The sequence below is a fragment of the Arachis ipaensis genome, chromosome B2, assembly GCF_059453495.1.
Source record: "Arachis ipaensis isolate K30076 ecotype BB chromosome B2, ASM5945349v1, whole genome shotgun sequence".
NCBI lineage: Eukaryota > Viridiplantae > Streptophyta > Magnoliopsida > Fabales > Fabaceae > Arachis > Arachis ipaensis.
In genome coordinates, this window is record NC_142437.1 from 73671274 (window position 1) to 73743362 (window position 72089).

The window sequence follows — 72089 nt, forward strand, 5'->3', positions numbered from 1 at the left end:
ACTACCAAAAAATAGAAAAATTCGCCTATGCTCTCATCTTAACATCTCGACGACTTTGCCCATATTTCCAAGCCTACAGCATCAGGGTTCGAACCAATCAGCCAATAAAAGGCATTCTGCAGAAAACAGATTTAGCAGGAAGAATCTTACAATGGGCATTCGAGTTATCGGAATTCGACCTTCAATACGAAGCTCGGACAGCCATCAAATCCCAATATTTGGCCGACTTCGTTGCAGAATTTACAGACACCCCAGAAGTCCCTACAAAATGGAATCTCTATGTAGATGGCTCCTCAAACAAAAACGGAAGCGGCGCGGGCGTGATAATTGAAAGCGATCAAGGAACCCAAATTGAACTTTCCCTCAAATTCGGGTTTCCCGCTTCAAACAACCAAGCTGAGTATGAGGCACTACTAGCTAGTTTGAAGCTGGCTAAAGAGGTCGGAGCTAAAAAACTCATCATCTACAGTGACTCACAGGTGTTCACTTCACAAATAGCCAGGAGCTCCCAAGCCAAGGACCCCACTATGAAAAAATACTTGGATAAAACCAAGGGACAGCTCGAACAACTCGAGGAATATGAGATCCGCCACATACCCCACGAACAGAACGCCCGAGCTGATGCACTCTCAAAGCTAGCCAGCACCAAACCAGGAGGCAACAATAGAAGTCTCATCCAGGAAATACTGCAGAATCCGTCAATCTCGGAAGAGGAAAAAGTCCTAACCATAACAGGTCTGGATCAAGGATGGATGACTCCCATAATTAACTACCTCAAAACAGAAACACTTCCTACAAATGAAAAGGAGGCAAAGAGGTTAAAACGGGAGGTACAATACTACATTATCATAAACAATACCCTATACAAAAGAGGAATCTCAATACCATTGCTAAAATATGTACCGACTCCCAACACAAAGGAAGTCCTAGAAGAAGTACACAGTGGCATCTGTGGCAATCATCTCAGAGCACAAGCACTTACCAAAAAAGTACTCCGGGCAAGATTTTACTGGCCAACTCTACAAAAGAAAGCCACAGAGTTCGTAAGGACATGCCCACCATGTCAGAAACATGCCAACTTTCACATTGCCCCGCCAGAGGAACTCATCAGCGTGACCTCACCTTGGCCATTCGCAAAATGGGGACTCGACCTTCTCGGACTCTTCTCTCAGGGATCGGGACAAGTTAAATTCCTCATAGTAGGGGTAGACTATTTCACAAAGTGGATCAAGGCAGAACCTCTAGCTAATGCCACTGCTCAAAGAAGTCGTAAATTCCTATATAGGAACATTGTCACAAGGTTCGGGGTTCCATACTCCATCACCACAGACAATGGCACCCAATTCACAGACACAGGCTTCAGAAAGTTAGTGGCCGACTTGAACATAAAACACTAGTTCACTTCTGTAGAACATCCCCAAGCCAATGGACAAGCCGAAGCCGCCAACAAAGTCATATTGGCTGGGCTAAAACGGAGATTACAGGACGCAAAGGGAGCCTGGGCTGAAGAGCTCCCACAAGTCCTATGGGCATATCGAACAATGCCACATTCCACCACAAAGGAATCACCCTTCCGATTAGCGTACAGAATGGAGGCAATGATCCTAGTAGGGATTGAAGAAGGATCGCCTAGAGTGATCTACTATAATGAAGAAGCCAACTCCCAACTTCAAAGGGAAGAACTCGACCTACTTTCTGAAATCCAAGAAAGAGCTCGGATCAGGGAAGAAGCATTAAAACGTCGAATGGCTTCGAGATACAATCAAAAGGTAGTGCAGCGAGGTTTTGCTGAGAACGACCTCATCCTAATCCGAAATGATATCGGAACAACTCGACCTGGAGAAGGAAAGCTAGCAGCAAACTAGAAAGGACCTTACCAAGTCGTAGAAGTACTTGGAAAGGGCTACTACAGACTGTCCGAACTCGATGGGCGAGAGCTTCCTAGGTCATGGCACGCCTACAACCTAAGAAGGTACTATAGTTAGGGATGATAAAGGATCTTACGAGAAGGCGCACTCTTTTTCCTGAAAAGGTTTTTTAATGAGGCGCCAAGCCAAGACCTATAAATTTCCCGACTTAGAGGGATAAAATCCCCGCATGTATATATTTGCATTTTCTTTTGAATAAAATCTGTTTAGATCTTCTACAAATTCTCAAGCCGCATTAATCTGAAACATTCATCGTCCGATTATAAAGCTACAGATCGGCAGAAAGTGAATATCAAATTCACTGCACGATCACGATAAAGACCAACAGAGATGAAAACCAAATTCATTAAAAGGTCGACCAAGCGAGGATTAAACCCAATTTCTACGAAATTGGCAAAGATGAAAACAGAATAATGCAAGAAGTTATCGAAAGTGATCCATAGAAAGGACCTGACGATATCTTAATAAAATGGATTGCTAAAAAATAACTTAAAGATTGGCCGACGTAAAGAAGTCGGACCAGTCGCAATAACCAAAGTTATAAGTAAATCCCTGGAAAGAGGTCTGGCCAGCCCTATAAAAGAGGATTACTATAACTTAGAAGAGACCATCATGAAGAAGTCGACCTCCCACAAACAAGTTATAAAAAGTAATCCCTGAAAGAGACCTGACAAAGGTCCAAGAAAGAGGATTACTAGAAATAACTTAGAAGAGACCGACATGAAGAAGTCGGCCTCCCACAAACAAGTTATAAAAAGTAATCCCTAAAAGAGACCTGACAAAGGTCCAAGAAAGAGGATTACTAGAAATAACTTAGAAGAGACCAACATGAAGAAGTCGGCCTCCCACAAACAAGTTATAAAAAGTAATCCCTGAAAGAGACCTGACAAAGGTCCAAGAAAGAGGATTATTAGAAATAACTTAGAAGAGACCGACATGATGAAGTCGGCCCAAAACATAAAGTTATAAGAGTAATCCCTGAAAGAGACCTAAATGAGGTCCAAGAAAGAGGATTACAAAAATAACTTAGAAGGGCCCGACATGATGAAGTCGGCCCAAAACATAAAGTTATAAGAGTAATCCCTAAAAGAGACCTGACAAAAGTCCAAGAAAGAGGATTACTAGAAATAACTAAACAAAGTCGGCCTCCCAAAAATCCTAACGTTAATAAAAGTAATTCCTATCAGAGACCTCACAAAGGTCCAAACAAAACGGATTACTAGAAATAACTTCAGGCCAAAAACGAGGAAGCCGACATACCAATTGGATCCAAACATCCACAACCTCAAAGGAAGACACAAGTATGAAACACAAAGGCAATCCAAAAAGGTCGAGTAACAAGGCTCCAACACTACCAAAAAACCCAAAAAAGGGTACCAAGACAGATGAAAAATAGACATGATATGAAAAACATAAAGTTATAATAATAACAAGCTCAAGAGGCTACCAAAACCAGCCCCAGAAGCTTGGAAACCATTTTGTTTTTCAAAATTAAGTGCTAAACAAGCAACTAAGAAAGGTTTCATTTAAGATCCGAAGGCTTCTCGGTAGCATCAGCACGGGGTAAAGGAGGGCGAGTCTGAAGAGGCATTGCATCCATTGTCCCGTCATCCCTGTTTAAGATCTGACAGTCAGATTCCAATTCAGGATGACCAACCTCAGATGAAAGAGCTGAAGAAGTCGGCACAACAGAAGTCTTGACAGCAGGCACAGGAGGGGGCTCAACATCATCGCCGCCAGGACAATCTTTCCATCCTTTACAACATTGTCCAGGCTGAAGAAAGTAAGGTCAAGCTCGGGAGCAAGAACTCGAACCTGCTCCTTCAGGTTCTCATAAGCAGCATTTACGCTGCCTACAAGGTGACCCTGGAGCTCGGCATAATCAGCCCGGACAGACTCTAACTCCTCCCTGAGATCCATCACCTCTCTGTAGGTAGTGACATAGCTATCCTTGTGCCTCAATGTCGTGTCGTCAGCCAACCTCACAGAAGCCGCCAAGGCAATAGAAGTAGCAACAAGAAGCTTGCGGAGGATTAAGATTAAAAGGCTCAGTTGTCTTTTGTTTTTGTTTGGAGGAGCGCCAGAAGTAGCAACAAAAGCCTGAGGAGGATCAACCAAATGAACCCGAGGAGTAGGGATTACCTTCCTCGGTGAGCTCGGTACGGCCGGCTTCGACTGAACCTGAGACGACCCCTCCCCGGCCGCCTTGGCCGAAACGTTCTGAGCTACAGTAGCCTTCCTTGCCCTTTTAAAGGCCTTCATGGATTCATTATTTTTAATCATCTCTGCAAACAAACATCACAGCGTAAAACCAAGTTATCAATCAGAAAAGATCTTATAAGAGATAAACTCGACAAAATAAGCAAAAACAAAAAAGAAATCGACCACTACCCAGCTCATCTCGGAGGAGAGAGGGATTTCCAAGGAATTTCTTTGTATCAAGATAGGGAGGGTGCCCCCAATTTTCTTCCAGCACAAACACAAAGGCTTGTTCAGTCTCATCCAACATCTCCCATGTGTATTTAGACACCATTACATTCTTTTGCCATTCCAAAGGAAAGGTAGGCTCATCATTCTCATCCAGAAAAAAGGCCGAGCTCCTTCAACAGCTCGGACCCTGAAAAAGTAATTTTTAAAGTCACAAAAAGATTCATCAAACATGGAAAAAACCTTCTTCCCTTGGGAAGCTCGGAAAGAAACCCAGGCGGCCTTTTTCTTAACCACCCCGGGCTTTGTCAAAACAAAAAGATAAAAGAAATGGAATTGTGAAGCGGGGATATCCAGTTCATGACACAGCAATTGGAAAATATTTATAAAACCCCAGGTGTTGGGGTGAAGTTGGGATGGAGCCACATTACAAGACCACAAGAGGTTGGTTTCAAAAGGAGTAAAAGGAAGAGTAACATTCATCTGACTAAAAAAGAAGTCGTACACATAGAAAAAGGGGCGTTCTCCAACAATTTGGGTAGAAAAACAAACCCTTTCCTCAGAATTAGGAGACACAAGCTCATAGTTCTTTTTATTACTACCATTACTACAAATCCTATGAAACTGCCTAAGCTGCTGACAAAACTCGGAGTCAACCAATGAAACACACAGAAGAACCATAGAATCCACCCAATCAGCCATGCCCTCAGGGACTTGGGAAGAGGTCTCAACAACATTTTTGCGAGAAGACATGAGGTCAACTAGTCCTACAGCAAAAGAGAAAAAACAAATTACTAACCAAAACATCTCAGAAAAAAGCCAAAATTAACTCATAGCAGAGCATGACTTAAAGCAAACAAACAAGAAAAAGGAAAACCCCAGGATCCACACTAAAGATCCAGGGGCATCCTTTGGAGGCAGTTATGGAACAAGGACTCAAGAAAACCTACAAGCCTACACCTCTACACGTCCTAACAAGAAGATAATAACCCTTTTTTCAAACAAAAAAGGACAAAAAACAGCATGTATCAAGGAGAAGAAGTCATCAAAGACGACACCTTTTTCAGAAAAATAAATCCCCCCCCCCCAAACAAGCAACAAACAACCAGAAAAATCGTTACTTTCTACAAAGATTCACCAGCAAAATTACCAACAGGGCAAAAGTCATCAAAGGAGCAATCTTTTAGGAACAACGTAAAAAGGTTCAAGCTTTCCAACATGCATTCAGGCAAAATCAAAACTTTACCAAAAACCGAATGCAAAGCGACGAAGGAAGTAAAAAAGAGAGGCTGAAAAGTAGAACCAACCTAAAAAGGAGAAATCCTCAAAGAAGCGGAAAATGGAAGATGGAATCCGGAGTCGCCCTTTCACAGTGGGGAAAGCACTGATAATCGCCAAGCAAACGTCGCAGGGAGGAACGCAAAAACTACAAACTTCAGGCAAAAACAGAAAAAGAGAAAGAAAAGGGAAGTTACGAAGAAGAAAAACCGTTTTTCTGAGTGTGAAATTCAAAATAGAGAGGCTAAGAGAAACGGGGCAATTAAAAACCAATTAATGAGGGTATTAAACCCTCGCATATTCCCAAGGCTAAGAGCGCTAATGCAAAAGCGCGCGCTTTTAAAAGAAGCAAAGAAAACGTTCCGTATTCAAAAAAGGAGAACTCTACAAAAATGAAGTCGAAAAAATGCTCGAGTTCGGCTTCACCAGAGAAGGATCGAAGTCCTAAAACTAAGACTCGACCTCAAAAAGAAAGACCAAGCTCGAGCAGGGGCACTGTTCATACCCTGGGTCGAGCTATCCAACCCGGGATGTTTAGCGACAAGGCGACCGACCTCTTCAGGTCAGACTACCCGACCTCTTCTCAAAGAGTTCGGCCAAATTACTAGGAAAACCCAATAAAGGGCCCAAATAGAGGAACACGACCCAAATCCAAAGGCAGCCCAAGCCTATAGAGATAAGGGCGGTTCCCTTGAAGATAAGATGACCTCACTCAAAGATAAAGATAAGATAAGATAACTAACTTATCTTATCTAAAAAGGTCACTCCACACCATTATAAATACACTGGAGGACCCAGGTATAACTCATACTCTGATTCTACAAAAAAACCTGTTAATACCCTTGCTAACTTAAGCATCGGAGTCCCTTGCAGGTACCTCCCACCCTCCGGTGACGAAGGATCAGCAGTGCGGCCAGTCCCACAAGTCGGACACAATAGCTCCGGCTGCCACCCACCAGCCGGACACGTTATTTCCGACCAGTACAGAAGATCCCATCTGAGATCAACATACAGTTTCAGGTAACCCTCGGAACAGATACCATAATGTAACATCCTACCATACTTAATCTTATGCTTAAGTCATAAGACTGAGACAGTAAGGTATTACGACCTCTATATATATATATAATAGGAAAAGAGATACTTAACTAGGAACCTTGAAGAACGGGTAAAACAAAAACGCAAAATAAAAAAAACGCAACGCCCAAGAAACAAAACTACTTGAGTGCTAAGAAACCTAAAGATTATAGATATAAATAAGCAAAAGAACGAAAAGAGAGCCAAGAATACAGTGAAACTAGCTCCTGACTCAGTCTGCAAAGCCAAGGCTGGCCAAAGAATATTTACATATATATACCAGCATCCCAAAATACCCAAAATACAGAAATAAAGTCCTAACTCTCCTGTAACCTCTATGAGGAACAAAATAACAAGTTTCTTGGAGAGAAAGCTAAGTAACTAAGTACATATATATATACATAAACTGATAAACCAAAACATCCCAGAGACTACTCCACTTCAGGAATCCAGACGCCTAGCGAGGAGCCTGACGAACTGATTCCTGCTAGTAAAGAAATTCACAAATAAATCCTCGTTGAAAGTATAGTTTCTAAACCAACAAAGAATCCCTTTGTACAAAAATTTAGTTGTCACAAGTAACAAACCCCTAAAAAAATTGATAATCGAAGTATTTAAACCTCGGGTTGTCTCTTAAGAAATTGCAGGGATGTGTATTTATTATCGGTTATGGAAGAGTATCTTTTTGGGAGTTTTTGAATAATGAACAGGAAAGGAGAATTAAAGTAATAACTAATAAGGCTCTTAGCAAGGTATAAGAACTGGAAATCATATGCTAGTTACCCTTATCAATTGTGATGAGAATTGTTCATTACTCCCACTTAGTTAACCCTTACTAAATAAAGGAAAGCCAAGTGGACTAATTAATTTGATTACTCAAGTCCTAGTCAACTCCTAAGGAAAGACTAGCTTTAGAGGGATCCAAATCAACCAGCAAATTCCAATTATCAATCAACAAAGGAGTTTGATAACTCAAGTGTTACCAATTAATCAATTCAAGCTAAGAACGTAAAAAGCTAAATTAAAATCATAAATCTGAAATACCTCAAATTGCATTAAATATAAAATCAAATCTAACATTGGAAGTTTCATAAACCAAACTGGAAAAATAGGTAATTAACAAGAGAAATAGATGAATCAAAGTACTAGAATAAATAAAAGTAGAAGAGAAACTAAATCAAAAGAACATTGAATCTGGAATGGAGAAGAAGTAATCCTAAAACTAAGAGAAATCCTAAATCCTAAAGCCTAGAGAGAGGAGAGAACCTCTCTCTCTCTAGAAACTACATCTAAAACCTAAAATTGTGAATTATGAGAAGTTGTGTCAATGAATCCTTGATTCTCCCACTTTGTATCCTCTAATCTGTGTTTTTTGGGCCGAAAACTGGGTCAAAAACAGTCCAGAAATCGCTGGGGACGATTTTTGGGTCGCTGAACTTTCTGCAGGACGACGCGTGCACCACGCGCACGCTTGCGCGTCATTTATCTGTATGGCCACTATGCCGAATTATATACCATTTCGAAACCCCGGATGTTAGCTTTCCAACGCAACTGGAACTGCCTCATTTGGACCTCTGCAGCTCAAGTTATGGTCAGTTAAGTGTGAAGAGGTCAGGCTGGACAGCTTAGCAATTCCTTCAACTTCTTGTATTCCTTCCACTTTTGCATGCTTCCTTTCCATCCTCAAAGCCATTCCTACCCTATAAACCCTGAAATCACTTAACACACATATCAAGGCATCAAATGGTAATAAGATAGGATTAAAATTAGCTAAATTAAGACTAAAGAAGCATGTTTCCAATCATTGCACAAAAGTAGGAAGGAAAATGTAAAACATACGAATTCTATGAATAAGTGTGAGTTTAGTGGATAAAATCCACTCAATTAAGTACAAAATGTACCACGAAATAGTGGTGCATCAGAGCCTCTCGACCTGCATCTGAAAACAGCAACACAGTATGGAATGAGAACCGGAGGTTCTCAGCATGGTAAAAGTGCCACGCGTATAATAAATAAGGTCCTGAGAATGCCATAGGCAATCCTAGAACTCCGTTATTCAATTATCCAACTTAACTACTAAACAGAAGCCATAAACAGGGGTAGGTATTCTAAATCTGCTTAACTTAATACCTAACTTACTCAATTTCAAACCTAACATGACACCAAACCATATCACCTTTTCCTCCATCCTTCCATCATCCATAATACAACAGAAACAAGCAACCAAACAAGTTCACGTACAAGTAATGAGCAGATAGTGCAAGTAGCAAGTATAACAGGTAGCAGGTGGTATATATCAATTAGGCAAACCTAGGAAATGCATAGCAATCAAAACAAACAAATGCATATGATGAATACCTGTCCTATGGCTGATGGCTCCCATCTGTAGGTTATCCAGCCAACCCAAGTCCGAAAACCTTAGACTGTCCTCCGTCGCGCATCCCCAAGAGTCTATGCATAGAGTTCACATTCATTCATCATATAATCACTCAATGGGGGTTATCCATACCCAGGAATTTATATGTTCCCGGTCACCCTTACGACGTAGGGTCAACAGAGTATCGAGATTCAACCTGAAACACGTGGTGGCGAGCCACGGTTCTGTTACCCAGGAAAACTCGTATCTCAGATATCATTCATAAGCCATTCCATATTTATAATCAATGTATCATCATTTGTTAAGCCTTGGCATTAAACATCTTTAATATTCTTATCTTCTTCATATAAGCTATCATTTACCTCTTACTTCACCTTAAGTTATATTGTTTTTCTAACTTCTTTTATCCACTAGACCTAGAAATACTTTAAGCCTTAAAGGGGAGGAAATGGAGGTTTAGAAGTGGAAATTTTGGTTTAAAACAGTCAAAACCGGTTTTTACAACAGGCAACAGCCACGCATACGCGTAGGCCACGCGCACGCGTAGAGCATACAGCAAGTCACGCGTACGCGTGAGTCATGTGTACGCGTGAATATGCACACACGCGTACGCATGCTTCTCGCGCATGCGTCGCCAAAATTCCACGCCACGCGTACGCGTGGATGGGCGTTTTTTAAAAAATGGGCAGAATGCCCAGAAAGCTAGCTGCAACCAGTTTTAGCCATCCTGAACACAGATTAATACACCAAACTCTCAACGTCTATAACTTTCTCTACAAAGTTCCGTTTTTCACAAAATTGATATCAATCAAAGCTCATAAAACCATCTTTTATTTGCAGCAAATCACAACTCAATCCAAAATTTGAGGAGAAAATTATGGACCTTCAAAGTTCACCCAAAATCACTTTTTACCAAAACACTTCCAAACCTCATTTTCACCACATTCATAAATCTTTACCTATAAAACCTGCATATAGCTAACTTATCCAATCCCAACTCATCAACAACCACTTCTAACTACCTTTAACCAATCCAATGAAGTATAACCACAACTTTGCATTAGCATATATCATATATGAGCAACCCTTCACATATACCATTCTATTAATGCAATCATCAACCCTTCACACACATTATTCCATTAACACATTTATCAACCTTTCATATATTAATCCATCAACTCATATAACAACTTTTTATTAACAAACACCAACCATAATCCATCAATACATATACCAACATCAACATAACCCATCATAAGCAAATCCAACAACATACAATTAGTAACTTCAACACCTCGTAATTCCAATACATATTCACCAACAATTTATTCCAACAATATGACAAGACTAATCATTAAATGCAATTAACCAATTCAACTTATCCTATGGTTCCTCTAACATAAGTTTTCACAACATCGTAAATATTAAACGTGCAATACTTAAACCATACCTTTGCCGATCACTTTGTTTCACCCAAGGCAGCCTCACAACGCAAAACACAGCCCCTCCAAGCTCAAATAAAACAGCCACAAACCAAGTCTTGTTCACCACTAAGCCTCCAAGTACTCCCAATTCAATTCCAATGCATATATACCCACTTAATCTACTCCTAATTCATATACATGTTCCAAATTCAGTTTTTCCCACTATAATTGCAAGATTGAGCTAGGGTTTGGGTGTCTTTACCGTACCCATATGCTCAATAGCTCGAGCCCATTAAGCCCCGGAAGCTAACTTGAACCTAAAATACAAAATTGGACAAGATTTCACAATAGGATTTCAACTTTACTAAAGAAAGAGGAATAGAGATTCTGAATCAAAAATGAGGCTTACCAGTGAAATTAATCCGATAAAAATGTAGAGCTCGACACGCTGAACGCGTGGCCACCAACGGTGCAGCGATCGGAGCCCGGACGGAGGAGTTATGGTGGATCAAAGGTGGTGAGGGTTTGAGAGCTCCTCTCCCCTTCCCCCAAATCTGTTGGCTTCGTTGGGTATGAATGAAGAAGAAGCTGCTGCTTCCTTTTAATTATGGGTCCGGTTGGACCTACGGGCCTGGTTTGGACCCCAGTTCAACTGGTCCGACCCTTCCAATCCGATTTTGGGCCAAATTTTTGAAATTGGTATTAAAATTCTCGTTTTGACGAGCTCTATCTTATTTTGATATTAATTTTGCATTTTTAGCTTTCCTAATTAAAATTCAATTTATTAACTAATTATTTACCGATTTTAGCGGGGTATAAATGTAGATTCAAATTGCGCCTTGTACATGCAGTAACTCATTGACTAGCGACAAACTCTTAAATGAAACTCCGATCCCCAATGGATTAATCCTTGACCTGCTGAACTGAAGAATACCATGAGAACCAAAAAGAGATTCAAGCACCATTTGGTTATTTAGCGAGTTCCACACAATACAAATGGTTTATCTAATGACCATCTTGTGCAATATAAAGGAGCTAAATGCAAATCCAATTTGGAGAATTCTGGTAAAGTGTTCATTGTGTTGCAATAATATGCCACAAAGCAACAAAATGCAGCAAATTCATCCTACATTTTACTAATGACAATTATAAAGATGAACCATGGCTCAAAAATAAGAATTCTTGTCATCGGAAAGTTTGAATATCACGTCTTTCACATTTATTGAACAATCTATGCTAGACCCACATTAATTTTTGCCATATTATTCGGCACTTACTAACCATCTAGACCAAGTCACTTTTGAATCTGCAATTTGGTATGGGTGTGACAGTATAATGTGCTCATCCTTGGTCCAAATTAAGGAAAACTTATGATCAGTGCGCCTTTGGAAGTATTTATGCCACTGAATCGAACATATATATAAATCGTTTAGAATCACTTGTTGCCAAGCATCTCCTCAATTTGACCATTTTGGTTGTACAGATCCACAATTTTCTTTGCATATCCAGGCATATGCCTGTCAGCTCTGCATGCATTTATATTTTGAGAATATGAAGAACTGCACTTCAAATGAAAGTTAGAATTATCGACAATTCTCGTTCTTACCTTTCTTTTCCCCACATACGATTTACATGCAGATAGTTGCGGATGGTATGGTAATCAAGTGAATAGCGTGCAAATTCCAGACCCTTTGGACCAATCTTAACACAAGCCAGAGCCAAAATGTCAGCATCTCTCGTGTTCATAAACAGTTTATATAAATGGATAAATTGCTAGGAATTTTACCAAGTTTAGTATAAAAGCGAGCAAGTTTCCAATGAATTTGGGAGCCGGCTGAGAAGGACCTCTTCCTACTCAAATCAAGAATTTCAAATATAAAGGCAATCAAGATTGAAATCTCATAAGCTTCGATGCTAGGGCAAAAGAAATAAGAGATACTATGCATGCAACCATTAGATTCAGAATAATAAACATGTCACGAATGTCAAGGGCCAAAATGAAGACGAAATGCGAGTTATGCATACCTAACTTAGCATTATCGTCAGCCGTAACAGTCTCCATAACAAATGGTCTACGATCTCCCTGGTTCAGAAAGCAAAGTCATATTCCTCCTTGTCAGATAGTGAAGTTAATATTTTTAAATGGAATGCAGCTGATAATTTACAGCACTAGTTGTTGGATGAATCTCTAATAAGTTCTCTACAAGCCGCAGCATTTCTCTACCACGTTCATTCCTGTCATTTTTGAAGAGCAAACTGCAGATTAGAATTGGCCTTCTTACAAAACACCCTTGGATGAACACTGCAATCCATAATCTCAACACAATACATACTTGTGATAATAACTATTAGAACTAGATTTAAATCCGCACATTGCGCAAAACTAAAATTAATTAATTTTTATATGTAAGAAACCATTTAATAAAGAAGTTTTAAAAATTAATATTAAATCTAAATAAAATTGTAAAAGAGTTCATCACTATTAAGAAATTAATATTAACTATTCTAGTCTTTAAAAGAGTTCATCACTTAATACGTATATTTAAGAAACTTAAATATTATAGTGCAAGAATGAAACTATTAGATATAATGTAAAGATGAACATAATGTTTCAATAATTGAAAATAACATCTATCAATCATGACATCATGCTTTTGCAACATTATTATTATAACTAAATAATATTAAAAATGTAAATTATTGAAAAAAAGGTAATATATAATTGATAAAGACAATATATAATTGATAAATACAATTAGATCAAAAACAGCAAAAGAAAACTTAAAAATATTGTAAGAATTTCATACATTATAGTATTTTAGGAGTTCATCATCCACCATATAGTGAGCAAATAAAAAACCATGATCATCAACCAAATTTTTCAAATAATTGTGCAAAACATTAGCAATAATAGAGGATAAAGAGTGAGAGGTATATGAGAGGAGATAAAAAAGGTGTGAAATAAATGTTATGGTAAACATGAATATAAGTGAGAATAAAAAGAGAAAATAAATTAGGTTTTATTAACCAATTTATATCTATTCAAGAAAAATAACATTACTATTAAAGGTATAAAATAACCTAGAAAAAAAGAGTAAAAAGAGATTAAAAGGCTATAAAATGACAATTTCACTAAAAAGTTTGTGGCAATATTAGAAATTATCTAATATGTCAAGTGTTCATTGTATCATTATTTGGTTTTTCTTTTTATACTAGATAGATAGATAGATAGATTTTCATAAAATAAAATTGGATAAAGTATAATTTTTTGTCCCTGAAGTTTGGTAAAAGTTTCAAAAATACCCTTAAGTTTAATTTTGTTTCAATTTTGTCCCAGAAATTTTTAATTTGCATCAAATATATCCCTAGCAACTAATTTTTCAAAAAATTTAGAACCAATTCAACAACAATTACATACAACAACCTTCAACACAAGCAAATCAAACATAATTATCATGTATTATTGTTAGATTCGTCTTAAATTTTTTAAAAATTTAACTGTTGGGAGTATATTTGATGCAAATAAAAAAACTTTTGGGACAAATAAAAGCTATAGATGACATGGCAATTTTACATGAAACATAGAAGTTTATATATCATTCATTCACTATAACACTACTTTGGACTCCCCTTTAATATATTATAATAGATATGTGAATAAATCAATTAGGATAATATAGGATCAGTTCAAATCTCATAGGATTCATTACAATACGATAAAAAAATTTTCCATATTCATAATTTTGCACAGATTCCACTATGTAGCTAAGACACACAGAATCTATACCTTTCCTTCCACTTTAAACAATATCTAAGGAGCATTTACCGAACAAAGTCAAAGTGCAAAGGAAAGGACTTTAACTTTTTATTGGAGTTACCTGACTGTAACATATTGTGGATGTTGTGTCATGCTAATTCCAGAATACTTTGGGACACCCATATATCCAACTACTAAATCCTGAAAATTATTTTATTCAATGTGAAACTAGATCAGGAAAAATAAAGATAATTTCTTAACATGAAAATTTCACATCCAATCTATCCACTAAAGAAGATGGTTCAATTATAGACAGAATAATAGAGCAAATTGAAGGTGAAATCTCCAAAATATATTGTCAAACAGTGTCAAGCAAAATAACACGGTTATTATAATCAAGTTATTTAAACTATATATATATTAAAAAAATTATACATAGACATTCAAACATAGAGTGAACTAATGCAACAAGTGATCTTGTTATCTATCGCAAAGTATAATTAAATGTAAATAATAGATACCATATACTACTGCTCTCTCCCTCTCCCTCTCCCTCTCCCTCTCCCTCTCATCATAGATCAAATTTTAATAATAAAGGGGTTGGTAACCACAAAAATATTCGGTGCTTACAGAATTTCCTAGTATCAAGAGAAGTGATGAATTTTGAACACTTGATCTTAATTCCAGATTTGACATAGTATAGCCAACAGGAAAGTTAGAACTCGTTCAGCATCATAAGTGGAGTTAATACTCAAAATGATCTCCGAAATTTGATCACAGACTCAATTTGATCCCCCAATTTTTAATTGACCCAATTTATACCCTGAAATTTTAAGGCGTGGTTCAGATTGATCCTTCCATCCAACTCCGTCACCGGAGTGATGACATGACACACAAGCTTCACCATATGCCTCTCCTTCTTCCTCTTATCATCGCCATCACCACCTCTCCTCTAACAATACCCTCTCTTCCTCAACAAACAACAACATTCACAACCCACCAACACCCACACATTTCTCCCGCCACTTATGAAGGGCCTTTCTATTATCTGATCCTTCACTTTCTCACCATCACCATCACCATCTTCCCTCTACCAACGTTCTCCCTCCCCAACAAACAACATTAATAATCACTAACATTAACAAATTGAAGAGAAATAGAAAAAGAAAAAGAAACAAAACACTATACATTAGATCCCTCTTAATAGGAACACAAAGATGGTTGCAATGGGTGAAGGTGCTTCGAATTTGGGGCAATGGGTAGTGCGACCTTGTGATCAATGGTAACATTGGGAATGCATTGCTCAACATGTATGCTAAGTGTGGTTACATGAAAATGGGATTCAAGGTTTTCAACATGATTGTGCATAAGGATGTTATTTCTTGGGGTGTCGTTATTTGTGGCATGGCGATGAATGGTTACGGTAAGCAAGCATTGCAGCTCTTTTCACAAATGGTGGTTCATGGTGTTGGCCCTAAGGATGTCACATTCATTGGTTTGCTGTCTGCTTGCAGTCATGAAGGAATGGTGAGTGTAGGTGTTATGCTCTTCAAAGCTATGGTGGTGGAAATGTGTGGGTATTGATGAGTTATGAATGTTGTTTGTTGCAGGGAGAGAGAGTGTTGGTAGAGGGGAGGTGGTGATGACGATGGTAAGAGGAAGAAGGAGAGGCATGTGGTGAGGTTTGGGTGCCACATCATCACTCCGGTGACGGAGTTGAACGAAAGGGTCAATTTGAGCCACGCTTTAAAATTTCAAGGTATAAATTGGGTCAATTGAAAATTAGAGGATCAAATTGAGCCGGTGGTCAAGATTCGGGGGTCATTTTGAGTATTAACTCTCATAAGTGATTAAATTACTAATGTGAAAGAACATAACGGAGCAGTTAGTATAGTGCAGACAAATTCACGTGTACTTTAGGAAGCAACAAGCCACTTACACAACCTTCAAAGGTAAAATGAGGTAAAAAAATATGCATTCTAAAAAGATAAGAATAGACAAGGACTTACAGCTAAAGCATTTGTATAGTCAAAACAACTGCAGGAAAAAAAAAACGAAGAAAGCATGAAACAACATAAAACGAAATATAAGAAACTGTGAATTCTAAATTGTATATGAATTTGATATGTCACATTATACAAAGTAAAAGAACAGATAACCTGTAGCAAGATGGGGCAATAACATCAACCAAGTCATTTGCTGGTAGACAGAAATACGGAACCTGTTAAGTTAAAACAGGGAAACAGAATGAAGCCAATTGCTTGTAAAATCATGACCAAATAAATACGAGGAATGGTTGTTTACCTCTTCAATGTGACCATCCAGATGCTTCAAGTGGACCTGCAAAAAGTTTGACAGTGTGTCAGAATTTGACCAAGGAACAGGATATAGGATCTGCAAATAAAATGAAGAAATCATCTGTGGGTAGGAATCTTAATATTGCACCATGACTCAGGGTAGGAATCTTAATATTGTGCACAAGACTCACATACTCACAAATGCAATGAAAGCATATCACAAAAATTCAAAGTTGAGATTGTAACTTGAATCAATGTTTAATAGAAAAGAGAGAATTTAGAGAGTTCAGAAAGAAGAGATAATGAACTAAACAGTGTAACCTGTATTATTACTAAGCTTAGCACCAGATTTGTGCCTATATACAATGAGAAGACACTTATGGTATAAGCTAGTACAAAAGGCATGATAACTCTTACATGCTTAAGTTAGTTATGACAGCTGTAACTAACTACAGCTGTGCCATCATAGCTGGCTCTGCTACTCTAACTACCTGCTGACTCTCTAGATTACACCAGCTTACTTTATTAATGTTCACACATTTGATTGACAAAACTAAAACTAGGCGATACCTTGACCTCCTATGTAAAGAAATCGAACATGCGTATCACTTTTGATATTTCCAAGTACCATTGGCAGCATTGCCTCGCGCGTAAACTTCCAGACCCACAAAACCTAGTTTGTTAGGTTACATGGATCAAATAATGTCTGTCTTATCATGAACCATGTCTATAAACAAGCCATTTATATCCTTCTTTTCATAATATTTTATCAATAGTGTCATAACTCATAACTAGTAGCATAAGGCACTGCTGTTGTTTTGTTGTTGTCATAACCCATAACTAAAGTGAGGTACCGGTAACCAGAGTAATATGCATGTACAAAATAGTTTACATCATTCCCAATTATAATTCTAAAGAAACCCATTTGGTGCTATAATTTTAAACTATGCATTTACATTTTACAGGAGAAAATTTTTATTTATTTATTTTTTGATAACAAAAGAAAGAATTCCATTAAACAATACAATGAAGTCAATGAAAAGATATCCTCCCAAGCCAAAAGAAATATACAAAACACCACAAAATTCAATGAACAGTATCTTTCCAATCTCTCATCATGTCTGAAAGGGAAAGTCCTATGAAAAAAAAATATGCTTTACGTCATATATAGATGCTAAATGTCTAATTCTATTCCAGACATCAATTTTTCCTGAAACTATATCACTAAAAGATCATACATTGTGCGCTAACAAAATACTCCAAATAGCAGCATATATTGCACAATGCCGCAAAGATTTTGCCTCCTTCTTTCCCCAAAGCCTGTAAACCTCATTAAAGAAACCGATCTAGTGATGCTGGGCATACCAAAGACCCAATAAATACCGGACAGAATTCCACAAAGAATCAGCCATAGGGCAGCGTAAGAACAAATGTGAGACCAGTTCTGAATCTCCCCAACACGTAACACACATTTGGAGAAATGACCTTATGTGGTCTTCTCATTTGTAAATTGTCATTGGTATTAATTCTATTAAGAGAAGGTGCTATAATGGAGGATTGGCTAGAGACTGAAAATAAGATTTACAGGTATATAGACCCATTGAATCAAGAAACCACAATCTTTTATCAACATTTTACAAGATAATAAAAACACTAAGAAACTTGTAAATGTAATAAACTAAATTATAGAGAGTTTTATAGCAGAAAACCTTGTAATCTTGCATGAACTCATAATGGAGAACGGTTTCAGGTGTTTCACTTGCAGCCTTTAGAAACTTATCTAGTCCTCCTCTAGTTCCGTTATCCACTATTGAATATGAATTTCTGTATCAGTCCAAATTCCAGAAGGACTAGTGTAAATATGTTCAAAACGTAAACAAATAAAAAATTATCCATTTAGCAATTGATGATTACCAACTTTATAATTCATAATAATTCATGTTGTGTTATGCTGAAAACTTGAAATAGATTGTGTTTATACCATGGGTAGCAGTTTAGGTGTTGTATTTATTGAAAGTAGTGGAGTAGAGTGCTACTATATTGCTCTAAACTGATTCCCTACTTGTCACAATACCTCTTCTAATGATACGAATGAACAGTAGGTTTGTAGATTTATTCTTATATTCCTTGATTAGTCATGGATTGAAACAATTCAAAATAAAATAAAACCACTAGCATACCACAATTTGTGCCTAAAACATAGAGCTTATCCAAATTCAAGTGGTGCTCAACCGATCTTAATGCTGCAATTGAAGAAATTAATCTGCATTACATTACAAGTCACAATAGAGAAAATGATAAAAACTACAAAAAATGAAAGACATCTTTGTAGCAGTCATACCTTGCACCTGGCAGCCTACACCACAGAAAAGAAGACGTTTGACACCTGCAGCCTGTCATAAATGAAAATTAAAATCAACACATAGCAACAATACTTCCAAATGTTCTTATGGCAATCGAAATCAAAAACTAAAACAAAGAGTATAAATTAATATCACAGCCAATTGAAGAATTGTCTTCCCTTGTAGGTTTCATATCAAAGAAAGAGTTTAGGTAAATGATCTATTGGACTTCATGGAGCCTATTGTTTCTTTAGTATGCATATAACCTCTTCATATCCATAATTTGCTAATAGAACTTTCTCACATGTAATAGATAGAAACAAATAAATTGTCAAAAGTATCTAGTTCAAAGCAAATAATAGAGTTGAATGGTCATCTGCTTTAAGAAAAGCACCAAATGAAGAAAAATGTGAATAACAGATAAACCATCAATGTGGACATGGATGACTAGTCTAGTAAACATAAAACATCACTGAATGAATTTGACATCACAATCACCAAGCCAAGAGAACTGAGGGATAACTCAGAAATGTTTTGTTCATTATATGAACATATTTCAAACCTTAGCAAGAAATTCCCATGAATATGGTGAACTTGATATTCAAATGAATATTCTTTCATAGCGAGAAAACTTCTCAAAATGTTTGAACAGTTAAATTTGTATAGAAAATATGCTGCTATGTGCAACTATTGAAAAACAAAAAGTAACTTCGCAAGCACCTCAACAAGCGCAAGGGTATTGAGGTTAGGAGATAATGTTGGCTTGACACCTTTAGCAGCCAACACCTCATCTGGTGTCCTGAATTTGGTAAAGAAACAATTAAGTCTCAATAGTAAATAAAAGAATTAAATATCCCCAAAAGCTGGAGAAGTTGCACAACTACACAACAGATATCATTTTACAATACCCTTCTGCATTAAAACATTACATGGCACTTTGCACAATGTAAGAGGTCCCATTTCACAATTTTTTTTTTTTGGGGGGGGGGGGGGGGGGGGTGGAGGATGAGATGCTTTTTTCTTTTGCACAGAAATTGGCAATTTCGCAACAACGAGATGTGAAATGAGTTGGAAGGGGTAGAAGGGGCTTTACATACTTTAGTTACCCAGCAATTCCTTTATTAACTAACTTTGTTAAACTCCTCAAGATTCTTTACTCAATTCACTCTATTATTAGAGCACAACAGGTGCCTTACATCATTGAAGCTAACTTTAACACGAGTCTGACATTTTCACCAAGACTGGGTGGGAAACAAAATTTGCACTGATTTTGCAAGCCCAGTGCATTTTCAATGATATGTTCATTTGGCTTCAACAAAAGTTATCCCCAAACCACAACTCCCCCATGTGAAATGGCCCATTTTTGAATCGTGGGGAAGGGGGGAATCTCTCATTCGCAACACGCTATTGCAAAATAGGACCTATTTCACAAAAAAACGCCCATTTCGCAAAGTGCTATGTGACATGTTAACATAACAGGGTATCACGAAATGGTACAATTTCTTCAGCTTTTGCATATTTCTGGAAATACTTCTGGAAAAATTTCAACCAGAATGCCATGAAGCAAACCTTGCTAAAACAGGTCTTGGAGTGAATCTGTCATCAGGATCACTATGAAGTAAACATAATTAACACAAGAAACAAGGTCAGCTTTAACAGACAGCCGCATCTTGCATCCCATCTAAAAACTTGCAAGTTTTTTCCAATACCTCTGTACACAAATGACGGCTTCAACCATGCCTGATTTAAGCATTTCTATTGCAATGGTTGTCACTATCCCAGTCCATTGAGCTCCTATCATAAGAATAAATTTGACAAGTAAAATATAGCCACTAAAGTTTTGGATTGAAATCAGAAGTAACATTAGAAAACCCAAAAATCAAAAGGGAAGAAATGATGATTCAGAGGCCCTACCCAAAGATGAGTATTTAAAAAAGAAATTAGAAAAAGACTGAGAAAAAATACTTAAAGCACAAGACATACACTAATAGTTACAATCCAAGTATAATATGGTAGAAGCATATGGAATTTACCATTTTCAACTCTGGAAAAAAGTACCTTCCACAGGGTTAAGTTTTCGAGCATATAACACCTCCTCATGGACCCCTAAGTAGGTTTCATCTAAGGTATCAGTTTTTCTCCCTCTACCATGAACAACAGGTTCCAATCTCTGAAATGGAAAACAATTATGCCATCTTTGTAGTTTCTAGACAGAAGCACACTAATCAAGGTATTTCTTTTTTCCGATGTTCAATTATGCAAATGAAAAATGTGAACTTGAATAATCAAATTTTAAATGATAAAATTAAGAAGTGCACAACATTGAAGAATTCATTTTAATTTTTGACTGGATTCATTGAGATTCATGCAACAATAAAAAGTGGATGCATAGGGTTTTACCGCTAGAATTAGAAATTACTGTTTGTTGATGAATTACAATGACAGAGGATTTTAAGATACCTCTCAACAAACCAAACGCTCACAATTACACAAATGACTAGACACCAGTCTCTCTATCATATCACTTCTATTTATGTTAACCAAGTATTTAATTAGTTGTACCATAAGTCCGTAACCAAACTACTCTTACTAATGGTATTCATGACGCATACAATTGAAGTGGTTAATCATTAGAAATCCTTCAGTTTGGACAACTTGAATAAGAGAACACAATTTGGTTTCCAGAAGTTCACAACACAGACAATTTCGCTCCAATGGAAAAGATATTATATTCGCTCAAGATACGCCAATGATTATTGTGCATTTGTGCTGACAAATTCTGTCCCAAAATGATCAACACACTGAAACATAGTCTATAAAAATCAAGTTGCTAACAAATCATTCCCTACAACAGCTTTGCTTTTGTTAACATTAACAAATCTCATTAGTAAAAATAGAATTCATCATTAGGCTACTACAAACTAATAAAACATCATTTAGCAACTAGCTTGTCAACATTTTCACTTTTTAGGTGCCAAACCGGTGGTTCTCCCTTTCAATAGAATACTTATGCATCAAAATTCGAACCAAGTAGCCATCCAAATGGAGGAAAATTATTATTTCTACTCGGGAACCAAATAGGTGATGTGATGAGACTATGCAGCACAATTTAGCGACAAAAGAAGAACTTGGTTATGAACATGGCGGGCAAAGTAGAAACAAATCTTTGGTTTTGTCGGAGTAGTTTCAGGCTTCAAAAAAAAGAAAGTTTCTACTATATTCTGCTAACTAGATTACCTCTAATTTTCATACAGACCATGGGATCTACCAATTAAGTGCTAGAACCTAACCATTTTTGTCAACCTAAGTTGACAACCTTTTCTATCCAATCTTGTAATAATGAGAAAAGGGCCAAGTATCAAGAGGGTTAAAAATGTATTTGTGATTTAGTAGCATCGGAAAATACTAGTACATAAATAAATTGAAATTTTGAATCAAATTGATGAGGTAAAGCAAGAGTCATAGATACATGAATAGTAACAAGTTAAGGAGAGGAAGTAAGAGAGCGAGTTACTTCAATCCTAGACATTCCATCTCCCAAGAAAGCGCATGCATTCTTGACATGTGCAATATAATATGTGTCACACAAGCCGCAACTACTGTTTTCAAGAAAGGGAACAAATTAACAAAACAGAATATCTTTTTTCTTGAAATGGGAAACACTAAGTATATATCATTACCTGCAATGATCTTTTGCTGGGTAAGTGCCACCTGGTGCAATGGGCCTTGACCTTTTCCTCCAGTCCTCTCTCAGTGTCACATCTTCTTTCCAACATCCCCAAAAATAAAACAAAAGATAATAAAAATTAAAAAGTAAAGAGTTTAGAAGAGAAAGGCGAAAGGGAAAGGGAGTAGTGTTGCGATGGTACCTTTGGATGAAGAAGAACGAATGGAAAAGGGGAGAGAGAGGGGAAGTGAGGAGAGCTTGCCAATGAAGGAAGTCATTGCTAAGCTCAAAGTCTGAAGCTAAGGTTGAAACTCTAAAGTTTAAACTCAAAGCCACGATAAAGGTGGTTGTTCTCTGCACCACAACTTATGAATGATGTGGAATCAACAATCATATTTCTCTCTTTTCTAACTAGAGCGTGGCGGTGGTGCCCGCGTAGAGTATCAGTAAATGAATTATTTTCAAACTGAAATTTGCATTGAAAAAGATATATGAAATGAGATTGGTTTCAGGAAAGACCAATTAAATTTTGCCACTTCAACTGGCTGGAACAGTTATAGCAAGTTGGAAGAAGAAAAAAAGGGAAGCGATTCAGGGAGCATAAATGAAGAGAGAAACAAAGATTTAGAGAGTACCTGAGGGTGAGGGGAGAAGAGAGGCGAAGGAGTAACTGCCAAGTTGATGGCGCCGGAGAAGAAAGAGAAGGAAATTAACGCAAATAACAACAGGAAAACTTACAAATCATTACAATTCAAAAGAACATGAAGAAGAAGAAGCGGATGATAAATTTGTATCCAAACCTAGAAGGGAGAACACAGAATGAGAACGGAGAAGACGCGTTAGAAGGAGAAGCGTCTAGGAACGAAATCTCGAAGAAGCACAACGGACCGGAGGCAGGGCGGAGGAGAAGCTCACTGTCACTCTCAGGCACTCGCTCACTAGATAACTTGGAGTCTTGGACTTTTTTATCTTAAATTATATTTTAATTATCCTCTTAATTTTTAAATAAAAAAATTATTTTTTATTTTTTATGTTTTAAAAATGTAGCACATATATTTAATTATTGTGGCGCATCTGTAATTTAGTCTCAGGCCAAACATGTAATATTCTCAGAGATGTATTCGGGATGAATTGCGTTGGATTTTAGTAAATTTGATATTCGAATCTACTAATTTTAATCGGTTTGAGTTGAATTTCTTTTGTGATCGAACTCGAACCGATGATTAAATTTAAATTGGATCGATTCAAATAATCAATGATCGATTAGAATTAAATTTATAAGACAAAATTAAAAAAAAATTAAAAAATATATATATATTATACTAAAAAATTATATTAAGAAGAAAAAAGAAAAATAGCAATTAAGGTGAAATTAGAATTAATAAAAATATTATATAAAAATTTTGTTTTTCACTTTTTTAAACATCGTACTCTCAACTCTAATACTCAAACTAATTAAGGTTGGGTATAATGAGGATTTATCATATTAGAATAGATTATCCATTAGATACATTACCCAATATAATTATATTAGATTAGATTTAATTAGGTAAGTGGGTTATTCTTATTTCGCTTAGGATCCGTTTGAAAATTTTTAAAAATAATTTTTTTGATCTTTTAACTTATGAAAAGTAATAGTATTAATGTTTTGTGCAATTTTTAAAATCAAATTGTAGCTTTTTAAGAAGTTATTTAGGAGCTTATAGAGAAGTTTAAAAAAAATGACTTCTCTCATAATATTACTACTTTTCATCGCATTTCTATAAAATAAGTACTTTTAGAACTAAAAATCCAAATACAAAATAACTTATTTTAATAAGCTACTTTTAATATAATCATTTATTGTTTAAGTTATTTTTTCAAAAAGAGCTTAATTAAGCTTTTTATCCAAACTGCACATTATACCTATATTATCTATTGTGCATCATATGAAAGAGGCTCTATGGACACAATAAAAATAAATATGAAAAAAGAATATCTCCTTGTCAAAATTCTCTACTCCAAACTAATTAAATCGAAAATCGATCAAAATCACACTAATTTGCATTGAATAGGATTCTATTTTCTACAAACTGTATAGATTGAATCAGATTTTAGATTCATTTCTCAAAATCAAACCAATTTAATCCAAACCACAAAATATGATATAAAATTATTATTTTATTATTAAATTTAAATTTTATATATAATATGTTTAATTTGTTACATGTCTTATTTTAGTCATAATAATAATAATAATAATAATAATAATAATAATAATAATAATAATAATAATAATAATAATAATAATATTTTATATATAAGATCCAGAATTAGATACATAAATAGTACTAGTCTCAACTTATAAAAAAATGTTAGTTTAAAAAGTTACAAATTAGAAGATACAAAATTCATTCTTTTTTTCTAAAATAAAACTTATAAGAGAAAACTATACAAATACATGTTCAGTAGTGGAGAAATATGCTAAGTATAGGATAAACTTTAAAAATAAAGTCTCCTTCGCTTCACCAACGAGTTTCGCATTCTCAACAAGATGTGTCACATCTTGTTATCTGAAAAATCAATAATTTTCATAAAAGTGAGAATCCGAAGGTTCCTAACAGGGTAATAGTTTAAATGAAGACTATGTAAAACTACATGAACTCGTTAGGTAATCCTAGTCTCCAAACATACCAAGTTCAAGTCTAGAGTTCCACTAATCAAAATAGAATAAACAGACTAAATCTCAACTATACTAGTGATCTCTAAATTTTAGTTCTTCCCAATACAAGTCACCATCCCTCTCAATATCATAATTGTGCAAATTCAGTAATTTTATATCAAAACTCAGTCTCAATAGTATCGATTTATTCTCATTGTTTAGTCCCAACATCTTAAATTCCCAAATCGTTTCCAATTATTAATTCAGTAGTAGCAAACACAAGTAAAGCAATTCAAACACAATCAATAAACAAGTATCACAAGTAATACAATTAGCAATTAACAGATATTCAGATAGACAAATCAAATACAATAATCACACTCAAACAATGTCACGTAGATACAGATGATGCATGCCTGTCCTACTAGCCATGAGCTCACGTGTCGGTTAAACTGCCAGAACCCGACACATCCGGTAGCTAATCTAGACATTGTCTCTCGATTGTGCATCTCTAGGAAGAAAACTATCTGGGCTTATCACAAGCCGATCTCAGAGAGAGAGTGTCCTGTCACCTTCTCACTAGAGGTATCATTTTATCTAAGAGGGAGAGTGTCATGTCATTTGTCTCAAAGGAAGAGTGCCCTGTCACCTTGCAATCGGAACATGGGCAAAACAACCCACCACATCCCCGAAAAGAACATTCTCAGCTTATCACAAGTTGGTCTCAGAAGGAGAGTACCCTGTCAGTTTCCTCATTGGGGGTATCAATCCATCTCAGAGGGAGTATACCCTGGCACCTTCCCCAAGTCACATCACGACCGCGAGCAAGCGGGATGAGACCTCCGTCCTTGCTAGGTGTGTAAGAACCGGAATAACCGCTTTAATAAAATAATAATTTAACTACCCAGAATAGGTTCAAAAATTTAGAAATAATAATTTGAAAATAAAAAGGTAAAATTTAAATTCAATAGATTTTTCTAAGTAGGAAAATGTATCTTTTACGAAAATTTTTTCTAAAAATGCATACTGGTGCTTAAGCTAGCAGTACCGCAGCTCTAGTCTGTTCGGTACTGCGTATTGAGAAAAATAAGATTTTGAAAAGTGAATTTATTGTTTTTAAAAGACATAAATAATTTAGAATTGAAAATCGAACATTAATTCTAAAGATTTTATCCCAAAATTGGGCCAAACAGGCCAAAAATGCTAACGGATTGGATTGGGCCAAAGTTAGGCCTAATCCCAACATATATAAACACCTTATAATGAGCATTTAGCCACATGAAGTTCTCGCCGAGCCCGTCATTTCTAACCAAGATTTGTAGGTAGGAATTTAAAATTTGCGCTCCAGTTTCCTGCCCTAATATTTTCGTATTTTTTATATTTGTGTTTTGGTTGTTTAGGGGAGATCTAGCATTGGAATATTGTTGAATTTTGCCCCTAATCTCGTTGGATAAGGTAAATCTCTTCAAACTCTTGTGGTTTGATATTTTGGTTAGCCATAGTGTTGATTTTTTGTATGTTATATGTGTATAGCTTGATAGTTGGTGAGTTTTGGAAGTGGTGTTGGTGCTTGAGGCTTGTTGATCTTGTTGGAATCAAGCTTTGGGTGTTTGTGCTTTTGGAGAATCGGCCAAGATATGGTTTCGATTTTCTCTATGTAATATGTAATATTTTTGGACATTTATGTTAGTGGACTCTAAGATAGGATTGAATGATGTTGGTGCATGATTAATTATATGTGAATTTATATTCGATGATGAAAAAGATGATATGGAGTGTTGGAATGTGTGACTGACGCGTGCGCATGACTGACGCGTACGCTTGGCCAGGTGCAGAAGTCGACCGACGCGTACGCGTGACAAGCGTCACGTGCCTCACTAAAGGGAACATGCTATGGGCGATTTTAGACCTCTGGCTTGCCCAGATTCAAGCCCATTCTGCAGATTAGAGGCTGGGAGTGAAGGATGATGAGAGATACATGCCATTAGTTTAGTTTTTATATAGTTTTGAATTCTAGAGAGAGAAACTTCCACTTCTCTCTAGGGTTTAGTGTTCTTTGTCTATTTTTACTTGAATTCTTAGATTAGATCCTTGTTAATTTCAGTTTTTGTTGCTTTAGTTATAGTTTCTACTCTTTAATTTTGCTTAGCACTTTTGCAACTTTAGTAATTGTGAGTTTTGAATTGGGATCTTGTTGGAATTACTTTTTATTAATGCATTGAGTTTTCTTTCAAGTTCATTGTTGTATTTGGTTTGTTATTAGCAATCATTGTTAGTAGGTAGCTTTGATTTAGATTTATTTCTGAATTTTATGATATCTTCTTTTATTGCACACAAGGTGTTTGTGAAATGCATCTTATGATTATGGAGTAGATTTATACTCTTGGCTTTGGGGTTGAGTGTTGGAAACTCTTGAATTGTCAAAGCTTATGCTTGATTGAGTATTGGAAGTTGCTTATTAGCTTGAACTTCACTAAAGCTTGTCTTTCCCTAGGAGTTGACTAGGACTTGTGAACTCAAGTTAATTGTACCTACTTGACTTTCCTTCATTTTCCAGAGGATAACTAAGTGGAAGCAATAGACAATTCTCATCACAATTGATGATGACAATAAGGATAGGAACTCCAATTCTCTCCCCTAGCCAAGACCTTTATATTGATTGATTGTCACTAACTTTTACTAGTTTGGAATTCCTAGTTTTCTCATTCTAATTTCATATCTCTTATTCTTATATGCTTTTAGTTGTAGTTAACTTGATGCATTCTTGCTAGTTAGGTGAAGCTTGATTGGTAATTTTAGTTATCTTACTTTAATTGTTAGTTGATTGTTGCTTTTCTATACTTGTCAATTTACTTCTTCTGCAAGCAATCCAAAACCCAAATAACCAACAATGTGCATTCTAGTGCAAGTCCTTGGAAGACGACCCGGGATTCTACTCCCGGTTATTGATTTGATTGTTGTGACATTCTTTTAAACTTTGATTTGGGGTATTCCGTTGGTTGGGACTATACTTTACGACATTAAATTGAGAAAATCCTTTACGTGAGACACCTTATTCATATTTGGCATTCTTTCTCACTTGCACTTTATTAATTTCATATCTTTCTCTCTCAGCTTAATGTTTATCTCTTCCCCACTTTTCAGGAAGGTCGCCAAGAGAGAATAGGAGCAAGCTCCTAGAAAGGTAGCCAACTGGCAATTCCAACTTCACCAACATCACCACAAGCACCTAAGTCATCTACCCACTTTTGGAGGAGACCGATACTCCGGAGTCCACTTCGAATTTTGGCAAAGAATGCAATCGAGAGGTGGACATGGAGGCGCCCCTGTCACACCACCCTTAAGCCATTGGAAGTGATGTTTCCCCCTTGCTCCTTTTTAAATGCACCGAGGACAGTGAATCTTTAAGTGTGGGGAGGTCGATGACCGACTTCCATGGGTAACAACTCCTTCCAACACCATAATCATAATTTTCTTTGTTAGTTAGTATAATTTGTTTTTGGTAGTTAGCTGTTGCATGATAGATTGCATGGTAGTTAGAGTTTGTACATATTATACCCATCTTTGTGCTAGGACTACTTGGTTGAAGTGATGATTTCTTTTCTGAGAAACTGTTTTAGGGCATTCCATTAATCTGAATCAAAAAAATTTTTTGTTGAACTAGCATGAGAAAATTAATTTTGGAACATGGTTTAGAGCTAGAACACACAAATCTAGTGAGATTTTGAGCCTATTTGATTGGTTGCATCTTATCAACCAATATTTTATTTTGGTGTGTGTTATTCTCTCTAAGATTGTGATCTTTGTCTTGCTTGATTCTATATGTCCATTGTTCAATGTTTGGATGCATTTATGTAATTGAGGCCTTTGTTTCACTAAAGCTCACATACCCAAATGGCTTTACCCTTTCATCATTCTTTGCAAACCACTGTTGAGCCTAATTAACCCTATTTGTTCTTTATTTCAGCACATCACTAACTCTAAGAAGAAAACAATGAATGTCCTTAATTTGAATCCTTCGTTAGTTTAGACTAGTGAGAGTGTGCACAATTTAAGTATGGAGAAATTGGGTTTGGGAACGTTTGGTTTGAGAATTGGATATTTTATACTTTTTGTGAAAATGTGAAAAATTTTGGGCACATATTCATGCATTCAATACTTTAATTATATGCATCAATCTCTTGTTCATATTCTCTACCATATGTATGTATGTATGTATGTATGTATGTATGTATGTATGTATAAAAATAGAAAAGAACAAGAAAAACAAAAGAAAAGAAAAAAAAAGCAATAAAAAGGGGACAAAATGCCCAAGGTAAATAGTGATAGCAATGCATATGAATTGTGTTTAAAATTGGGATGAATGAATATGTAAAAAAGATAGTCAATGGATAGTTAGGCTCTGCATTTTGATTACATTGATTGTTTTAGGTTAGGTGGGAAGTTTAGGTTAATCAAGGATTCAGATTTCAGTCTACCTGACCAAATACAATCCTACCTTGATCCTAACCCCATTACAACCCTTGAAAAGACCTTTTGATATGTGTATCCATGCATTAAACATATATTGATTGTTAGAAGAAAAGCAAGCCTTAGAAAGCAAGATTAGTAGAGAATTGAGAGAATCGACCCTCAAACACTAGAGAGATTAGAGTGTAAACACTTTCGGTGAAAGTTCAATGCTCAATCCCTTGTTCCTTGCTTTCACGAGCTTTCTTCTTGCAAGTTTATTTATACTTCATTTTGATATTTGAATTGGTGGAATTCATGAATCATGATGCTATTTTAGCTCTACATGTTCATATATGTTATTGGAGTTTGATTCAATTTTCAACCAAGTAGGTAGAAGCATTTTGCATATAGTTTCATTCATGTAGATAGGTCGCATCTCATAAGTCTTACCATTCCCCTGCACCCCTTGTGGTTTTCTTGAGCTTAGCATGAGGCCATGCTAATGTGTAAGTGTGGGGAGGTTGATAAACCACAATTTTATGGTTTATTTTGGATTGAATTAAGTGGATCTTGTTAACTCTTGTCACATTTATTCACATAAATTGCATGTTTTTAGGATTTCTTCCTAATTATGCTTCATGGTTCAAAACATGCTTCCTAGGCCTTAAAAATATTAATTCTTAATCCTCTCTTATTACCATTTGATGCCACGATACATTTTTTAAGTGATTTCAGGATTTATAGTGCAGAAATGACTTAGAGGATGGAATGGAAGCATGCAAAAGTGAAAGAAACACAAAAATTTGAAGAATTGAGAAGCTGGCACCGACGCGTGTGTATGACTGACGTGTACGCGCGACAAGCGTCATGTGCCTCACTAAAGGGAATATGCTGGGGGGCGATTTCAGACCTCTGGCAAGCCCAGTTTCAAGCCCATTCCGTATATTAGAGGCTCGGAGTGAAGGATGATGAGAGATATATGCCATTAGTTTATTTTTTACATAGTTTTGAATTCTAGAGAGAGAAACTCCCACTTCTCTCTAGGGTTTAGTGTTCTTTGTCTATTTTTACTTGAATTCTTAGATTAAATCCTTGTTAATTTTAGTTCTTGTTGCTTTAATTGTAGTTTCTACTCTTTAATTTTGCTTAGCACTCTTGGAACTTTAGTAATTGTGAGTTTTGAATTGGAATCTTGTTGGAATTACTTTTTATTAATGCATTGAGCTTTCTTTTATGTTCATTGTTGTATTTGGTTTGTTATTAGCAATAATTGTTAGTGGGTAGTTTTGATTTTGATTTATTTCTCAATTTTATGATGTCTTCTTTTATTACACACAAGGAGTTTATGAATATGCATCTTATGATTATGGAGTAGATTTCTACACTTTGCTTTGGGGTTGATTGTATGAAACTCTTGAATTGTCAAAGCTTATGGTTGGTTGAGTATTGGAAGTTGCTTGTTAGCTTGAACTTCACTAAAGTTAGTCTTTTTCTAGGAGTTGACTAGGACTTATGAACTCAAGTTAATTGTTCCCACTTGATTTTCCTTCATTTTCTAGAGGATAACTAAATGAAAGCAATAGACAATTCTCATCACAATTGATGATGACAATAAGGATAGGAACTCTAATTCTCTCCCCTAGCCAAGACTTTTATATTGATTGATTGTCACTCACTTTTACTAGTTTGAAATTCCTAGTTTTTTCATTCTAATTTCATTTTTTTTTATTCTTATATGCTTTTAGTTATAGTTAACTTGATGCATGCTTGCTAGTTAGGTGATGCTTGATTGGTACTTTTAGTTATCTTACTTTAATTGTTAGTTGATTGTTGCTTTTCTATACTTGTCAATTTACTTCTTCTGCAAGCAATCCAAAACCCAAAAATTCCTAACCAACAATGTGCATTCTAGTGCAAGTCCTTGGAAGACGACCCGGGATTCTACTCCCGGTTATTGATTTGATTGTTGTGACATTCTTTTAAACTTTGATTTGGGGTATTCCGTCGATTGGGACTATACTTTGCGACATTGAATTGAGAAAATCCTTTGGTAATTTCCTAACCAACATTTATCCCACGTCATAGGGTTACAGCAACAAAAACAGTTCCTATTATAAGATCCGAAAGTTTCATGAAAAACCGTTTAAGTATAATAGAATAATTTAATTTCCCAGAATATTTTCAAAAATACAAAAATGTTTCTTTAAAATATAAAGGTGAGACTCAGATTCAGTAGATTTTTCTGAGTGAAAAAATATTTTCTTTTGAAGATTTTTGCGTAAAGACGCATACCGGTAGATTAGCCAGCAGTACCGGCTTAAGTCTGTCCAGTACTACGTGAGAGAGAATAAAACAGTAGAAAATCTTAGAAAAGTATTTGAAATAGTGACGATTAGATTCTTGCTGGTAAAGAATTTTATAAAAATAATCACGTTGTAAGTATAGTTTCTAAACCAACAGAAAATCCTTTCATACAAAAACTTGTTTGTCACTTAAGCAAACCCAATAAAATTAATAACTGAAGTATTTAAATCTCGGGTCGACTTCTCAAGGAATTACAGGGAAGTATAATTTATTATTGGTTATGGAAAAAGTATATTTATGGGTTTTTGAAAGATTGAATAGGGAAATTAAATAGCAGGAAAGTAAATTAATAACTAGAAAAAAAAACTCTTGGCAAGGTATGAGAACTGGAAATCCCATCCCAGTTATCCTTATCAGGTGTGATGAGAATTGTTTATTACTCCCACTTAGTTAACCCTTAATAAATAAAGGAAAGTCAAGTGAACTAATCAATTTGATTCCTCAAGTCTTAGTCAACTCCTATGGAAAGACTAGCTTTAGAGGGATCCAAATCAATCAGCAAATTCCAATTTTCAATCAACAGCTGAGTTTGATAACTAAAGTGTCACCAATTACTCAACCAAAGCCAAAAGGAGAAAAGTCTAAATTATTTATATCATAAACAGAATAAAGCAATCTTAAATCTGAAATACCTCAATTTATATTAAATAGAAAATCAAATTAAACATAGGATTCCATAAACCAAAATCGCAACATAAGTAATTAACAAGTGAAACCACTAGAATAGATAAAAGTAAAAGAGAACATAAATTAAAGGAACATTGAACCTGGAATGAAGAATTAACCATATGCTAAAAGAAATCCTAATTCTAAAACCTAAGAGAGAAGAGAGAGCCTCTCTCTCTAGAAACTACATCTAAAACCTAAAATTGTGAATTATGAAAATATTGTTGAATGAATGAATGAATTCTCCCACTTTATAGCCTCTAATCTATATTTTCTGGGCCAAAAAACTGGGTCAGAAACAGCCCAGAAATCGCTGGGGGCGACTTCTGCAATTTTTTGCACGTGGCGTCCGTCACGCGTGTGCGTGGGTCACGCGTGTGCGTGGGTCACGCGTGCGCGTCATTTGGAGATTTTCCTTGCCATGCGTACGCGTCAATCATGCGTACGCGTCGTTTGTGTTTTGTGCTAGGCACGCGTCCGCGTCGACCATGCGTGCGCGTCGCTGCCATTTTCTTCAAAACTCCATTTTGTGCGTTCCTTCCATTTTTGTATGTTTCCTTTCTGTCCCCTAAGCCATTCCTGCCCTATGAAGCCTGAAAATACTTAACACACAGATCACGACATCGAATGGTAATAATGGATAATTAAAATTAATATTTTTAAGGCATAGGAAACATGTTTTCACTTGTATCACAGAATAAGGAAGGATTTGTAAAACCATGCAATTTATATGAATAAGTGGGTGAAGAATTGATAAAAACACTCAATTGAGCATAAGATAAACCATAAAATAGTGGTTTATCAAATAGCAAACCGGGCACTTATCCTAAAGGTTTGGCCCAAAGTTGGGCCAAACAAACCAAAAATGCTATGCGGTTGGACTGGGCCCAAGTTGGGCTTAAGTCCAACACATATTCACCCTTTAATGAGCCTTTTTCTGCTCATAACACCCACACACACATAAAAAGGGGTGCTGGTTATGAGAGAAGAGAGGAAGAAGAGCACTATTCACTCTTTCCTTCTTTGCGCCATAACTTGAGCTATGATACTCCGATTGAGGAGTCGTTTGTGGCCACGCGAAGTTCTCGTTGAGCCCATCATTTCGAGCTAAGGAAAGTGGTAATAAACTTACTCTTTCCTTTCCAGTTTCTTTGCCCTATGTCATTTTCAAAAATGGCTTTTGGGTTGTTAAGTTTCTTTGTGTTCTTGTTGTTTAGGTGTAATCTAGCTTGGGTAAGTAGTGGGTTTTACCCTAAAACTCATTGGACAAGGTAAGATATCGCTAAATCCTTGTGTTTAGTTGAATGTCATAAACCCTAGCTTTGATTCTTGTTGTTTTTCATGATATAAAGTGTTCTTGGTGTCGTTTGGTGTTGAGTGAAGGCTTGAAAGCTTGTGGTGAAGTAGTTTTGTGCGTGGAAGATAATCACCCAAGGTATGATTTTTGTTTTTTTATGTAATATGTAATGTTTTGTGAACCTTAGGCTAGTGGACCATAGGATAGGATTGAAATGGTTGTTGATGATTGTGGATTTGATGATGTAAGATGAATTTGATGATTGTGATAATTTTGATGACTGATATTGATTAATGATGTTATTGATAATTGTTGATGTTCGTTGAGTTTGATGAGTATTGAGGAGGATATATATGTGTATTGGTAAATAATGCTTGTGAGGGATTGAAATTATGGAAATTGTTGGAGTTGTATGTTTGAAATTGAGATTTATTGGATATGTGGATTTATTGAGTAGAGAGGGAGAAATCTTGAGTGAAATGGTTAGAAAGTGATTGATGGACATTGGGTATGGATTTAGTATGTTTTGGTATTCCATTACTTGAGTTTGGAATGTTTGGGTGGGTTTTGGTTTGGTTTGGTTTGGTTTTTGGAAGTTTTGGAAACTAGAGAATTTGCAAAACCTTGTTTTTACTAAACTATGGCGGATCATAACTTGAGCCTTGAATATTGACATTGAATGATTTTTGTTTCAAATTAAAGATGATTTCAAGAGCTTTAAAATGATATAAAGTTTGAGGAAAATGGAGTTTTGTAGAGGAAGCTATGAACATTTAAAGTTTGGTGTTTAAAACTGAAATTCTCCAACTTTACAAAATTTTACAAGTCTGGGAATGCATGCATACGCGGACACCTTCATACGCGGACACCTTCATACGCGGACGTGCGTCTCTGCCAAGCCTTCTCGCGTACGTGGCTGATGCATGCCTATGCGGAATGGGCGACAATCCAAGGATGCGTACCCGGCCCCATGCACCATACGTGAGTGATGACCTCTGTCTAGCACTCCCGCATACGCGGCACATAGGTGCGTACGGGGAATGGTCCAAATTTGGAGTGTGGCGTATGCACACCTGAGCGTGCGTAGGCACAGATCCTATCTTGCTAAAAAAATTATTTCTCTTTGTTTTCAAGGGTTCTCTTGCTTTCCAAACTTCCTTAACTTCTCCTTGAGACTTGTGGCTACTAATTAAGACCTAAGACTAGTATAGATGGTTTATATTTGAGATTAATGGATTTATATATGGGTTTTAGAAGACAATGACTTCGGCTTGGTATGTCAGTTGAGTGGTTTTATTTCATGAACTAATGGGGAGCTGGGTTGATGATGAACTTGAGATATTGATGATGGATAATAAGATTGGAACTTGAAAATGATGGATTATGGTTAATGGAATGTGTATAAATGAAATTGTGCTATGAGTGAATTGTTATGTTTGGCAAGTCGCTATGCGCCTTGGACAAGGGTTGTGGCAGTCTTCCACTTGTCAAGGTAGTGGTGCCGACGTAGGCGCCAAAGTAGTCTACTGACTATGTTGAGATGTGAGGATTATGGCAGTTTCTTGCTCACATAACCTTTCTGCCGCTAGAGTGAACTCGGGCACTATAACTCCAAAGAATGTACCGGGGACTATAACTCACGGGGTGCAAGATAAAGTACTGGGCACTAGAGAGAGTGAGCAGGCACTATAACCCAGGTTGTGGCAGAAAGGCGATATCCCGGGGATGTGTCGGGTTGGCATTTTGAACCGACAAGTGATATCACGAGCCAAATAAGGTAGACATTCATCATATGCATCTTCTATCTGCTTGTTTGCTTTGATTACTTGAGTTATGCCTATTTGAATAATATGTCTATATGCTTGTTGATTTACCTATTGTATATGAATATTAATTGTGCTTTACTTATTTGCATTAAATGTGTTTTACTGGCGTTGAGGAGGATCGTGAGGCGATGGCGATGGGGTCGCATGGAGGTTAGGTTGACGAAGGCTGTGGGATACAGCTGTGATATTAGTATTAGTTAGAAATCTCCAAAGTTTAGATAACCCTCTTTATGGGTTATGGTTTAAGTTATTTATTTTTGTTAAGCTTGATTATCTGTTATGTGAAGTTCTAGGATTGTCTTTAGCGTCATGGAACCTTATATCTTATATATTGGGCACTATACTCTATTACCTTAGAGGCTTACTTTAAGAGATAAGTTGTATAAGCTGTTTTAACTCAAAAACTCTGTAATTTCTGTTCGTAACTAATCGGTCTAAACTCAGCGGGCTACGACTAGAGTTCTTTTGTTTATCATACTTATATAATGTATATATATATATATATTGACTATTATTATACTACGTCTCATGTTATATCTTGTGCCTTTACGCTTTTAGTTATTGTGTATGAACGCTTCGCACTTTGTAATTCCGCTTTATGCAATTTTTGAGCTTTCATTCATTCATCAGACTTCTAGTATTACTATTTAATTCTATATTTATTACTGTATGAGGTTTAGAATTGTCGTGACGCTTCGTTATCATTCACTTTATGGCTAGAGGTAAGGCTTAGGGTAACGGGGTGTTACACCTATCCCTTCCTAAAAGACATCAAAGCCTCTATAGGCAAGGTTTCAAAAGAAAATATATACATATACATCATTAAAATTTTCCAAAGGGAGAAATATAAGCAAAATACAAAACAGAATTCAAACTAAACTTCGTCGTATTCTAGATGAACTCCAGCTCACGGTGGAGTACCAGGACCTATGAAGCACGGACACTTTGCTGAGTTGCTGTGTGTGTGTGTCGAACACATTTTGAATACGACACTCACCGACACTCATCTGACACGTGTGTCTGCTGTGTCCAACTGTGTCTTAGTAAAAAATAAAAAATTCTTCTTCAGACACGCCTGGACACACCTAAATACCATCACGTGTTAGCGTGTCCAGTATTTTTCTTAACATATATGCTTAAAATAAATTTAGATATAGTATATATTATTATTTATTAAAACAAAAATATTTTAAATACTTGATATAATTAAAATAAGACATTAAAAATAATTAAAAAATTTAATTTATATTTTAATTTCAATAAAATATTAAAATATCATTATGATTTATCTAAAAAATACTTTATATTTTATATGTACGCGTGTTCCTGTGTCATGTAAGATTTTAAAATTTGTGTGTCGGCGTGTCCCGTATCATGTTGTGTCCCGTGTCTGTGTCAGTGTTCGTTCATCATAGACCAGGACCTGCATCTGAAAAATAAAAAATATATATGGAATGAGAACCCCTGACCCATGGATTCTAGTACAGTAAAAATGTCAAATAGATACAATATAAGGTAACAGTAACCCTCTAAGCAATCTTAAACTCCCATACATCAGTCATTCCATCCTAGGTTCTCACTAATCCGTAATTAGTTAACTATCATAGGGGATAGTAATCTACTTCACTTTTTTCAAAGTTCAACAACTCTCCAAACTCCAAACAGAATAGCCCTCAGCATCAACAGACATCAGCATGAGGGACCTCTCAGATGTTCAAACACAAGCAAGACAAGTAAGTAATATACAAGTAGATTCAGGTAAAACAATTAACACATAGTCACATTAATATGCACAATTAAGCAAGCCATGCCAAGTAGCAAACCCAAACAAATCAAACAAAATGCAAATGATGCATGCCTGTCCTATGGCCGATGATATCATCTGTCGGTTATACAGCCAAACCCGACATGTCCGGTAACTAACCTTGGATAGTCCCTGCATGGGCACATCCTCGAGCTCATAATCATATATCAATATCATGGAGGAATATCCGGGAAGGTCTAAGTTCCCGGCCATGTCTTGCGATGGATGATCAACATTTGAACTGGGAGCAAATACAACAAAACCATCATCCTTGCGTCTACTCTAGAAGCTCAAACATCAACTGGGAGTAAGCGAGATAAAACCACAATTCTTGCGTCTATCCCAGGATATCAAACATCAACTGGGAGTAAGCGGGACAAAACAACAATCCTTGTATCTACCTTAGAGGTATCATTCTCAACCAGGAGCAAGTAGGGCGAACCACACCCTTGTGTCTATCCCGGGAGCTTAAACCCTAACTCGGAGCAAGTAGAACAACACCACTGCATCTACCAATGTAGGTATGTCTCAATCATAGTCAATTTCTTTATCAAATTCACCCTCAATCTTATTTCACTTCGTTCAAAATTATACTCAAACTTAATCATCGTTATCTCTCATTATCTTAATCATACTCATCATCCTCAATCAAAATTAATCATCATCCTTTAGCATTATCATAATCATCCTCAATCAAAATCAATCATGATCATTTTTCCTTATCATGATCATCCTCATCATATGTCATATTACATTTAATTCATCTTTTTCTAATTCATTACCTCGCCTCATTAGATCTCATTCCTAACTCCTCTACCCTCTATTACTCCGACTCTAGACTCATAACAGGGTTTATAGAGGTTTAGAAGGCTAGAAAAATTGGTTGAGAACTTAAAAATTCATTTTCAGAAAAGCAGGGTGGTCATGCGTACGCATGCCTTCCGTGTACGCAGGTTTTCAATATTTTGGGTAAGTCGCGTACGGCTGTACCTTCCGCGTACACGAGGGTACTGGGCAGAAAAAGTTACCTGCGTCACGTGACACTACCGCATACGGATGACTGCCAGATTTTTAAAAAAGCTGATATATTGCAGAAATTCAGTTATTTAACCCAAACTTTGATCTTTCACAACTTTTTATACAAAACTCATTTTTCAACCATTTTTGAACCATTAGAAAGATCATTGAATAAATTTTTATAAAAATTTAATTTTGTTAAATTTCTAACTCCGAGGACCGAGTTATGGATCACCGAAGTGGGCCAAAAATCAGTTTTTACCCAAAAGCAAAATTTTCCAATTTCCAAGAGGTTCACAAGCCACATCAGTTATCTACATCAATGTAATACCTCCAACTATCGCAATTCACTCCTTTACTATCAACCAAGTTCAAGCCTACTTAATTTAGACATTACTACTCTAAATCATCATTTTCACACTTCAATTCATCAATTCCTCTAATCCAACCATTTATTACCAAATTTCCATATGCTTAATATAAACATCGGGTAATTAGTAAATAATTAACCAATAAATTAATTATTATTCCAAAAAATTAGAAAGTCAAATTTGATAATTTGGAAAGGTAAAAATAATTAAAATACAAATTTAGACACTAGATTTAACGATTTTTGGCCCAAAATCAGGCCAAGGGACTGAATCGGGTAGACCGGGCCCAAATCAGGACCAAGGCTTATCATATATAAGGTTAACTCAGCCATTTTTCCCCAAATTTCAACAAGGAATCACGCTAAACTTGATCCTTGTATCTTTCAATCCGGAGTTATGATTGACAAGTCGTCAGCGGCCACGCGTTCGTCTCGGAATCCTCTACAAAAACTCACTGAACAATTTGGTAAAAAACTTGAGATTTCTCTCCCGTATATTCTCTATTCAATTTCAAAATTTAGAGTTCTGGATATTGGGTATTGAATAATTGAATGATTTTGATGGTTTAGGTGATTTCTAGCAGCAGGTAATCACTAGGTTTTGTCCATTTGACTCGTGGGTAATGGTAAGAAAACCCTAACCCTTGTGAATTGGTGAGTGAGACTTATGTTGATTATTATGATATTGTATAAATTAGATTATGTATCTTGTTGAATTAGAGTTCAATTGGTGGATTGTAACGAAATTCTAGTGGTTCAACTTGTGGAATTGGCATTTGGAAGCTTGAAGCTTGTAAAAGAAGAGGTTTTTGAAGTGTTCCGGGCTTAGCGAGGAATCTACCAAGGTATGATTTTGGTTTTTTACAGATAATGTGTAATATAACATGTAAACGTAGGCTAGTTGACTGTAGGATAAGTTGGATTATGTAAACTTGTTAAAGTTTAGTGAGTCTTGGTGTAAATGTTGAGCTTCTTATAAGAATATGATGAATTATCAATGATGGGGTTTGATAATGATTATGTGTTATGATAATGATATATTGATGAATTATGAATAATGTTGTTTGGATTATGAATTGTTTGGATTGAAATTGATGAAATTGGATATTGAAATATTGTGGAAGGAATGAAATAGTTATGGAGTTGCATGAGTGTATTTAATGTTGTTTTGAGGTGTGAAGCTTTAGTTTGAAATTGAGAGTTTGGAAAATAGTGGTTTTGAACTCTTTTGGTAAAAAATGGACTTTTAATGAACTTCGGTGGACCATAACTTGAGCCTCAAATTTTGGATTTGAATGAAATTTATTTCAAATTAAAGATAATTTCAAGAGCTTTAAAACGGTTAAATTTTGTGGACTTCGAAATTTTGTAGACGAAGTTATGGATGTCGGAAGTTAGGTGCTGAAAATTGAATTTTTCCTAAGTTGCAAAAACCCAGGATTTCTGGTGTGCGTGCATACACACACTAGTGTGTGCACGCACGCACGGACTAGGGAGTGCATTTGAGCTCGTGCGTACGCACGAGGGGGTATGCGTACGCACATCCTGAGGATTTTGCAAGTGTGCGTACGCACAGTAATGATGCGTACGCACAAGTCCTATTTTTCACACAAAACTCTGTTTTTTTTCCTGTTTGACCTTTTTGGCAAGTCTGTAAACTTTTGAACCATTGTATTGATGGAAATCACTATTTTTGAACTATTGAACATTCCTCTCATTTTTCAAACCTCTGAAAACTCTGTTCAATATTTATTGGATAGGTTTTGGGTTACGAAGTAAAAATTAGTGAGTGGAAGAAGATAGAATTGGTATCAGAGGAGTTGAAGAGGGGATAATTGATTTGATGAGATAATAAAAGTGATGAACGAGGCAATTATAAGAACAAAGCAATGTTGATGAATGAGATATAATGAGAAATGGTTGTGATATCATGAGATGACGATGAAAGAGTTTGATGGAGATTATAAGGATTGGTTGTGATTAAGATATATGTGACTGGGTAAGATGCAGTGGCATTGTTCACTTGCTCCGGGTATGATTGACACTCTGGATAAGATGCAGTGTGATCACGGAATTAATGTATTTTTACAAAATTTCTTCGGCAAGTATACCGAATTGTCGTCAAGTAAAAACTCACAAAGAGTACGGTCGAATCCCACAGAGATTAACGGATTAAGCAAATTAAACAATAGTTAGTTGATTATTCTAGTTAGACAAGCATATTGTAGTGATGAGCAACAAGAAATGTAAATGACATGAAATTAAAAGAAAGCAATAAAGTGAAAGGAAAGTAAATAGCAAGAATATAAAGTGCTGGAAAATTAAAGAGCAAGAAAAGTAAAGTACGGGAAGTAAAGTGCAAGAAAGAAAAGTACAAGAAAGTAAATAACTAAAAGTAAAAATAAAAGAAAAGCATTGGGATGAAGAGATATTGCATTCTCAAGATCAACCATTCTCATCTCCTCTTCAATCATACAATCATTGATCTTTTGGTAAATCATAAGTAAACAAACCCCAATCTCTTGGTGATTTAATTTCTCTTAACTTGATCAATTGCCAATCTCTTGATCTAATTGGTCATGAGAAGAGATGAAGTTCAATTTCTGATTCAAAGGCAACACAACTCTCAAGACCTCAATTCAAAGTGGTTATATCTCACATACCAACTAAGAATGTATTGATCAAGAGGATTATGAGAGAAGAGCCTCAAACTGAATTCCATGACTCCTTTCTCAAGTTCATCATGAAATTCAAGTAGATCCAATCCCTCTCTCGATAGTAATTGGATCTATGAAGCACAAAGACTCTTTCTAAAGTAACAATAAAAGAGTAATTGAAGATGAAGAATGAAAATAAATCAACCCATTGAATTGCAATAGAGCTTTCTTTCCCAATGGAAAGAGTTAGTAATTCATAACTAAAATATTTTGAAAGTGAAATGGAAGAAAGTGGAGGAGAAGAGAAGGGTGGAAGGAGGAGTCCGAAGACCCACTCCCAGTGGAGTGCGTATCCCTTCGAATGATTGATCCCCAATTCTATGAAACTAAGGCCTATATATAGGCCATCCTAAATTACAAACTCAAATAAAATTGAAAGCAAATTACAATCAAATAAAAATTAACTATTCTAGATGCTTCTTGTGACCTTGATTGATTGACAATTTTTACTTGAATGAGAGTTAGAGTGGGCTTGATTGAAGGTTGGGGGCTGCAAGGAGAAGTTAGCGTGTGGTTTCAAGTGCCACGCCCAATAGAAATTTCTTACTGGAATTGTGACCCACGTTGTAGTGCTAAAATGATGGAGTTGTTTGGGCCCAAGACTGAATGTCAACTATAGAGTATTATATATTTCTAGAAAGCCCTGAATGTCAGCTTTCTAACATCGCTGGAATCACCTCATTTGGACCTCTCTAGCTCAAGTTATGCTCTTTCAAAGGTGAAGAGGTCAGTTTGTCAAAATGCCCCGGCATGCCACGCCCACTAGCACGCCCCCCCGCCCCCACACGCCCAGCTTGCATGGTGGGGTGTCACGCCTTCGAACACGCCAAATCACATGCCCAGTCTTGCAAAGTTGGCGTGCCATGCCCACTAGCACGCCATAGCGCACGCGAGATTTGTGACGCTGAAAGAATGGTCTTTTTCATCTTCAGATTTAACGTCCACTATAGAGTGTTATATATCGTTGGAAAGCTCTAGATGTCAGCATTTCAACGTCATAAAAAACGCATCCTTTGGACCTCTACAACTCAAGTTATGTTCCTTTGAAGATGAAGAGGTCAGGCTGGTATCTTTGTAGGGACGTGTTGTGTTCCTTTGTGTTTTTGGGATGAATTTCTTCCTCAAATCCAGTGTCCACCATAAAGTGTTATATATGGTTGGAAAGTTTTGGATGTCTACTTTCTAATGGAACTAAAATCATCTCATTTGGAGATTTGTAGCGTAAGTTATGGTCCTTTGAAGGTATAGGGGTCAGGCTGGCATGTGACCCGGTGTGCCACACCTTCAATGCTGCACCGATATTGCCTTTCTGTAATACTAGCCTGGCGTGCCATGCCCAGGTAGGCCCATAGACATGCCAGCATTGCTGGCTTGGCGTGACACGCCCAGGCACGCCCTTTGGCATGCCCAAAACTTCCTTTTTTCTTCTTTTGGGCTTGTTTTGTGCTTTTTACTTCTTTTTCCACCATTTTCTACAAAATTCATCAAATTAAAAGAACAAAATAATATACAACTTAAGCACAACAATTACTCAATAACTGGGCATTATGATATAATTTTTTATATGAAAAAGCATAGAAAAATACAACATGATGCACATACATCATAGTGGCATTGTCCACTTGCTTTGGGTGAGAGAGGGTTTCGGTAAATTTTCACCGATAAAATTTATATTTAATAAGAGAATTGATATTATAATTGATTATTGATTGAATTTGCTTGAGATTATGTTGAATTTTTGTGAAACTTTGATAATTGGTGATTGATGATGGTTCGGCTAGGGAGGAGCAGCCCAAACCATGATGCATTGATAAAATTTGGGTTGTTACAATGTTGGAAATTAAGTAAAATTTGATGTGGTTTAAGTGGCTAAGTAGTTATATAAAAGTTACGGCAAATTGGTAACCGTAAAACTCAAAAATGGATTAAGATTTAAATGTATATTTTGAAAAGAAAATATGAAGGGTTTCAGTTCTTTGTGAAGAGAAGAAACAGCCATGAAAAATTATTTTTGGGGGATGTAAATGTATTTTTATGAGAGAGTAGGATGTATATAGTTGACTAGGCTAGTTTTTGGGTGCCAGCTTAGGGGCTTCCTACATGCACAAAGGTTCGAAGTGTTGATTATGTATATAGTAACAAGATGTGAAGGGTTGTACGCTAACTTATGACTTGTATGGCAGTGTAATATATATATATATATATATATATATATATATATATATATATTATCCCCATCTCTGATGTTTGTGTTATTCTATCGTACTTATTTAATTATTTCAGTTTTTTCCAAAAAATTCGATCGTGCGCTAATATGATTACAAGCTTAATAATAAATATTTAGTTAATTGATAGGAAAGCAAGTTAGTAATGCTTGATTTGCAGTATGATCATGACGTACTAAAAATTGGGTCATTACACATCTACCCCAGCATCTCAAACATCAATTGGGAGTAAGCGAGACAAAATCCCAATCTTGCGTCTATCCCAAGATCTCAAACATCAAGTGGGAGCAAGCGGGACAAAACTACAATCCTTGCGTCTACCCTAGAGGTATCATTCTCAACTAGGAGCAAATGGGGGCGAACCACACCTTTGCATCTACCCCGAGAGCTCAAATCGTAACCCGGAGCAAGTGGAACAACGCCACTGCATCTACCCAGGCAGGTGTATCTCAATCATAGTTAATTTCTTTATTAAATTCACCCTCAATCTCATTTTACTTTATTCAAAATCATACTCAAACTCAATCATCATTGTCTATCATTATTTTAATCATACTCATCATCCTAATCAAAATCAATCATTATCCTTAGGGGTGGCAAAACGGGTTGAACCCGTCGGGCCGACTCGCTAAACCCGCGCGGGTCGGGCTAGAATTTGGAGCCCGCCAAATTAAAAAAATCCGCCAAACCCGCATTGCCAAATAGGCGGGTTTTGGTGGGGCGGGGTGGGCCGGTCCGCCGCGGTGAAGATTTTTATTTTTCTTTTTTTTTATTAAATAAAAGAGTGATTACTATTATAAAATTAATAATTATAGAATTTTTAAACACTTTTTTTTGTTTTTGTTTTTATTCTTCTTTTAGTTATTAACTTTATTTATTTTATTTTACAATTTCGTATATTTGTTCAAATTATGTGACTTATTTTTTAAAATAAAGATAGTTCTATTGACAAATATTCTTTTGAACAATTTTATTGAAGTTAAAAATTAAAAAAAAAGATAGTAAAAAAATTATATTATAATTTGACTATTTTTTTATTTGTATTTTATTTTTTAATTATTATTTTTTAGTTAATTTTAATGAATTTTATTTTTCAAAAAAAAAAGAGTCAAGCCGGCTAGCCCGCCGACCTGCCATCCGCCATAAAGCGGGGCGGGCTAGCATTTTGAACCTATTTTAGTTGGCGGGACGGGCCGACTCGCCCCATTTATAGGGTGGGCCTAGACAGGGTGGGGCGGGTTGGGGCGGGCCGACCCGCTTTGCCACCCCTAATTATCCTCAATAAAAATCAATCATCATCATTTCGCCTTATCATAATCATCCTCATCATATCACTTATTACATTTGATCCATCTTTTTCCAATTCATTGTCTCACCTCATTAGATCTTATTTCTAACTTCTCTACCCTCTATTACTTCGGCTCTAGACTCATAACAGGGTTTACAGAGGTTTAGATGGCTAGAAGAATGGTTGAGAACTTAAAAATTCATTTTCAGCAAAATAGGGTGGTCATGTGTACGCATGCCTTCCGCGTACGCATGTTTTCAAGATTTTGGAAAAGTCGCGTACGCATGCACCTTCCGTATACGCATGAATTCAAAATTTGATAGTGTCGCGTACGCATGCATTTTCCACGTACACGAGAATACTGGGCAAAAAAACTTGCCCGTGTCGCGTGACGCTACAACGTACGCATGGCTGCCAGATTTTCAAAAAAGCTGATATGTTGTAGAAATTCAATTTTTCAACCCAAATTTTGAACTTTCATAACTTTTTATAAAAAACTTATTTTTCAACCATTCTTAAACCATTGTAAAGATCATTGACTAAATTTTCATAAAAATCTAATTTTGTTGAATTTTCAATCCCAAAGAATAAGTTACAACCCGTCGAAGTTGTCCAAAAATCAGTTTTTATCTAAAAGTAGAATTTTACCAATTTCCAAGAGGTTCACAAGCCACATCAGTTTTCTACATCAATATAATACCTCCTAACTATCCCAGTTCACTCTTTTACTATCAACAAAGTTCAAGCCAACTTAATTTACACATTACTACTCTAAATCATCATTTTCACACTTCAATTTATCAATTCTTCAAATCTAATTATTCATTACCAAATTTTCATATGCTCAATTACATAATCACCATCTCAATCTCATGTATAAACATTCAATGCATTCCATCAACTTACCGGCTTACCTTTCACGGCCTCCGGCCTAAAATTCATGGCCTCTGGCCCAATATTCACTAATCAACTCATAAATATCAACATTATCACTATGATAAATCAAACCACAATCTCAATCATTAACAGCCATTCCATTGTAACAATAACACTAAACCAATAACAAGCAACCACACCAAGCAAAATCAAATTCAATAATTAATCAACAACATTCAATTCCATCAATTCACATAATTCAATTCTATTCCTAGGGGCATCTAGCCTAGGACTTCATGTCACATTACATGGTATTTAAATGAAACTTAAATTATACCTCTAAGAAGCCAAGATCAAACCTTCAATTCATTAATTTCACTAAGTTTAGGCTCCAAGTTTACCTCCACCAAACTCAAATATAACCAATGATCATCTTAATGCTTCTAATACCAATCTACGCTATTTTCACATAACATACACAATATTCAATCACTAGGGCTTTATAAAAGTTTATGAACACATGAAAAAAGTAGCTCTTACCTTTACCCATTAAAATTAGTGATGGAATCTAGCTAGAACTCAAGCTAGAGCTTTCCCTAAATACAAGAATCACTAAGTTTCATGAACACACAAGCCAAAAACGTAATTCTCATGGGGACAACAAAACTACAGTTTAGTGAGGGAAATGCATACCAAAATTTTTGGATAAAATTATAGAGGAGGAGACGGGCTTCGCGTGGCTGAAAATGGTGCGGCGATCAGAGCTCTGGATCAAAAGTTATGAAGGATTGAAGTTTATGGAGTTAGGATTTTGTGTTTTCTTCTCTCTTCTCTAACCATGTATCTCTCAAAGAAATAGGGTAGTATTGTTTGTTTTGTGATAAAATTGGGCTTTATATAGTGTGGGCTTAGGCCGAATTTGGGTCCGATTCAATCATTTTAGCCCGTTTGCCCAATTATGGGATAAAACTTTTAAGATTAGTATTTTAATTTGTATTATAATTATTTTTACTTTCCCAAATTATGAATTTTAATTTCTTAAGCTCATTCACTCCTAATTAATTCTCCCTCACAGTACCAGGCAAATTTAAACCGGTATAGCCGCTTAAATTACCAGTACGTGTGTTTTCGCATTTTTCTGAAATAAATTACAATTTTCCACTTGAAAAAATTCTCTGAATTCAATTATCATCATTAAATTTTTAAATTTCTAAGTCTTAATTTTTGACCCCTTCCAGACACATTTTAACTATTTTAATTTAATGATTAATTATTCAATTAATCTTTTTATAATTTTTTGAGACTTTATAGTGGTGAATTCGCCTGAAGCTCCTTCATGTCAGCTCTAGAATAACAATTCGGGGTACATGTAATGAACTCTGATACTTAAGTGAAGAAAGGTTTAAGAATGGTAAGTGTAAAATGAATGAATAAAATATATGAGTGTTAGAGTATTTATAAAGTGGGTTCATGGATATGGCCTTCAACAATATGATCTTTATCAAATCATAGTAGGAAGTTATATCCCTATTATGATGGAGGTTGCGGTTGAGTGGATAATTATGCCACTACAATTGACATAAGGGGTTTCAAATTTGTTCCCTAAGTCGGGTTGGACTCGGGTCATGGAACTTGAGACTAGCGAAGGTTGGGTAGGCTGATTTGTTGGGTGTATTCGGACTTGACTTCATGGGTCAATCTAGACGACTATTTCTTGGGGGCTAAGGAGCTTGTTCATACCCTGGTCGAACTGTCCGACCCGAGATGTTTAAACAACAAAGTCAACTGACCTCTTCAGGTTAGGGCTATCTGACCTCTTCTCAAGTAGCTCGGCCAAATCGCCAAGAAAGCCCAAAAAAGGCCCAAACAGAGGAACACGACCCAAATCCAAAGGCAGTCCAAGCTTATAGAGATAAGGGCAGTTCCCTTGAAGATAAGATGACTTCACTCAAAGATAAGATAAGATAAGATAACTATCTTATCCTTAGAAAAGATCACTCTACAACCATTATAAATACACTGGAGCACCCAGATATAACTCATACTCTGATTCTACTAAAAACCTGCTTAATACCCTTGCTAACTTAAGCATCGGAGTCCCTTGCAGATACCACCACCCTCCGGTGACAAAGGATCAGCAGCGTTACCAGTCCAACAAGTCGGACACGACAGCTCCGGCCGCCACCCTCCAGCCGGACACGTCAGCTCCGACTCATACTGAAGATCTCGTCGGAGATTGACCTACAGTTTTCGGTAACCCTCGGAACATTGGTGCCGTTGCCGGAGAACCTGGAAGTCATCCCATCACCATGGTGGATAACCTGGACAACGACCACAACTCTGATTTAGAAAACTGAACGCCACATAAGAACACGGAGGTTACACTGGATGATACTTCTCAACCTAACAAAGACAAGAACTCCCCAAGCACGGGAGCCATAGAGGCACTTCAGGATCGCCTAAAACAACTCGAAAAAGAGGTTGAATATCAACAGGAAGCCGAGAGAGATTTACGAAGAGAAGCTAGGCGACGTCACGAACTAGAGGACAAGCTCCTAAAGATCGAAGCCGATCTTAAAACTAAAACTACCAGATCCAGCCACGAAGATAGCTCCCGCAAAGACCAAGACCCGTTCACCAAAGAGATCAGGAAGGCCAAAATCCCAAAAGACTTTAAACCTCCCGACATGACTCTATACGATGGCACGACAAACCCCGGCCATCATCTTAGCAACTTCCAAAGCAGAATGTATCTCACCGACGCCTCAGACGCAACTCGGTGCAAAGTCTTCCCAACTACTTTGACAAAAACGGCAATTAAGTGGTTCGACAACATGCCCCCCAGGTCCATCTCAAGCTTTGACGACTTGGCCAAAAAGTTTCTAGCCAGATTCTCCATCCAGAAGGATAAAACTAAACATGCTCCATGTCTACTAGGGATCAAGCAAGGAGATCGGAAAAATCTACCAACATAAGCGGCCATTATGGGCCTCATCAATGGCCTACGAGAGGGACCCTTTAGTCACTTCATATCAAAAAAACATCCCACATCTCTAAATGAAGTACAAGAATGAGCAGAAAGGTACATCAACATGGAGGAAAACTCCCGATTAGGAGAGACCTCAAAATCTGGATTCTCCTATAAAGATAAAGAGACCAAGAAAAAAGAAGATCAGCATGGCGTGAAGATAAAAAATACCACAATTATACCCCTCTTCGGGTGTCCCTTGTGGATGTCTATCGAGAAGTATGCCACACTGAAATGATACCCCCACCTCGCCCACTCAAAAGTAAGAAAGGAGGAGGAAATCGGACAGAATACTATGAATACCATCAAATCTATGGACATCCCACCAACGAGTGCTTCGATTTAAAGAATATCATAGAAAAATTGGTAAGAGAGGGAAGACTAGATCAGTACTTAGCCAACAAATCAGATGAGCCAAGAAAAAGAAGAAGGGACGAAGAGGTTGGACGACCTGAACGACCACCTCGTACCCCAGAGCGACATGTCCACATGATACATGGAGGATTTACGGGAGGAGGAATCTCCAAATCATCTCGCAAAAGACATTTGAGGGAGGTATATCATGTCAAAGGAGGAGAAGGAGCACCCAAACTCCCCACTATCACCTTCACCAAAGAGGACGCAGCTGGCGTCATCTCAGGACATGACGATCCCATGGTCATCACTATCATATTAGCCAACACTAATCTCCACCGCACGTTGGTGGACCAGGAAAGCTTAGCTGACATACTGTTCAAAACTGCCTTCTGCAAACTCGGCCTAGAAGAAAAAGTGCTCAAAGCTTATCCAAACAACCTATTCGGGCTGGGAGACACTCCAATCCAACCACTTGGATACATCTCCCTGCACACCACCTTTGGAAAAGGAAATCGGTCAAGGACAATTAACATAAACTACATAGTGGTCGATGTGAGTACAGCCTACAATGCCCTGATAGGTCGGACAACGCTGAATCAACTCGACGCAGTAGTCTCGACTCCACATCTGTGCATGAAGTTCCCAACCACAGAATGAATTGCTACAATAAGAGCAGACCAGAAGACAGCGCGCCGCTGTTACAACGAAAGTATGAACCTAAGGGGCAAAGGAGAAGAGATCCACACCGTTGAACTCGGGAGAGTTCGAGGGCAGGAAGAACTTCGTCCACAGCCTGAAGGCGAGACAGAAAAAGTCCAAATCGGAGATACTTTAGAAAAAATAACTAATATTGGCACAATCCTAAAAGGAGACATAAAGGAGTCCCTCATACAGTTCTTAAGGGACAATGTCGACCTCTTTGCATGGAAAGCCGCAGACATGCCGGGCATAGACCCTAAGTTAATGTGCCACAAATTGGCAGTTTACCCAGTATCTCGGCCAGTACAGTAGAGACGTAGAAAGCTCGGACCAGAACGATCCCAAGCTGTGGAAGAGCAAGTACAAGCTCTACTGGAGGCAGGATTCATCAGAGAAGTTAAATACCCACTATGGCTAGCTAACGTCGTCTTGGTGAAAAAATCAAATGGGAAGTGGCGGATGTGCACCGACTACACTGATCTCAACAAAGCCTGCCCAAAAGATCCTTATCCACTCCCAAGTATCGACGCTTTGGTGGATGCCTCCTCCGGATACAAATACCTCTCGTTTATGGACGCCTATTCGGGATACAATCAAATCCCAATGTACCCTCCTGATCAAGAAAAAATCTCATTTTTAACCCCGAAAGCAAACTATTGCTACATCGTCATGCCATTCAGACTCAAAAATGCAGGAGCTACTTATCAAAGATTAATGAATAAGGTCTTCGCAGACCACATCGGAAAAGTCATAGAAGTCTACGTGGATGACATGTTAATAAAGACACAAACTAAAGAGTCGTTACTATCCGACCTCACTCAAGTGTTCAACACTATAAGAAGGCATGTCATGTGACTTAACCCTGCAAAATGCACCTTCACAGTAGAAGCTGGCAAATTCTTGGGTTTTATGCTCACACAAAGAGGAATCAAGGCAAATCCGGATAAATGCCGAGCCATACTCGACATAAAGAGCTCGACTTGTGTCAAAGAGGTACAACAACTCAATGGAAGATTGGCAGCCTTGTCTAGATTTTTAGCTGGATCGGCGATAAGATCTCTCCCTTTCTATGCCACTCTAAGGAAGGAAAAAAGGTTTGAATGGACGATGGAGTGCGAGCAGGCCTTCCAAGATTTCAAAAGATTTCTGGGACAACCACCTATTCTAACTCAGCCATGAGAAGGAGAACCACTTATATTGTACCTCACAGTAGGAAATCGGGCAGTAGCCTCAGCACTGATCCGAGAAGACGACAGTGGACAACAACCTATATACTTCATTAGCAAAGCACTACAAGGGTCCGAACTAAACTATCAAAAAATAGAAAAATTCGCCTATACTCTCATACTAATATCTCGACGACTTCGCCCATATTTCCAAGCCCACATCATCAGGGTTCGGACCAACCAGCCCATAAAAGGCATTTTACAGAAAACAGACTTAGCAGGAAGAATCTTGCAATGGGCAGTCGAGTTGTCCGAATTCGACCTTCAGTATGAAGCTCGAACAGCCATCAAATCACAGTATCTGGCCGACTTCATTGCAGAGTGTACGGACACCCCAGAAATCCCTACAAAATGGAATCTCTACGTAGATGGTTCCTCAAATAAAACCGGAAGTGGCACAGGCGTGATAATAGAAAGCAATCAGGGAACCCAAATCAAACTTTCCCTCAAATTTGGGTTCCTTACGTCAAACAACCAGGCCGAATATGAGGCACTACTAGCTGGTTTAAAGCTGGCTAAGGAGGTGGGAGCTCAAAAGCTTATTATCTTCAGCGACTCACAAGTAGTCACCTCACAAATAACAAGGAACTACCAAGCCAAGGATCCCACCATGAAAAAGTACTTGGACAAAACCAGGGAACAGCTCGGACAATTCGGGAAATACGAGGTCCGCCACATACCTCGGGAACAGAATGCTCGAGCTGATGCACTCTCAAAACTAGCTAGCACCAAACCAAGGGGCAACAATAGAAGCCTCATCCAGGAAATGTTGCAGAACCCGTCAATCTCGGAAGAAGAAAAGGTCCTAGCCATAATAGGTCTGGATCAAGGATGGATGACTCCCATAATTAACTACCTCAAAACAGAAACACTCCCTATGGATAAGAAGGAGGTAAAGAGGATAAAACGGGAGGCACAATACTACACCATCATAAATAACACTCTATACAAGAGAGGGATTTCAACACCACTGTTAAAATGTGTGCCGACTTCCAACACAAAGGAAATTTTAGAAGAAGTACACAGTGGCATCTGTGGCAACCATCTCGGAGCACAGGCTCTTACCAAAAAAGTACTTCGGGCCGGATTCTATTGGCCGAATCTACAAAAAGAAGCAACAGAATTTGTAAAGACATGTCCACCATATCAGAAACATGCCAACTTTCACATCGCCCCACCAGAGGAACTTATCAGCGTAACCTCACCTTGGCCATTTGCAAAATGGGGACTCGACCTTCTCGATCCTTTCCCTCAAGGATCCAGACAAGTCAAATTCCTCATCGTGGGGGTAGACTATTTCACAAAATGGATTAAGGCAGAATCCCTAGCTAACGCCACTGCTCAAAGAAGTCGAAAATTCCTATATAGAAACATTGTCACAAGGTTTAGGATTCCATACTCCATAACCACAGACAATGGCACTCAATTTACAGATGTAGGCTTCAGAAAATTGGTGGCCGATCTGAACATAAAACACCAATTCACATCCGTAGAACACCCCCAGGCCAACGGACAAGCAGAAGCTGCTAACAAAGTCATATTAGCCGGGTTAAAATAGAGATTACAGGACGCAAAGGGAGCCTGGGCTGAAGAGCTCCCACAAGTCCTATGGGCATATCGAACAACTCCACACTCCACCACAAAGGAATCACCTTTCCGATTAGCTTACGAAACGGAGGCAATGATCCCAGTGGAGGTCGAAGAAGGATCGCCCAGAGTGATCCACTACAGTGAAGAGGCCAACTCCCAACTTCAAAGGGAAGAACTCGACCTACTTCCAGAAATCTGAGAAAGAGCTTGGATCAGGGAAGAGGCATTAAAACATCGAATGGCTTCAAGATACAATCAAAAGGTAGTGCCGCGAAGTTTTGCCGAGAACGACCTCGTCCTAATCCGAAATGACATCGGAACAACTCGACCTAAAGAAGGAAAGCTGGCAGCAAACTGGAAGGGACCCTACCGAGTCATAGAAGTACTCAGAAGAGGCTACTACAAGCTATCCGAACTCGAAGGGTGAGAGCTCCCAAGGTCATGGCACGCCTGCAACTTAAGGAGGTACTACAATTAGGAGGTAACAAAGATCTTAGGATGAGGTGCACTCTTTTTCCTTAAAAAGGTTTTTTAACGAGGCACCAAACCAAGATCCATGAAATACCTAACTTAGAGGGGTAAAACTCCCACATATATATTTTCTATTTTGAATAAAGTTTTTTCAGATTTTCTACGAATCCTTTATCAAGACGCATTAATCTGAAACGCAAAATTTCATCGCCCAATTATAAAGCTACAGATCGGCAAAAGTGAAAATCAAATTTGATGCCTGATCATGACAAAAACCAACAAAGATGAAAATTGAATTCATCAAAGGTCGACTAACCGAGGATCGAACCCAATTTCTACAAAATCGGCAAAGATGAAAAGCGACAAAAACAGATTAAATGCAAGAAGTTATCGAAAGTGACCCATAGGAAAGGACCTAACGAGGTCTTAAATAAAACGGGTTGCTAAAAAATAACTTAAAAGATGGACCGACATGAAGAAGTCGGACCAGTCGACCACAACAACAAAATTATAAAAAGTAAATCCCTAGAAAGAGGCCTGGCCAGCCCTAAAAAAGAGGATTACTAGAAATAACTTAGAAGGGACTGACATGATAAAGTCGGCCTCCCGCAAGACAAAGTTATAAAAAGCAATCCATAAAAGAGATCTGACAAAAGATCCCAAAATGGATTACTAGAAATAACTTAGAAGGGACCGACATGATGAAGTCGGCCTCCCGCAAGACAAAGTTATAAAAAATAATCCATAAGAAGAGACCTAACAAAGGTCCAAATAATATGGATTACTAAAAATAACTTGGAAGGGACCGACATGGTGAAGTCGTCCCAACAAAATCACACAAGCTACGAAAAGTAATCCACAGAAAAGGCCTAATAAAGGTCCAAATAATATGGATTACTAGAAATAGCTTTAGGCCGAGATGAAGAAGTCGGCCGACAAAAGGCACACAAGTTGGACTCAGAAATCTACGAGCTCAAAAGAATCAAAATACAAGTATGAAAATACGAAGGCAATCGAAAGAGGCCAGAAAACAAGATTCTAACACCCTGAAGATGCCGGAGAAAATATAAAGCAAAGTAACCAACAAGCAGGAGCAAAAGTTGCTATAATAAACAAGACCTAAGAGGCCACCTGAAGTCGACATCAAAAGGCTTAACCTTTGATTTTTCAAATTAAAGTTGCTAAAAAAGCAACTAAAAAGTATTTGGAAGTCAGAACCACAAAACTACAAAATAAAAAGAGTTCAAAGCCCACAAGCCGGGTTATACACAAAATGACAAGATGACCTTAGAGCTCAGCATAATCAGCTCGGACAGACTCCAAGCTCTCCCTGAGACCCATCATCTCCCTATAAGTTGTGACATAGCTCTCCTTATGCTTCAACACCGTATCCTCAGCCAACTTTGCAGAGGCCGCTAAAGTAATAGCTCTAGTCTTTTGACCCTCCAACTCTTTCTTCAACCTGGTCACTTTCACCTCGAGCTCCTCCTTCAAATCCTTAATCCGGTCAAACTCTGATTTAGCCTCATCTATAAAGGCCTTCGTGGCATGGATAGGAAGATCTTGGGCGGTTCGATACAGAGCTGCCCCCATATGTGCCATTTTGATGCTGCTCCGAGTAATAAATTCTAAATGATGAAGAAGAGAGACATCGTCAGTAGGAATGACACCATAAGGAGCAATCTGCTGGTCAACAAACCCAACAGCATCAAAATCAAAAGCATCTAAATTAAAAGGCTCAACAGTCCGAGGTCTTTTTGAAGGGGGAACGACCGTAGGAGAAGAGACAACAGCAGAAGCCTGGGGAGGATCGAGCACATGGACCCGAGGGGTAGGGATCTTCCTTCTCGGTCCAGGAGAGCTCGACACAGGCTATTTGAGAGGAACACGAGAAGACCCTTCCCCAGCCACTTTGGCCGAGATGTTTTGGGCCGCAGTAGCCTTCCTCGCCTTTTTAAAGGCTTTCATAGAGTCATTATTCTTGGCCATCTTTGAAAAATAAAATGAACCATAGAAGCAGGTTACAAACTGGAAAAAGAAGGAAGCAAAGTAAAAAGAGAGCAAAACATATTGATTAAATACCCAACGCAGTTCGGACAAGGGATGGATCCCCCAAAAATTTCTTGGTGTCAAGATGGGGAGGTTCCCACCAAATATCATCCAAAACATTTACAAAAGCCTGCTCGACTTCGTCAAGCATCTCCCATGTGTATTGAGACACCACCACATTCTTTTGCCAACACAAGGGGAAGGCAGGTTCATTATTCGCTTCTAAGAAAAATAGTCGAGCCCCCTCAATAGCTCGGACCTTAAAAAAGTAATTCTTAAAGTCCTTAAAGGACTCGTCATACATAGCAAAAACTTTATGTCCCTGAGCAGATCTAAAGGAAATCCAAGAGCCCTTCTTTTTTTTTTAAAAATTCCGGGCTTAGTTAAAACAAAAAGGTAAAGAAAGAGAGTTTGAGAAGGTATGACGTCCAACTCTTGGCAAAGCAGCTGAAAGATCTTGATAAAACCCCAGGAGTTCGGATGGAGTTGGAATGGAGCTACGTTACACGACCACAACAAGTCGGTCTCAAAGGAAGTGAAAGGAAAAGTAATATTCAACTGGCTGAAAAAATAGTCATAAGCATAAAAGAAAGGGCGTTCCCCCCGGGTCAGATCGGGAAAGCAAACCCTCTCCTCAGAATCAGGCGCTACCAATTCATAGTTCTTTTCCTGATCTCTGTTCTTACAGAGTCGGTGATGTTTTCTAAGCTCTGTACAGAATTCAGAATTTACTACAGAGTCGCACATCAAGACAAGGGAGTCCAGCCAATCAGACATGCCCTCGGGGACTTTGGAGGAAGTCTCGACAATATTTTTGCGAGAAGACATGGTCAACTAATCCTACAGCAAAGAAAAGAGAGAGGAATTACTAAATAAATAGCTTGGGCACAACAAAGAAAATAGCTCAGACAAAAGAGATATAACTTGATCTAGGGCACACATGACAAAAGGAAATCCCAGGACACAATCCACTGGTCCAGGGGCATCCTTTGGAGGCAATAACAGAGTGACAGAGCAAGGACTTAAGGAAATCATCAAAGTTATCCCAGCAAGAAAAACCTTCTTTCAATCAACCCACCGAGAAGAAAAACCAAATAAGTCATCAATAGCCACCTCTCAAACTACAGTTTCAGTCTATCAGCAAAAGGAACTACCAAGCAACAAAAACATGCCAAGTGGAAATCATCAAAGACGCAACCTTTCTTCATAATCAAATAAAGCCATTATCCCAAAAAGCTACAAAATCAAAAAATACAGAAACAAGCAACAACATGCAAAGCCCTAAAAAGCTTCAATCATCAGGAAAAACGCCAAGAGTATACATAAGGTCGAAAGAAAGCCAGAAAAAAATACATCACAGTGACAAACAAGCATAAGAATACGAAATGGTTCAAGCTTTCCAACATACACTCAAGCAAAATCAAAACTTTACCAAGAAATAAGAACAATGCAAGCTCAAGGGAAGAACGATGAAAGAAGTAAAGAAACGGAAAGAAGAACCAACCTGAAAAAGGAGAAAGCTCTGAAGAAATTGAAGACGGAGAGGCGGAATCCGGAATTGCCTTCGAGCAAAGAAAGCACCAGCAATCAGCAATGGCATCACAGAAAGAAGCGTGAAGACGCGAAAACGAAAATCCCAAAGGAACAAGGAAGTACAAACGAAACAAAAAGAATAAGAGAGAAAAGGGGGAAGTTATAGCGAGCAACAATGAAGATAAACAGAAAAGAGAGTTTTGATGCAATTCAAAAAATAAAACAAGAAAGCGGGAGACAAAGAAATGGAACGTTAAGAAATTAATGGGGCATTAAAAACCCTTGCACGTTCCCAAGACAGGGAACACCTATTTTCGAAATCAAAGAAGAAGAAGAAACGCTCCGTATTCAGAAGGAGTCTCTACACAAAAGAAGTCGACAAATGCTCGAGTTCGGCTTCTCCAGAGAAGGATCGAAGTCCTAAAACTAAGGACTCGACCTCAAAAGGAAGACCACACTCGAGCAGGGGCATTGTTCATATCCTGGTCGAACTGTCCGACCCGGGATGTTTAAACAACAAAGTCAACCGACCTCTTCAAGTCAGGGCTATCCGACCTCTTCTCAAGGAGCTCGGCCAAATCGCCAAGAAAGCCCAAAAAGGGCCCAAACAGAGGAACACGACCCAAATCCAAAAGCAGTCCAAGCTTATAGAGATAAGGGCGGTTCCCTTGAAGATAAGATGACTTCACTCAAAGATAAGATAAGATAACTATCTTATCCTCAGAAAGATCACTCTACAACCATTATAAATACACTGGAGCACCCAGGTATAACTCATACTCTGATTCTACTAAAAACCTGCTTAATACCCTTACTAGCTTAAGCATCGGAGTCCCTTGCAGGTACCACCACCCTCCACAGCTCCGGCCGCCACCCTCCAGCCAGACACGTCAACTCCGACCCATACTAAAGATCTCGTCCGAGATCGACCTACAGTTTCCGGTAGCCTTCAGAACAGAGCTTATTTAGTTGGACCGAAATAGTTGGGCTTAACATTACAAGCTAAGGTATGAACATCTATCTCATTTCATCAGCAACACTACTTTCATCCAACCCTCTCAATGAAAGGTTTTGTCCACCGCCATTACATTGGCATCAACAAATCATCATGAATGTCAGCATGGTTGTCATCATCATCATTGGTGTTAACAACATGAAGACCTCTAACTCTAGATGATCTTTCTACCATCAGTAGTTTGTAGGACCCAATCAAACATTCAACTTAGAAAAGGTAACACCCTACTTGTTCCGAAGGTTACCTGAAACTGAAGGTCGATCTCGGATGAGATCTGCTGTGGTGGTCGGAGCTGTCGTGTCCAACTTGTTGGACTTGAAGGTGCTGCTGATCCTTTGTCACTGGAGGGTGGTGGTACCTGCAAGAGACTCCGATGCTTAAGTTAGTGTAACACCCCAATTACCCTAAGCCTTACCTCTTGCCATAAAGCAAAGGTTAATCAGAGATTACGACAGTCCTAAGGCTTTTACATATTTATATATAGAAGGAAATAATATATTCTAAAAGCCTGATGAAGGATTAAGCTCAAAAACGGTACTTCAAAAGCGCGAAACGTTCACACGAAACTAACGCACAAGACTCAAGGTTTAGATGAAAGAATAAAACATACATATAGATACAATATTATTATAATCATAGAGAACTAGCCGCAGCTTGCAGAGTTTAAGCCGACTAGTTACAAATAGAACGATACAGAGATTTAGAAGTAAAATAGCTTATACAACCTATCTCTCAAATAAGCCTCTAAGGCAATAAAGATAAATACACAAAAGGTGAGAGAAATACTATGATGAAAATAAAACAGATATAAACAAGGAACGAACCATACTCCACTCTATCACCATATCTGCAATCTCACCAAAGTAGATTACGACCTGCATCTGAAAAATAACAACAAAGTATGGAATGAGAACCGGAGGTTCTCAGTATGGTAACAATGCCCAATGATGTAAGATGTAAGGCTCCAGGACGCCCAAGGCAATCCTAGAACTTCACATCACATACAGATATTCAAGCTTAGGACAATTATAAATAATATATACAGAACTTAAACCATAAACCATAAGCAGGGTTATCTAACTTAGGGGATTTCTAACTAATACTAATCACACCGCTGTGGCGCCAACCTAACCTCCGTGCGATCCCATCGCCACCATCTACCTAACCTCCTCAGCACCGGACAAACACAATTAATACAAACAAGTAAAAATACAAATAATATTCATATACAACAAGTAGTTCAAGAAGCAGATAGACATGTTATACAATTTGGCAAACTCAAGTAAACAAAGCAAGCAAACATATAGAAGATTCACATGATGAATGTCTGCCCTATTGGCTGTGATATCACATTGTCGGTTCAACTGCCAACCCGACACATCTCCATGGAGACGTCGCCCTTCGGAATTCTCATATGGGAACCCCCGAGATATAGTGCTTGGATCACTGTCCAGGTACCGACGCCTGCACGCTCTACAGATCCGAAGGGATGCGAGCGGGATCTATTGCCACCGACCTCACATCAAAGCGCAAGTGGAACGAACCACCACCCTTACGCCGCTGCCGCTACCTCGAACAGGTGGGATCCAACCTCAGCCCCTGCCCGGGCGCATAGCATCTCAAAAAATCTCAATAAAAGTAGTACAGTGGTTTTTAAAAACATTTTTAGCATAAGATGGATCCATCACCTCATTTAGATCCCTCAACTCTTCTCAACTACTGTTCATTCTCATTTCATTTCCGAACTCAACAGTTCCTTAGTTCTCATCTCATTCATCAACCATTCTTCTCCTACCATTGGACCACCTTTAGTACACCAGAAACCTAGGCCTCTGTTTTTCTAAACTTTTCCAAACAAACATCAACTAAAACTCTTTGCTCATTTCCCATATTTCCATACTCAAAAGTAAGCCCAAAAGCTTTAAAGTGGTGTTATAGAAGCTTACAACCTTGTTGGGAAGGTGAAATAGTTGAAAACAAAGTTTAAATTTATGAAACAGGGTGTGTGCGTCCGCACAGGGGTGTGCGTGCGCACACCCAGGAAGATTTTGAAAGTGTGCGTATGCACAGGGGTGTACGTGTGCACAGGTACTAAAATTTATTAAGTCTGTTCACTCGCACAAGCTGTGTGAGTGCCCCTAACAGACGTCCCTTCCCGACTTGTGCGTGCGCACAGGGCTGTGCGTCCGCATAGGTCGTAAATCTTCATTGATGTGCGTGCGCACAACCTATGCTAGCGCTGCCACCAGAGCCCTTTCTTCCGCCTGTGCATACGCACAGAATAGAATTTTCGTAGGGTTGTGCATGCGCACAAGGCTGTTTGTGCGCACATATCCGAAAATCCTGAAATTCTGCAACTTTGCAGAATTTCAGATTTTTAACACCAACTTTGAATGATCATAACTTCCTCTACAAAATTCTAAATTTCACAAAATTTATATCCATTTAAAGGGATTCCAAAGATCTTTAATTCTAGATAAATTTCATCAGATTTTGAAAATCGAAGCAAAAGTTATGATCAGACAAAGTTTACCAGAAATCCATTTTTACCAAAGGCCTCAAAACTCCAATTTTTCCTAAAACTCACAATTCAAAACCAAACCAAACACAACCCAAACATTACCAAAACAACATAAAATCCCATACCCTTTCTTTTCCAACTCAACCATCCATAATCCCAATTACACTACTCAATATCATCAAATTCCTTACTCATCAACATCCAAAACCATAATAAATAATCTTTAACCAACATCAAACATCAACAACTATTTCAAAATCCTCATCACTTAACCTCAACATTATCAATCATTATCCATACTCATTTTACCACACTCAACATATACACTCACCAATATCAACCAATATCACAATTTATAATTAGCACCAATAACATCAATATTCCCCTTCAACCTTTATAATCATTAAATACCAACAACATCATTATTCATCATCAATCCTTAAATACCAACAACCTCATCAACAACACTAATCATCAATACTTATTAATACCACAATTCCCAATAATCATCCTCAACCACAATAATCCAATACAACCCACAATTATCATCAATTCACATATAAATATTTATACACCAACAACATTCAATCCTATCTTAGGGTCAACTAGCCTAAGTGTCCATAAACATTACATATTACATAAAGAAAACTGAAACCATACCTTGGTCGATTCCCAAAACATTCCAAACATCAAAACGAAGCCACCAAGCTTGCTCCAATGCCTCAATCAACTCCAACAAACACCAAAACTCAATCTAATATCACATATATACCAACATCAAAATCTAATATACACAAAACAACTAAACACAAGAATTTAGAGAAACCTTACCTTAGCCAACGTGATTAGGGATAAAATCCAACATTTACCCGCTACTAGAGATCCCCTAAACAACCAAAACCACAAAATCTACTTAAAACCACAACCTCAAAAATGCAGAAATCTAGGGCACGAAACTGGAAAGAGAGACACGAGTTTTTACCAGATTTCTTTAGATAGAAACGTAGAGCTTGACAAGAGCTTCGCGTGGCCACAAACGGCTCGTCAATCGGAGTTCCGGATCAAAAGTTATGGCTTCCGGAAGGTGGAGGTGAAAAGTGCACTCTCTTCCTCCTCTCCTCTCTTCAAAACCGCGGCTCTCTCTTCAAAATGGGGGAGAATGGGCTAAAATGCTCATTAAATGAGCTTATATATGTTGGACCTTAGGTCCGGTTTGAGCCCGGTCCAACCGTTAGCGTTTTTGGTCCATTTGGCCCACTTTGGGTCAAAACGTTTTAGATTAGTGCCCGGACTTCGATTTTAAATTATTTTTCTCCTTTCAAAACAATAAACTAATCTTTCAAAATATTATTTTCCAAAATACGCGGTACTGGACAGTCTAGAGCCGGTACTGCCAGCTTAAACGCCAGTACATAATTTTACAAAAACTTTTCGAAAAAAATACATTTTTCAACTCAGAAAAATTCACTGAAACCAAATTTCTCATTTATATTTTCAAATTAAAACTTCTAAATTTTGAATCTATTTCGGGCACTAAAATTCTTTTATTAAAACGGTTTTACGTGAAAATGCGGGTTCTTACATCCTCCCCTCCTTAAAAAGATTTTTGCCCTCGAAAATCCGAATCACGCGATGGGATATATATTCCCCACAGAGCATCCTACTTTCAACGTTGCTAATCTAACAAGTTGCCAAGACACCTCGTTCGCCATCATCCTACCGTATCGATGTTCCCTTTCGCCTTCCGCTGCGTCACTCTAATTATCGTCATTACGCATCCGAAGTTCTTCTTAAAACAATTACCAATTTTGTAACACTTTTTAAAACCTTTATATCAAGTTCCATATAAATGAGTTCATTATTAAAACTTTTTCAAAAGAGGCAAAAATCGTTTACTCGAAAGTCATCTACTTGAAATCATGGTTTTCTTAAATAAAAACTTTTCAGTTTGAATTCCCTTGGATAAGATAATTTGGAAACCAAATTCACAAATGAGCATAATCGGAGAACTCACTTTTCTTTTTAAACAATATCCTCCAAACCAAGAATTTCTGACATAGTTTCAAAACCAAAGACTGCTTTTGTAATATTTCGCAAAGCTGTGAAAACAAGCCCAATCTAAACCAATTCATTATGAAAGCTTTTTCAAAAGGCTCAAAAATTCATTTATTCTTAAATCAAAACCTTTCAATTCGAATTCCATTTTGATAAGATAAATTATAAACCAAAATCACAAATCAGGAAAATCGTAAAACTCATTTTTTCTGTAAACCATATTATTCAGACCAAGAGTTTCGATTTAATTTCAAAAGTAAAATATTTAAACCAAAAGTTTCAAACCAAATTTGAAAATCATTATAAACCATAAAACTTTTTCAACATGGTTCAATGCCATACCAGTTAGAAATCAAAAACCATAATTTAAAAAAAAAACCGCAAAAGCAGCCGTGTCTACCTCCCCTTCCATAACCACAAACCACATTCTAAAGAACTAAAGCTTCGCATTACTGTGCCTAAAGATCGCACGCGACATTACAACTATTCTCGAGTTTATTCAGAAGGATAAAAGACTTTGAAACAAGAAGGGCAAGCAACAAGGATAATCTCTGCAAGAATTTTGAAAGAACTGCTAAATTTACAAGTAAACGAGGATGTACAATCGATGAAGAGTATTAAAAGAAATTCAGTTTAACAAACTCAAGGATAACTCCCGAATCAGAGATAACTGATAGGAACACAAAAAGGATAAGCAAGGTAGTAGTTTGGAACTAATCATGCTGAGTTAACAAGTATAAAATTATAAAAGAAGGTTATCTGAAGCCAGTGATGACACTCTCAAGGTTTAAAAATTTATGATTAAGTACACCTAATACATTTGAATATAAAGAATGAAAAAAAACTGAAAGAGGATCACCTCATGTGCTAAAAGAAAGGTATGTAACTCGCATTTCACAAAAGGGTGACAGAAACATACACCAAAACTGCAATGTAGTTAAAAGAAAACTAAATTGCATTTTGTCTAAATAGTTTCCAAGTAAAAGACAAAAGAGGTGAGGTTTAGAAAATGAGAATCAATTGAGTTAAGGCCACACAATATTGAAAATCCTGAAAGACATTTAGTTGCTCAATCAAATAAGGTATACACTGAAATCACGGCAAGGTTGTAAGAAATCAAAGGTTTGTCTAAGAATTCCCAAAGCTTATATTCAAACAAGCGTGTATAAGTTTTATAACAAATATGGAACTAGTTAAACTCTATTTAGAAAAGGAAACTCCAAGGTAAAAATTTGCTTATCAGTTGGCTTCAAAACTTTATTTAAAATAGTACATGCCAACTTCAAAACAACTTTGTCAATTTAAAGAATAACTATGGATGCAATTTAAGCGAGAAGAATCGATTTAGATTTCTTAAGAGAATCCAAAACTTGTTTCAAAAGTTCACAGCAAAACTCTAAGAATACACTTGAAATTACCATCACATAAGAACATTCAAGAATATTAAGATGTGATTAAAATAAATCAGACCAAACAAGAAAGGATCTTAAATCAAAGGAGTTCAAACAAGATCCATGAAGCATGAGACATCAAACAAGCTTTCCATTGGTCCAAAAGAATACAAAACTCGTAAGGAAGGACAATTAAGAGGACAAACAATGCATTAGATAGAAATAACTTCAAGTTGACTCGGACGAGTATGAGATTTACAAGAGAAGAAAAACTAAGACTAGTGGTGACGGTCATAACAGTAAAAGAATAATAAAAAACAGAACCGAGTATATCATTCAAAGAAGTGAAAAGCTTAAAAAGGAATTGGTCTGTTCCTAAAAGGAAGGATATGAACTCAATGCTTTCAAAAGAACAACAATTGCATAGACAATGTGTTGTACTAAACCAAATTCAAATTAAAAATAAATTAAGTGAAGTTTGTCAAATGAAAATCAACGGAAAAGAGGCAAAAATCTTTCTTTTGAAGAATTCCTAAATACATAATCAAATAAAGATATTTGTAAAAACTATAATAAAGTTGTTAGAAAATCAAGTTGTATTTAAAGTAAATATATTTCCATAAATCAGTGAAGAGACAGGCGAGGTATTGGAAACAATTAGTTTTAAACTGTAAAAGAAACTTTCAAAGTTTATATAGAGAAGTGTATATCAAATCAAAAGCGATTTTGTTAAGATTTGAAGAATGGCTGTAATTATCGTCAAATAAGAGGAAACTAAATTACAATTTGTCTACAAAGGACTCGGAATAAGAGCTTAAAAAGATATAATACATCAAAACATGTTCAAATATATACATGACTCAAGAGGAAGTGCCTAAACAAAGAAGATAAATACACCAAGGATTTTTAAGCAGACATATGCAGTTAGGATCAAACAAGAATGCATATGAACAGAGGAATAAGGTTGGGGAAATCGAACTACTATCCAAAAGAAAAGACCACAAGAACTTCAGGATAGGGTAGGAAAGAACAAGTCACATGATTCTAACAGAATCCAAAGCATGTAACTGAGTAACCTCGAGAAATAGTTTCTAACGTTCCCAAAACCCACGAATCGCGTTACCTATTACTCGTATCTCGTCTATGATAACCCATTACCAATAAAACAAACCAATAGTTTTCCAAACTCTTTTCAACAGTTTCAAACAAATTCTCAAAATCGTTGAGCTTTAAAACCTTTTTAAAAAGAATCCAAGCCATACCGTGTAAAAATTGAAAATCTTAAGTAAAAACCGCAAAAGCGTCAACCATTACTTCCGTTGCCACAAGTGTTAAGCCGCACCCATCAGCCAATATGCCGCAAACTCCACGAACAGGATTTTCCAGAACATGCTGAGCTCGTCGCGCATAGGCTAGGTTAGTCACCCTCACTACCTCTCCGTTAACGTAATCGACCTCATCCGTGAGTTGCCATTAGGGTTTCTTTCTTCACCAAACATTCGATATCAAGGTGATCAGTCTCAATACCAAAGGTCTTGTGCTTCAATTTTCCCAAAAAGGCACTCACAAACAAGCATGCTAGGAAATATCAAGTAGATAACCTAAATAGCATGAAAGGAAAATGACCTAAAGTGTGCAACGAAGCACAATTGGTCCATCCCTCAGGCTCACGAGGACGAACCGCTCTGATACCACTAAATGTAACACCCCAATTACCATAAGCCTTACTTCTAGCCGTAAAGTAAAGGTTAATCAGAGATTACGACAGTCCTAAGGCTTTTACATATTTATATATAAAAGGAAATAATATATTCTAAAAGCCTGATGAAGGATTAAGCTCAAAAACGGTACTTCAAAAGCGTGAAATGTTCACACGAAACTAACGCACAAGACTCAAGGTTTAGATGAAAGAATAAAACATACATATAGATACAATATTATTATAATCATAGAGAACTAGCCGCAGCTTGCGGAGTTTAAGCTGACTAGTTACAAATAGAACGATACAGAGATTTAGAAGTAAAATAGCTTATACAACCTATCTCTCAAATAAGCCTCTAAGGCCATAAAGATAAATACACAAAAGGTGAGAGAAATACTATGACAAAAATAAAACAGAAATAAACAAGGAACGAACCATACTCCGCTCTGTCACCATATCCGCAATCTCACCAAAGTAGATTACGACCTGCATCTGAAAAACAACAATAAAGTATGGAATGAGAACCAGAGGTTCTCAGTAAGGTAACAGTGCCCAATGATGTAAGATGTAAGGCTCTGGGACGCCGAAGGCAATCCTAGAACTTCACATCACATACAGATATTCAAGCTTAGGACAATTATAAATAATATATACAGAACTTAAACCATAAACCATAAGCAGGGTTATCTAACTTAGGGGATTTCTAACTAATACTAATCACACCGCTGTATCCCACAGCCCTCGCCAACCTAACCTCCGTGTGATCCCATCGCCACCGCTTACCTAACCTCCTCAGCACCGGACAAACACAACTAATATAAACAAGTAAAAACACAAATAATATTCATATACAACAAGTAGTTCAAGAAGCAGATAGACATGTTATACAATTAGGCAAACTCAAGTAAACAAAGCAAGCAAACATATAGAAGATGCACATAAAGAATATCTGCCCTATTGGCTGTGATATCACATTGTCGGTTCAACTGCCAACCAGACACATCTCCATGGAGACATCTCCCTTCGGAATTCTCATATGGGAACCCCTGAGATATAGTGCTCAGATCACTGTCCAGGTACCGGTTCCTGCACGCTCTACAGGGGTATGCGTGCACACAGGTACTAAAATTTATTAAGTTTGTTCACTTGCACAAGCTGTGCGAGCGCCCCTAACAGACGTCCCTTCCCGACTTGTGTGTGCGCACAGGGCTGTGCGTCCGCATAGGTCGTAATTCTTCATTGATGTGCGTGCGCACAACCTATGCTAGCGCTGCCACCAGAGCCCTTTCCCCCGCCTGTGCGTACGCACAGGGGTGTGCGTCCGCATAGAATAGAATTTTCGTAGGGTTGTGCGTGCGCACAAGGCTGTGCGTGCGCATATATCAGAAAATCTTGAAATTCTGCAATTTTGCAGAATTTCAGATTTTTAACACCAACTTTGAATGATCATAACATCCTCTACAAAATTCCAAATTTCAAAAACTTTATATCCATTTAAAGGGTTTTCAAAGATCTTTAATTCTAGACAAATTTCATCAGATTTTGAAAATCAAAGCAAAAGATATGATCAGAAAAAGTTCACCAGAAAGCCATTTTTACCAAAGCCCTGAAAACTCCAATTTTTCTGAAAACTCACAATTCAAAACCAAACCAACCACAACCCAAACATTACCAAAACAACATAAAATTCCATACCCTTCCTTTTCCAACTCAACCATCCATAATCCCAATTACACTACTCAATACCATCAAATTCCTTACTCATCAACATCCAAAACCATAATAAATAATCTTTAACCAACATCAAATATCAACAACTATTTCAAAATCCTCATCACTTAACCTCAACATTATCAATCATTATCCATACTCATTTTACCACACTCAACATACACACTCACCAATATCAGCCAACATCACAATTTATAATTAGCACCAATAACATTAATATTCCCCTTCAACCTTTATAATCATTAAATACTAACAACATCATTATTCATCATCAATCCTTAAATACCAACAACCTTATCAACAACACTAATCATCAATACTCATTAACACCACAATTCCCAATAATCATCATCAACCACAATAATCCAATACAACCCACAATTATCATCAATTCACATATAAATATTCATACACCAACAACGTTCAATCCTATCTTAGGGTCAACTAGCCTAAGTGTCCATAAACATTACATATTACATAAAAGAAACTGAAACCATACCTTGGCGGATTCCCAAAATGTTCCAAACATCAAAACAAAGCCACCAAGCTTGCTCCAATGCCTCAATCAACTCCAATAAACACCAAAACTCAATCTAATATCACATATATACCAACATCAAAACCTAATATACACAAAAAAACTAAACACAAGGGTTTAGAGAAACCTTACCTTAGCCAACATGATTAGGGGTAAAATCCAACATTTACCCGCTACTAGAGATCACCTAAACAACCAAAACCACAAAATCTACTCAAAACCACAACCTCAAAAACGCAGAAATCTAGGGCACGAAACTGGAAAGAGAGACGTGAGTTCTTACCAGATTTCTTTAAATAGAAACGTAGAGCTTGACGAGAGCTTCACGTGGCCGTAAATGGCTCATCAATCGGAGTTCCGGATCAAAAGTTATGACTTCCGGAAGGTGGAGGTGAAAAGTGCACTCTCTTCCTCCTCTCCTCTCTTCAAAACCGCGGCTCTCTCATCAAAATGGGGGAGAATGGGCCGAAATGCTCATTAAATGAGCTTATATATGTTGGACCTTGGGTCCGGTTTGGGCCCGGTTTGGACCTGGTCCAACCCGTTAGCGTTTTTGGTCCGTTTGGCAAAACCTTTTAGATTAGTGCGCGGTACGGTCTTCGATTCTAAATTATTTTTCTCCTTTCAAAATAATAAACCAATCTTTCAAAATATTATTTTCCAAAATACGCGGTACTAGACAGTCTAGAGCCGGTATTGCCAGCTTAAACGCCAGTACGCATTTTTATAAAAACTTTTCGAAAGAAATACATGTTCCAACTCAGAAAAATTCACTGAAACCAAATTTCTCATTTATATTTTCAAATTAAAACTTCTAAATTTTGAATCTATTCCAGGCACTAAAATTCTTTTATTAAAACGGTTTTACGTGAAAACGCGGGTTCTTACAGTTAGCATGGGCTTTAAGCAGGTTTTTGGTAGAATCATAGTATGAGTTATACCTGGGTGCTCCAGTGTATTTATAGTAGTGTGGGCTGACCTTTCTAGATAAGATAAGTTAATTATCTTATCTTATCTTTAAGTGAAGTCATCTTATCTCTGAGGGGAACCGCCTTTATCTTTCCAGGATTTAGCTGCCTTTAGATTGGGATGTGTCCCTTTGTTTGGGCCTGCTTGGGCTTCTTATGGCATTTTGGCCGATCTCTTTAAAGAAGAGGTCAGGGGACTTGACCTGAAGAGGTCGGTTACTATGTCTTCAATCAGCCCGGGTTGTATAGCTTGACCCAGGGTATGAACAGTGCCCCTGCTTGAGCTCGATTTTTCCTTTTAAGGTCATGTCCCTTAGACTTCGATCCTTTTGAGAAAATCGAGCTCAAGCATTTTGCCTTGGGTCGATCTCCAGTATGACTCCTGCTGGGACTTAAATGCAGAGCGTTTTTCTTTCTTTTTTCTCTTTAATTGCAGCGTGCGTTGCGCTTTCTTGGGAATGTGCGAGGGTTAAATGCTCATTAACTCCTCTTTTACCGTTCCCTTCTTTCCCTCTTCTTCATTTCATTTTGAATTTTTAAGCCTCATCTTTCAGTTTCTCCTCTCCTTTCTCTTCGCTTTTGCTTGCTGCAGTGCTTCGTTCCTCTACTCCCTCTGTTTTAGCTTCTTCGTGCTTCCCTCTTGTCTTGCTTCGAAAGCGATTGTTGGCATGGATTTGTCACTGTTTCTTCCTGATCCTTCCCTCGCGCTTGCTTCTTCTTCATCTACAGGTTGGTATTTTCTTTTCCCTTTTATGTTTTCGTTAGTCGCCTTCTTGTATGTCTCCACTGTTGTATGTTATTTTTACTGATTTTGTCTCTGAGAATCTTGACCCCTTCGAGAAAAAGATTGTGTCTTCCTTTCGACATTTTTTTTTATCTGAAAAAGCTTGCATCTTTGTGGTGATCCCTGCATTCTTTTGCTGTGATGTACGGCTAGTAATTTTTGCTTCCTTTAGGGTTTTATTATTTGTCACAATTTCTGTCTCTTTTCATGGTTGTATACCCTTGATTAAAGTCTTGGCTTTTTGCGGATTTGTTGGTAGATTGAGTTTATAGCTTTGGAAACTTTTGGTCAGTAGGAAAGGTTGTAACTTTGATGTTTGGCGATGATGACTTTCTTGCTGTGGAGTGTCGTTGTCAGAGAAGGATTTTTGTTTTCTTGTTTGAGGGATGTTAGGGGATATACTGTCGATTTCTTTCTTTCCGGGTTCTTGCCTTGTTACTGCCTCCAAAGGGTGCCCCTGGACTTTAGTGTGAGTCCGGGGTTTTCCTTTTTTCTGTCATATCTGACTCTTGATGTTCATATGTTATTGTCCGAGTTGTTTCCTTATTTGCCCGAGTTGTTTGGTAGTAACCCCATTTTTCTTTTTCTTACTGTAGGAATAGTTGACCCATGTCTTCTCGCAAAAACTTTTTTGAGATGTCTACTAAGATCCCGGATGGAATGTTTGATTGGCTGGACTCCATTGTTTTGATGTGTGTTACTGTTACTGACCTTGAGTACTGTGTGCGACTTAGGAGGCACCATAGGATTTGTAGTAATAGGGATCAGGAGAAAATTACAAGTTGGTGTCACCTGACCCTGAGGAGAGGGTTAGTTTTCCTCCTTTGACTCAAGAGGAGCGTCCTTTTTTCTATGCTTATGACTATTTCTTTAGTCAATTGAATATTACCATTCCTTTTACCCCTTTTAAGACCGAGTTGTTATGGTCCTGCAATGTAGCTCCTTCTCAGCGCCACCCGAACTCTTGGGGCTTCATAAAAATCTTCCAATTGTTGTGTCAGGAACTGGATATCCGACCTACCCAAACTCTCTTCTTTTACCTTTTTGTGTTGACGAAGCCTGGGGTAGCGAAGAAGAAAGCCTCCTGGGTTTCTTTCCGAGCTACTCAAGGAAAAAAATTTTCTCTATGTATGACGAGTGATAAACCACTATTTTATGGTTTATCTTGTGCTTAATTGAGTGATTTTTATCAACTCTTTACCCACTTATTCATACTATTTGCATGGTTTTACAATTCCTTCCCAGAATTTGTGCTATGATTGAAAACATGCTTCTTTGGACTTATATTTGCTAATATTAATCCTCTCTTATTATCATTCGATGCCTTGATATGTGTGTTAAGTGATTTCAGAGATTACAGGGCAGGAATGACTTAGAGGATGGAAAGGAAGCATGCAAAAGTGGAAGGAATACAAGAAGTTGAAGAAATTGCTAAGCTGTCCAGCCTGACCTTTTCGCACTCAAACGGTCATAACTTGAGATACAGAGATCCAAATGAGATCGTTCAAGTTGCGTTGGAAAGCTAACGTTCGAGGCTTCGCAACGATATATAATTTGTTATAGCTGCCCCGAATCCAGGCGATTCGAACACGTGGATCACGCGGACGTGTGACCTGGCAAAAACCCAATTTGCGCGAACGCGTGGACGATGCTTCCGCGTCACTTTCTCGCGACCTGTACGTACCAGAAATCGCTGGGAGCAATTTCTAGGCTGTTTATAACCCAATTTTTGGCCCAAAAAACACAGATTAGAGGCTATAAAGTGGAGGAATGCATCCATTCATTAACATGTCTTCCATTATTCACTTTTCATAATTTAGATGTAGTTTTTAGAGAGAGAGAGATTCTTTCTTCTCTCTTAGGATTTAGGATTAGGATTTCAATTTAGGATTAGAATTTCTCTTAAAGGAATTAGGATTTCTTCTTCTCAAATTCCAGGTTTAATATTCCTTTTATTTATTTTCTCAATTTAGTTTATGAACTCTTTATGTTTGGATTGATTTTCTTTTATTAATGGAATTTGAGGTATTTCAGAATTATGATTGCTTTCCTTTATTTATATAAATAATTTAGATTTTTCCCTTTTGGCTTTGGTTGATTAATTGGTGACTCTTGAGTTGTCAAACTCATCGTGATTGATAATTGTTATCTTTGCTGATTGATTTAAATTCCTATAACTTTAGTCTTTCCTTAGGAGTTGACTAGGACTTTAGGTGTTCAATTGATTTATCCACTTGACTTACCTTCATAGTTAGAGGTTGACTTAGTGGGAGCAAACAAAAAAATATAATTCCCATCACCATTGATAAGG

General features: G+C 37.4%; 1 protein-coding gene and 1 long non-coding RNA gene across 20 annotated transcripts; both read right to left on the bottom strand.

The window, feature by feature from the left end:
- Nucleotides 1-10566: 10566 nt before the first annotated feature.
- LOC148574395 (uncharacterized) lies at nucleotides 10567-11057 on the bottom strand. Its single transcript, XR_015905451.1, has 3 exons — nucleotides 10924-11057; nucleotides 10782-10831; nucleotides 10567-10699 (listed from the first exon to the last, which is right to left on the bottom strand). It is a non-coding gene; the product is annotated as an uncharacterized LOC148574395 (long non-coding RNA).
- A 508-nt stretch (nucleotides 11058-11565) lies between these two features.
- On the bottom strand, nucleotides 11566-23549 carry HCAR (coenzyme F420 hydrogenase family / dehydrogenase, beta subunit family). Of its 19 annotated transcripts, none has more exons than XM_016315022.3 (21): nucleotides 23378-23548; nucleotides 23213-23247; nucleotides 22780-22942; nucleotides 22591-22672; nucleotides 22425-22509; nucleotides 20969-21080; nucleotides 20620-20704; nucleotides 20480-20521; nucleotides 19631-19709; nucleotides 18910-18961; nucleotides 18749-18811; nucleotides 18278-18375; nucleotides 16576-16611; nucleotides 16431-16492; nucleotides 16281-16308; nucleotides 14393-14472; nucleotides 12680-12749; nucleotides 12540-12597; nucleotides 12301-12365; nucleotides 12121-12215; nucleotides 11566-12040 (listed from the first exon to the last, which is right to left on the bottom strand). In XM_016315022.3, exons 3-21 carry the CDS (start codon nucleotides 22853-22855, stop codon nucleotides 11950-11952), a joined length of 1359 nt encoding a protein of 452 aa, XP_016170508.1. In that variant the 5' UTR covers nucleotides 22856-22942; nucleotides 23213-23247; nucleotides 23378-23548; the 3' UTR covers nucleotides 11566-11949. The 19 variants fall into 19 exon arrangements, with proteins under 19 accessions (XP_016170508.1, XP_020964961.1, XP_088362490.1 ...); XM_021109302.2 differs by having other exon boundaries at nucleotides 22591-22675; nucleotides 22780-23043; nucleotides 23378-23534; XM_088506364.1 differs by having other exon boundaries at nucleotides 22780-22931; nucleotides 23378-23532.
- Nucleotides 23550-72089: the final 48540 nt, after the last annotated feature.

Excerpts from the sequence above, each read along its gene's own strand:
- HCAR (XM_016315019.3), bottom strand. The coding sequence starts at position 22,855 with ATGACTTCCTTCATTGGCAAGCTCTCCTCACTTCCCCTCTCTCTCCCC. Across the intron at positions 18,812-18,909 it reads TGTAGGCTGCCAGGTGCAAG|CATTAAGATCGGTTGAGCAC; the intron begins GTATGACTGCTA and ends CTTCAATTGCAG. Across the intron at positions 12,750-14,392 it reads CCACAATATGTTACAGTCAG|GAATGAACGTGGTAGAGAAA; the intron begins GTAACTCCAATA and ends CAAAAATGACAG.